This window comes from Mytilus galloprovincialis, chromosome 12, assembly GCF_965363235.1.
Source record: "Mytilus galloprovincialis chromosome 12, xbMytGall1.hap1.1, whole genome shotgun sequence".
In the NCBI taxonomy this organism is placed as follows: Eukaryota; Metazoa; Mollusca; class Bivalvia; order Mytilida; family Mytilidae; genus Mytilus; species Mytilus galloprovincialis.
In genome coordinates this window covers 6,072,797-6,134,066 of record NC_134849.1, presented here as the reverse complement: position 1 = coordinate 6,134,066, position 61,270 = coordinate 6,072,797, and the positions used below count along the sequence as shown (strand labels likewise).

Here is a 61,270-nt window from a genome sequence, read left to right as displayed (position 1 = left end):
AAATTACAAATTAAATATTTCTGTAGTACTAATCAAAATACTAGTTATCTTTTATCTTAAAAACAGATTGTTAAAGAGGTGTTTATCACAAATATTTTTTTTGGATTCACATAGTTTCAAGTTGATTGGACTTCAACTTCATAAAAAACTACCTTGACCAATAACTTTAACCTGAAGCGGGACGAACGGAAGAACAGATGAACGAACGAACGAACGAACGGACAGACGAACGAACAGACGCACAGACCAGAACACATGATGCCCCTCTACTATCGTAGGTGGGGCATACAAACGGAATAAAACAATATGTATTACCTAAACAAATTCTTATACATTGAATTCCTGCTTTATTATGTACTGATTAGCTGTTAAACTGCAATGAATATTTTTGAGTATTACTGGACCGGCTGATGAGCCAACATAAAAAATATCGATACTGTTCAGGTTTTTGTCCAATGCTCCAACTAGTTAGTATAACTTAATATGAATTATGATCATTTATTTTATTCATTTAAAGTTATAAGGGAATCAAAGACGATAAAAAAAAAACCCACTTATATAACAAATTAGATTAATGATAATACAAATTATGATTATAATAACAGGAATAAGCATTGTTAATATAAATGAACAAAATATGATATAATTAGTTCATTTCAAACAATTAGTTTAATAATTATTATTTTATTTAAACAAATTAGATTTAAATTGAATATATCTAAGTTTAATAAATACATGATTAAAATGGTATTTTTCCAGTTTAATTGAAAGCAAGTATTATTAAATTAGAGATGTTTTTGTTTTTGCAGCACTAGTCGGTACCATAGTTAATCATGACTATTCACGTTGGAATATTCACACTATGCCTTTTTCGAAGTGATGTATACACATTTTATTTCAAACGGAAAAGACTTTAAAACTATCAAATGATGGATAAACAATATAGAAGTTAACTTCTGAATGATAATGTACAACATGATGATTTAAAGTTTACATTTTGTTTAGTGTTACTTCTGTTCTACACTTGTAAAACTGTTTACGTCTTCATACACTTATTAACCACATTCCACACCAACATCCTCGCCGTGACCACAGTTATGTGAACCCCAATCTGGATGTGAACATTCTACTAAGGATGTCTCATATCCATAACATTCCATGTCGTCAAGCCATATTTGCCCACTTCCACCACCAGCAGTAAAGAAACTATACGCTGAACTGTGCATAAAAACATATTTAGAGTACAAAGACATTTAACAAATAATTAGGTTGCATTAATAATAATTATAATCGTTCGATATAAATTTAATCGTATATGAATATAAGTCAATGATTTTTGTTATTTTATTCTTTTTTTTATTCTTTTTTTACTATTTGTTTAGTTTTGTTCTTCTTTTTTGTTTTTTGTTTTTTGTTTTTTTCTGTTTTGTTTTTTGTTTTTTTGTTTGTTTTATTTTTGTATGGGAAGGGGGGGGGGGGGTTAATATAAGCGCTGACACTGACAGGTCAAAATGAATAAACATATATTGTATTCCTCTTTGATAGAAAAAAAATGCATATAAGTATTCTATGAGATGAAGAAATACAAAATAAAGTATAATAAAAAAGGACAGTTCAAAAAGGAAGATGTAACATTTTTAAATACATTTTAAAGTGTGATATAACATTGAGGGTAAGCTTTTATAATTTGTAATGATTTTTTTTTATAATTCCAAATAACCCTTAAAAGAAAAACTTTTTTTATCATATTTGAAAGTAAGGATATAGTCTGGTATAATTATGCAAAAATTAACGTTAGAAACATGATAAATGCACGAATGATAGATTTGATATATCATGTATATTCCGACCACACATATATTCTTTCACCATTTAATTCAACAGTGCCACTATTTTATATCAGTTTTTCGTATTCATTTTTTTGTTGAAATTGATGAAAACAAAACCGTTGGCCGTATAGAGAACCCTAAAAAAAACCACAACTTAATAGATGTGAGCAGTCATTAAGACGTTTATTTTATGAAACATTTCCGAAGCACTAACTTTATTTTGTAGGGCGATAACTTGATAATTAAAGTTTTGAAACTTTTTTAAAAAAGTATAAAGGTTTTTTTTCTTAAATCACAATTCTTCATCTATTTTTTTTATCAAGTGTTACACGTGTTTTAACAAGATTATTATTAAAAGGAACTAAAAAAAAAAATTAAAACAGAAAAAAAAGCAATAATACGAAATTCCTTGTAATGTAAATACATATATTATATTAAACACCTAACGGGAGAGATTGTGCTTGATTTTCCATCTTATGAAGACATAATATTTCAATCAATTTGATAGAGGTTTAAAGAGATGATTTAAGTTTCACAATTGTGAACTTTCCATTTCTATGCATTATAATTTCAGCAGCGCCTACATACGGCGTATATATCTAACAATTGATACGATATTCCCAGGCTTGTATTTCCTATCATGATTTCCTTGAAGGAAGATTGCTGCTCACAAGGAAGCTTTTGAACCAAGAGTTCCAAATGGTGAAGTTGAAATCATCCCATCGTAGATTTTACGGACGCCATCACGAGTTTGTTGACCGTTATGGAATAACCGTTTCACAGATCATATCGGATATGTTCCGTATGTCATAACTATAATACATATCAATTTCCACGACTGTAACCTACCGAGTAAGACTCTTTACCGGATTTGTAATAACATAGGCAACACGACGGGTGCTACAGGTGGAGCAGGATCTGCTTACCCTTCCGGGGCATCTGAGATCATCCTGAGTTTTTGGTTCCGTTCGTGTTGCTTAGTCTTTAGTTTGTTATTGTGTGTCTTCTGTAATATTATTTGTCTGTTTGTCGTTTTATTTTTAGCTATTGCGTTGTCAGCTTATTTTCAATCTATGAGTTTGACTGTCCCTCTGATATCTTTTTTCCCTCTCTTGTATGTCAGTAACTGCTAGTAGTCCTTTGATATTGTATGTACCATTGCCATTTGACTTAGTTTCTCTGTTACCTATTCTGACATCGAACTTATACTTCAGACTGAGTTTTCCTGTGCGTGTTACTGTGTGTACCTTTATTATGCATTAGCTAAAAGTAAAAGGGGAGGGATGAGATATCACAAAACATCTGTAACCGTATTTTCGCGCCTATCGAAAGTCAGGAGACTTGTCTGATTTTTAATTTTGCTTCATTGATAAGTTTTGAGTGAAGTATGTCGTTCGTTTTTCCCTGAACTAGTACAAATGTTTATTTAGGGGCCGGCTCAGGCACATCTCCGGATGCAGGATTTGTCTTTTTGACATATTCCCCATTTATATTCTTAATTCAACATATATTTGTACCTGTAGCCCATCATCCTACAAGCTACGTAAGCATCAGATAAATCAAAGCCATCATCACAAACAGTTCCCCATATGCCATCATAGAACACCTCAAGTCGACCAACGCTGGAACCTCCCGCTATTCGCACTTCTATAACTACAATTATATTATATAGTAAAGCAAATGACCAGTGTCGTCATGACTGAATGTACTATGGAGTAAAACAACTTATATTCACCTTATTACAATTGTTTTACATGTTTAAAACTGAGACATGTATAATGAAAATACAATATATTTTTGAAACATGGAAAATCCCTTGGTGTGATTCGACGACAATCATTCATTACACTTTTCCCAAACAATATAACTGTCTCTGAAAGAAAAAAGATAACGAAAAATTGTTGCCATTCAGAATAAAAAAAAAAAAAAAACTTGTTTGTTGCTTTTATTTGTATTCATTTAAAAATGCAATTGCTAGAAATGCAATCAAATACTGCATGCACATAACGCTTTCAAAACTTTTTTTGTTATCTTTCTTTTAAATATTTTCATCTTTGTAGTCGTTTTGTGATTCAAATGAATAAAATGAACAAATGCTTTGTATAACCACATTCACCTTTTTTTACAAATCTGTTTGATTGATGTTTAATGAAATTTTATTACAAGTAATATTAAAATCTATTCTATGATTATTCTTTGTTACTGTTTACTTAAACAAATTTCTTAATATATTATTTTGGCATATATAATACCTATTTCTCTACAATCCACACCAACATCTTCGTCGTGATCACAGTTAAATGTACCCCATGGCAGGTGCACACAGTCAAATAACGTGTATTCATTTCCAATACATTGTAGATTATCAAGCAAAATTGGCCCACTTCCGTCTTCAGCTGTAAAAGGCACTCCGTATGATCTGGAAAAAAATCATTGGTAGAGTAGTATCTAAATATAATTTCAGAGAAGCCTGATTTTAGCAGACTATCTTCACAGTACTATTTCTTTTTTTTTTCTATAATTGTTATTAAACGTACTGTGATGACTTGATTATATGTCTTCTTTTAGATATAAGTACATGTAAATGCATGTGGCTATGTGGTTATTGAACAGTATCCGTAAAATGAAACCTTGGTGTATAATATCTTTAAAAAAGTATTGCTAATAAAAGGGCGTTGTCATATTTATGTTTTGTTTTCGTTTTGAAACAGAAGTATCATAGTAAAAAGCGGAGAAAATAAGTACCTCAAGCCTAGAGATGAACATGCTACTTTTGCTTCATTTGGACCAAAATCATTGTTACAAATAGTTCCCCATTGACCATCATGGTATATCTCCAATCTGCCTCTGTTTACGTCGGGACCAACTAATCGAACTTAAAAACAAATTGAGATGTTTTGATATATGAATATAGATTAAATTAAGATTTTGTCATAATATCATGTAATATAAAATTTCAATTCTGTTTACAAAACATATTCTGCAGTTTATCATTCTGACTGAATGCTAAAAATAAACATCATGAAGGCATTTCTGTTTAATTCATTTTTTCAACCATTTAGACTTTTGATAACTAGAAGCGAAGACAACCGTTGAAAGACAAATAATGAATAATTCTATAGGGAATACAAATTAGCTTATTGCAAAATAATACTCCCCTCGTGGGTATATGGTATGTTAAAACTATTGCATCTCGGTATAAGAAAAAAGTGTTTATTTGATGTTTAGTTGTCCAGATATCTGTTGATGTGGTTCATAAATGTTATAGATTGGACCGTTGGTTTTTCCGTTTGAATGGTGTTACAATTTTTGGGGCTCTTTAACGCTTGTTGTTCGATGAGAACCAAAGCTCCGTGTTGAAGGCCGTACTTTGATCTTTTATGGTTTATTTTTATAAACTGTGACTTGGATGTAGAATGGTCTCGTTTTCTCTCATTTCAAATGTTCTAATATTTGATTATAGCTAAATTTTCAGTCACAATCTAAATGTTTTGAAACTTTTTCAGTCATCCGAATCATTCACAATACTGTCCAGCATACACATTTCAGGCATCATACACTTTGGCATTGATCCATATGAAGAAATACGATGTTTTCTCGTCATTTTTTCTACAGCTAAAATATGTAATTTTCAATCAATAATGAGGGGTGCCACATGTGGAGCAGGATCTGCTTACCCTTCCGGAGCACCTGAGATAACCCCTAGTTTTTTGGTGGGGTTCGTGTTGTTTTTTCTTTAGTTTTCTATGTTGTGACGTGTGTGCTGTTGTTTATTTGTCCTTTTCATTTTTAGCCATGGCGTTGTCAGTTTGTTTTAGATTAATGAGTTTGACTGTCCCTTTGGTATCTTTTGTCCCTCTTTTAATGCATCGAAATTTCGGTAACAATTATAAACTACTTTAGGAGTATTATGCACTGTAGTTTAAGAGGAGAAGAATTATAAATTTTAGCAAATATGATGAACACATTGTTTAAAATTGTCTTTAAAGTCAATACCTCCTTTAGGGGTCAATTGATAGTTTTGATCATATGAAACTTTTTTGTAGATCTTACTTTTCTGAACTTGTTGCTGTTAACGGTTTATCTTTGTCTATAATACTGTTGACGATAATAACCAAAAACTGCAAAATGTTCTTAAAATAACCAAATTAATGGCAACAACCCAACAATGGGTTGTTAGATTCGTCTGAAAACTTCAGGGCTGATACATCTTGAACATGTTTACTGCGGTCAGATTTGCCCTTAAAGCTTTATTTTTTTTTAATAGAAGCTTACAACTGCATTTGACACCTATGTTCTATTTTTTACCATGTCGGCCATGTTCGGATACAATTTATAAACAAGAAACCCTAAGGAACATATATTTAAAGTTTTAAGCTATTTGGTCGAGTATTTTCTGAGGACGACGACAGTCTCCAAGTGATGTCATAACTCAGGTTTATTATTTCTAGAATACCACAATACATTAATTTTGATGGTAGTTCAAAAATTAATGTCAGATAAATTAAAGTGAAAGTTTATTGTGAACCTTTTATATTTGTGTAGCTGCTCGAAAGTTTAAAGAAGCTAACAAATCTTTTCTCATACAGATCCTTTAAAACGGAATGCATGCCTACCAAACCTTTTATAAGCAGCAAAATCAAAAACGTCCGCAGATTACAATAGATGTTAGTAATTTGCTGTAGCCAAACAAGTCGGACTTCCTTTAATTTGTTTATGATGCATTCCGTTGTTTATATTGAACCAAACGAAAAACGCAAAGAAGTAAATAAAACACATATAGCTGTTTAACTATCTGTTTTTAACATATGTTGATGCTTCTTCTGTGTTCACCTTCTTTCCGGTGGTCATTGTCGTTTATTTCTTTGACTGATGCTTCTTTATTGGTTCATGGTGTTAACATGTGTTTGATTGTTACCGGATTTGTAATAACATAAGCAACACGACGGGTGCCACATGCGGATAAGGATCTGCTTATTTTTCCGGAGCACCTGAAATCACTCCAAGTTTTTGGTAGGGTTCATGTTGCTTAGTCCTTATTTTTCTATGTTGTGTTTTCTGTACTATTATTTGTCTGTTCGTCTTTTTTGTTTGCAGCATATGGCGTTGTCAGTTTATTTCCAATCTAGAGAGTTTGACTCTCCCTCTGGTATCTTTAGTCCCTCTTAGTTCGAGGTTGAGGATATCTAATTCAACGATGAGGTTAATTCGAGTCGGTAAGTACCACGGAGAGACGTGAATTCACAAGACGAAGAGACAGTGACAATGCCCTAGCAAAACGAAAGACGACGAAAAAACACTACATAGAAAGATAGAAAAACACAACAAAATACGGACCCAACTAAAACACTGGGGATATCAGGCGCTTTAGTAAGTCAGTGCCTGCTTCTCTTGTCGAGAAAAAACTACTGATCAGATCGACACTTATATTTTGCGTTCATGATATGTAATTAAATGCAGTTATGTCTTTTTCTGATTTAACATTTTTATATTTGTAGATTTCCTACCATTTGTCAGAGTTGCAGAGACAAGGATTTACATGACCAGAGTTGTCAAAATTTATTTATATCAAACTGATCAATACAATTTCTCATCCTAAATAGCTTTTTGTTTTATTTATGTATTATTAAGACAATTTTATGTTCGTATGAGTATAGCGAAGAAGAGCATCAGTTTTGTTACATACATGTACATATAGTGATTATAATTATAATGCACATCTTTGGACAAATTTGTAAAAATTAAAGTCTGACCTCCTCTACAATCAATTCCGACATCCTCTCCATGAACACAGTTGTGTTGACCCCATTCGGTATGCATACAGTCTGTTAAGGATAGTTCATCTCCATCACAGGCAACATCATCAAGCCATATAGGGTTAGACTCGGGTCCATCTCCTGCTGTATAGGGCGGTCCGTATGAACTGTTAATATACATTTGTTTGTGACATAGATACAATTATAAAAAATTATCAAATTCAGATTAAGAAATTAAAAGGCTTGCCAGACATGTGCATGATTATGTTTAAACATCTTTAAATCTACTAGCATATTGTAGTTCATATAATGGTTTGCTTTATCAAAACAACAATTAAATATTACACAATGTGCCAAGCATGAAGGCCACACCAGATTAATTTTTTTGTAAGGAGAATTTATCATGTCACTGATCTAAATAAATTGATTGACACCGACAAATCAAAAGCTGAAACTCATCAAACGAATAGACAACAACTGACATATTCAAAATAGAAAATACATTTGCAGGATAAATTTCACAAATGGACCTTTTTGTCTTTGTTATAGGTCCCTTTTTGTCCAGGTATACCTCTCATTTTTGCAAAATAAACGTTTAAGGCAGTAAAACAATTGGGGTAATTTTCACTCATTTATGAAATAAATGTGATAATACATGAGTAATTGAAGTATTTTTTTGACAATTAAAATACAACTATAACTAACATATATTAGTCAACCAGATTTTTTTTAATCAAACATTTGCATTTACAAATATCAGTGTTTAACTTTGAATGCACAACTGTATCTATGAAGTGTTTATATTGCTTTCATTGCTACATGTAATTGGAAATATATATGTATATAGCGCCTATTTGTTTTTTTTTCTAACGATTCGATTAATTATATTTCGTGTCTTAAAAGCTCAATATTTACCTGAAACCTAAAGCCATGCAAGCAACGTGTGCGGCCTGTGCTTCAAAATTGTCATTACAAACTGTTCCCCATATTTCATCATGATAAATTTCTAATCTGCCCTTTCCTGATTCAGAACCTACTAATCTAACTATTCGTATGCAATTAAAAAACAAAATTATTCATTAATTCTTAGCGTTTTTCAGTTAAATGAAGAGAAACAAATATAACTCTTTTATAAAAAAGTAGATAATTTAACTGTAAGTTATGAAGAAAACAACTTCGTTTAAAAAAACCAACATAATAGCAATGCATCTATCTTGTTAAAAAGAAAAAAAAAACCAATTCATAGCATCGATGTATAATATGATCCAGTAATTATAATTAATCAACACATTCAAAAGTTTATTCCCCTTAAGAATGAAAAATACATAACTAAACAATCACTTTTTGACAACTTTGAAACAACGCATAGCAATGATGAAGGCTTCAGTTTACTCGAAAATCATGTTATCTACTTAAAAGTATATTTTAAAACAGCATGAACAGTGTCTTTTTATGCTCTTCCACATGGCTATTGACATAGTGAATCAAATTGTACAATCAATAAACAATAACCTTCACAGATTTCTGCAGTATATGATGCATCGAATCCGATATTTGTTCCACTACTGTCTGTATGAAAGTGAAGTAGCATCTTATTGCCTGTTGACCGTAATCTATAGTTTATATACATGTAATCTCCAAATAACTGTTTAATCATTGGATGATTTTCAGTATCACCGTCAAAAACCTAGTGACATTTGAAATATAGATATAAATTTAATATATGTCGCTTTAGCATCTTATTAAGAGATGGACAGATAAAAAGAAGTTTGTATTCAACATAAAAAGGTATTTAAAATATACAATGAATATCGAATTGATGTTCATTTATACAATTCTTTTAAACGATATCAAAACATTTACAATTATTTTCACTAAACTTATGATGGTCTTGAAATGTTATTTTAGATTATTTCTTCGACGACGTCATGATTATTTTAACTAACACAATACTTTATCCACGGAAATTGAAATGAACTTGTACGGTGACCTAAAGTTGTCAACTTCTGTTTCATTGTGGTCTCTTGTGGAGAGTTGTCTCATTTGGCAATAAAACCACACCTTCTTTTTTTATATCGACTATACCGACAAATAAGACATATGTCAAATGTACCAAAAATACAAAATTCAAACCATAAACGTTTTGCTCTAAGTGCAAAACGTCAACGCGTGCTCATTTATTTGTATCATTGATAATAAATATGTTTCACGGTTTTATCCAAACCGATTTGATTCACCGTGTATTTTATGGATATATTACTTTGTGCATTATATTCTGTTTGGCATCTTCCTTAGTTTTTATCTATGTTGTCCAAATTTTAAGTGTAAAATGTCCAGGTTAGGTATATAGTGTCAAAACGAAAGGTTTATCACAACATAACAATACTGTGGATTCATTTATTTTTTGTGAGTATCAATTTTCGTGGATTAAGGAAAAACTAGCATATTCGTGGATATTCAATTTTGTGGTTTTGCCGAATTCTGCATACAAGTCTTAAGAAAATTTGTCATTCATTGAACATTTCATTTCGTGGTTCACCTATACCAACGAAATCCACAAACATTGGTATTCAACGAATAAAAATTAATCCGCAGTATAACAAATTACCTCTGTGAACTTAACGGGGTGTCATAGCTTTAATATAAATATACAGTATTTTCGACATACAATCGATATTACTATATATGTATGGCCTGATTGAAAACTTTATCCAAATCAGTACTTCGAATTACCTGATACAAACAATATAACATGGTTCATATATCATCTAACTTTTGAGAGACAGAAAAACAGCGATAAACTAACATATTTACCGTGAGATAATCATAGCTAGTGGCACTTAAGTGAACTTCTTTCAAAATAATAGTTATAGCATATTCTGTTGGCACTGTTATGTAGAAGTAACAATCTACATTGTTTGGATAATCATATGGATAGTTAGATGAGGAAAATGATCCCATCAGATCTGAGAAGTGGCCTCCACAGTCTGTAAAAAGAATATCTTTTAGATTTTTCTCTTGGAATTGCAATCCCAACTTTTGTGTTAAAATAGACAATAATGCAAATACAATCTCAACCTGAATTTTGAAAAATATTTTTGAATTTTGTCTCCAGTTCCTGACACGTTTTATGCAATATCTTTCTTGGTCTGGATAAAAGATAGAAACCATGCCTTTTATTTTGACAAAATACAATGACAGAATTACAGAGTAAAAAAAGAATGACGTATAAAATTAATGTTAACAATAATGGTAAACTTTTGTCCATTTGACTTCTATATATTTGCAGAAAACAAATCTTAAAAAATCATTTTTTCAAATACATACATTTTGTTTCCGTGATGTATGTTTAGATATGATTTATACGAACTCTTATTTTTGATAAATAATTGAAAAACGTTTCCCGATTAGGTCTATATGTTGTTTTTATGTTTTGAAGTGTTGATTACCTGATGGCCTCCCAACCAAAAACAAAAGCAACATACATGTGCTTTTAGTGTTTGTTTATTTGTACCATGTGACTTTGTATATTTAAATATAAAAATGATTTTTACTGACCAGTAAAAAAAAAAAAAAATGATTTCATGTCATGTGATTGTCATAAAAAAATTGAAAACAACACGTTTAATAATTTCTTGCGTCCCAAGCGCTTTTCTGGATTTACCTTCACCAGGAACGTTCAAAGCCAAAAAAATGAAATCCGGAAATGTATAAGTACCGAAACCGTTGACAAGCTACATGTCAAAAATACCTAAAATAAATAGCCAAATTCATCTGAAGCCAACTTTGCCTGAGGGAGTTGAAACTTTAGTTTCTTGATAATTTCAAAATTTATAAACGAACAATTTTAGTAAAGTTTGTTAAATCATGTCAGTACCAAAGTACTGACTACTGAGCTGATGATACCCTCGGGGACTGATAGTCCTCCAGCAGTGGTATCGACCCAGTGGTTTTAAAAAAAAAATGAAAACAACACGTTTAATAATTTCTTGCGTCCGAAGCGCTTTTCTTGATTTACCTAATTGTTCTATATATGAAAGGATTCAGCATTTTCCATTTCCTGTTTAAAAATATATTAGATATTGTATGAACTAATAAAAGAGTAATTTATATATGTTATAGGCAAACGATATTAAAATAAATATTGTCTTATAGGTTTACCTTTATATGTTAAGTTAGTGAACATGAGTTAAGACAGGATTTTTCAATTACGCAAACATTTTTTTTTTCATTTTCCTAAATTATTTGCTTCCAAGATGTGCAATTTGCACATTAATAAATAACTTAATGTTTATGACCCAAAGTCTGTTTAATAAAAAGAGAAAAAAGAAAATCAGAGCCTCTTTTTCTCGTTACGCAACTCACCATGTTAAAAGCAAGACATGCTTGTATAAAGTAAGTTGATTTATATAATGATATATAAAACAATAATCAAAACTATAAAGTGATGATCATTTTTATTGGTGTCCATTAATATCTATTTAGGTATGGTCAGATGGTACAATAAACAAACATTAAAAGCACATGCATGTTGTTTTTAATTTGGTTGGGAGGCCGGTACACTACTTATACTTACTCCATCAGGTAATAAACCCTTCAAAAATCAAAACTAACATAGAGACCTAATTAGAAACTTTTTTGATATTAACCAAAAATTACGAAACTAATAGTCAGAGTTCGGGTATATAATATATTAGCATACATATAGGAAAAAAATACATATTTTTAAAAATGAATTTTTAAGAACTTTTTTTCTGCAAATATATAGAAGTTAAATGGACAATAACTGTAAGGTGTAATTAATAATCAGGACTGATGAGCATTTAAAAAACAAATGAACATATAGTCTTCCATTATCATGCAAATTATCATTTTTATCATTAAAAAAATTCTTATTAAGTAAAGCTGCTACTAAATGTGTTTGTGAGATAAAGTAAAAAGGTACGTTATGGATGCATATTGTGTCATCTAGAATCACCTACATGTTGTATTTGCGTGATGTAGTTGAGGTCGTGCTAAGTAAAACAAAATATAACACAAATAATAATAAGTAAACCTGTCGTCAAAGCAATATAATGAGCACGAAATCCAGAATCTGTGACGCCGACATCTGACTGGAAGTGAACCAGCATGAGCTGACCCGTAGATTTGACACTACTGTCTTCTGGAACTGTCCCACGTAATTGAAGCAGTGTTTGTTGGTTTACGGAATACCCATCATATACCTTAAATGAAAACAATTAATATATGACTGATATTTTAGTATACATGCATATTATATATTGTTTTGTTTTTAGAAATATCTCATCCTATATATCGTCAACTATTATAATCACAGTAAACTTCTTCTATCGCAAGTGCATGGATACACAAAGCCGATGTTTCGCGCAACGCCCAACTTATTTTTACTACCAGGTATTCTAAATTTGCAACAACAAAACCCATAGTTTACGAAGTTCAAGATTCAGATACAAAAAAGTAAACTCTATTCTAAAGCAAAACAAACAAATCAGCTCATTTCAATTCATTTTTCTGTGTAAGATTTTATAAAACGAAAATTCCGCAAAATGATTTTATCGTCATCAAGGTGACGATACATGTATGCTTCTAGCATCAAATGTAAACACGGAGCGTTTTTTAGCTTTGGTATGCATCAAAATGAATTATAAGAACATTTAAAAAACATATTGGTGAAAAATGTGATTTAAAAAAAAATATTATTGATTAACACAAAATTACTCATATCATCGAATGGGGTAAAACGAAAAAGCTTTAAAAGTGTCGGGCTTTAACGGTCAACATAATTATCAAATTTGTCGTAATAGTAGTAGAATCGAAATAATGCGTGGCAGCCGTAGATTTGTTTCTATTTCAACATTAGTTTGGCATGTATATTCCATTATTTTATCCTGAGTGACATTGCCATTTGTTGTGTATTCAAGTTATAAAAAGTTCACTTGTTGAACTTGACTTGCTATAGATAGACGATAGAACTTTTAGACGTCGTGAGAAAAAGAGAATATCAGTTCTTAGTCTCGTTGAAATCTCGTTCGGGAATCATTTTCAAAACATCGGATACAAGTGGAAAAAAGCATTGCATTTAATGAATATCATAATCAATCTTAACTCTGTGAACAAATTAGGCATTCAAAATAATAAGTTTTTGAGTAATAAATGTTTCAAATTTTATCATGTTTAATACCAATTAAGTCAGTCTTTTTAGTCAACATTTTGAAAAAATGAGTGAGGGGTACAAAACATGATTTTACCAGAAACGTGCCCATCCAATATCACTTTTTTTCAAATTTCTTAGATATGTATTTTTTTTAATCATTTAGAACTTAAAAAATTATATGCATTCTGTTCTTAAAACAGAAAAATATCAAAAATTGACCAAATTGACAGCATTGTAAATTTGCCACAAAACAGCAACAAATTATGATAAAACTTTTTGTTAATAGCCCCTACTTATAGTTTTTTCTCACTTAAATTTATTCAGATTGGTCAACTTCATGTTTATCAAAAGTATGAACAAAAATGTGAAACTGTAAATTAGTTCACGATTATAGCCAAAAACTTGGTAAAAATTAAAGAAAAATTGGAAAATCATTAATATTGGATACTTTTAAAAGGCCGTAGAAAAAAAATAAAGTGCACCACCATATGATTTTTCTTCACCAATTATTTTTTTACAGTCATATAAACCCAAAAATCAAGTTAAGAAAAAAAGTTTAATTCTAAAAATTGTTGGCTCCTGAGAGGGGTACATCCTGAAGACGTAAAAACACTTAAGATTTAGAAAGAAAAAAAAACCAAACACAGGACTCTCGTAAACGATTTAATTGATACGTGTAATTATTTAGAGCAGCTGCAAACATCATGCCTTATCTTTTTAATTAATCGTTTTGTTAGGTGGCATAGTTTTACATTTGAAAGATATGATATCCAATTGGCTAATCGAGTACTGAAATAATAAAGACGTTTGGTGCACTAAGTCACGAGCTCAAATTGTTAATTCAAACTATCACTCCTATTCAAATAGGAAACGATTGGGAAGTGTAAGATTTTGTCGATTTAACAAGAACGAAAAGCATCATGTTGTGTAAATGTAGCAAATGAACAGTGTCTCTGGTCGATCAAATATAACATAAATTTATCAATCTTTTATCAGTTATTGCTGCATTTGAATAGTACTTTTTTCTATTTTGCATCAGTGTGTTCGCGTGGGTGTATACTTTATCTCAATCAAACGGTCTGAAAAAAAAAATCAAATGTATTTAACTCTCAGACTAAAGTTATACACTAACTTGCAACGAATCACAACAGCTTTCTGTTTTGAAATCTTCTACGATGAGTTGTATAACATGATCTGGTGGTGCACTGATTAAATAATAACAGTCCGCATTGTTCGGATAATCGTCAGGATGGTTTGGAGAGGTAAATGATTCTGTCATGTTTGTGTAGTATCCACCGCAGTCTGAATGCAAAAAGATTGTTTTTATTTTTAATACCGTATATTACCATGTCCCTTGGTATCAAATTATAAGAATGCTTCATTAGTAGTATAGGTAGTGAAGAAACTTCAGAGCATGACATGTACAGGCACAAGGAATTCTAGATGACTAAGTTATAAGCAGCATTGACTTGAACTACAATTGCACATCTACTATATAATATAAATCAGAGTTAGCTTTGATAATTTTCTTAATAGACCTGCTTAATTTACTTCCATTGGTCTGCACAAAAAAACTAATGTCAACAATAACAATTTAAGATCAGCAACCTTGATATAAGAATATTAAAAAGAACTTTCAATCCATTTAAATAATCAAATAGTGTCAAAGTCGTTATTTCGCTTCTAACCGTCTATTGATGAAATCCCGCCTCTTTACTAACCTAATATGGATATACACGGTCCCAACCCAGAAGCTTTTAACCTATCATATTCCTTAAAATGTATAGAAAGATACTGAATTATACAGGCTCGCTGGCAGCTTTACTGACATATTTATAATTGATAACTTACCCGGACCTAATGCAAAATAGTACGCTTCAAATCCAGAAAATGTTCCACTGTATGATGTACTAAAATGCACAATGAGTTTATTCTCTGTCGATGTTAATACTTTATTGGAACCATATTGCTGCGATTCAAACAAGGTATAACGTGAGTTGACGTGCCAATCATAGACCTATTTAACATAAACAATATGATTAAAACCTTTCGTAGTCTAAAAATATAAAACAACACGTTTAATAATTTATTGCGTCCGAAGCACTTTTCTGGATTTACCTTCATCAGGAACGCTCAAAGCCAAACATTTGAAATCCGAAGATGTATAATTACCGAAAATCGTTGAAGAGCTATATGTTAAAAATACCTAAAATAAATAGCCAAATTCATCTAAAGCCAACTTTGCCTGAGGGAGTTAAAACCTTAGTTTCATAATAATTTCAAAATTTATAAACGGACAATTTTAGTAAAGTTTGTTTAATCATGTCAGTACCGAAGCATTGACTGCTGAGCTGATGATACCCTCGGGGACTGATAGTCCACCAGCAGAGGTCTAATGATTCCGTCTCCTACAAGCAGACAACTAATATGGATCAGGACTAAGCTGCGGTTGTAATATATATATCGAAGAAAACAAATCCAATGCATGTTAATTAAATTACAAAAACGATAGGATTTAAATACATTTATTTAAGATAATAATTTGTAGAACAGCGTTATGGACATACTGTTTCTCTTTGTGTCCATGTTTTTTTCTAATAGAAAATGTCTCCTTGTGAACAGGTAGATATTATAAACGTCATCGTGTATGCATCATATGTATTAATTCGTTTGATTTTCAATACTTTAGATAATTGTTTTGTATTTCATTTGATTTCCTGTGAAATATATAGCATATCACAATGGTTTTTTGTCAGACTGATGTGTATATCGGCATTTTGCAACTTCGATGAGAAAAAAAAATATTATGTTTATTACAAATCCCCCATTCAAATGATTGTTTTCATAACACATAATTAAAAATCTACTGATAAATAATGTACGCATCATTTCTATCAGCATTTTTACTATGCAATTACACACATTCTGTACCTAGCCATTCGGGACTATACATATAATTTTAAATTAAAATATATACATAAAGCTAATACCTGCACATACGTATGTGTATTATACCAATGTATATGAGGTTGCGATTTGTATCAAATAACTTTGAAGATGGGCATATTTGTAGATACCGGGAGCTGCTAAAAGTGATGTGAAACAGTAAGAAGAAAACAAACTAAAAAAACTATGACAAACACGACTCACAGGTAAATGACTGTACACAAAACACAACATAGTTAGCTGAAAACTACGCAACACAAACAGTACGAAATTTAAAACCGAGGGTAATCTCTCACATGCCGTTGCCGTTGCTGATTGATCAAGCAAGTATATCTTTTGATTTACACAAATACGTACTGGTTGGACTACTACTATAAAGATAACATACTCATACATACTTACCAAACTATGTAAACAGTCTTATTCTTATCGGATTTTGTCTAATGCTTAGTCCATATCTGTGTGTGTTACATTTTAATGTTGTGTCGTTGTTCGCCTCTTATATTTAATACCTTTCCCTCAGTTTTAGTTTGTTACCCCGATTTTGTTTTTTGTCCATAGATTACGAGTTTTGAACAGCGGTATACTACTGTTGCCTTTAATTATCATTTAATCCGCCAATGTCATATAAATTGTTGGTTAGGCGCCCTATACTCTTTGTCTTTCAAAGCAACGTAACTTTCATTGCAATTGACATTAGTGTGTTAATATGTATGAAATATATTGGCATGCACAAAGTTCTTTATGAATTATTACAATATATTAAAGATACTCACTTCAATCGAGTCAGACCAACTTTGGAGTTGAAAATCTTTTAGAATTAGCTGAATTAAATATCCAGTTGGTACTGTGATGTAATAATTACAATCAGCATAATAATTCCAATTTGATGGATAACTTGGTGAGGTAAATGTACCTGTCATATCGGCGAAAAATCCACCACAAGCTGTAAAGACACATTAAAAAGAAGGATACCCAGGATATTTTATATATAACTTTCGGAAAACAACAATCAATGCCGAACATACAAACACAATAAACGTAAGAAGAAGTAGAATATGGAATAGTGTTAGGCAGTTAATCTTTTAACGACATTAAATAATAAAAAAGATAGTTTCAGTTTTATATTTTCTCAAATATTTCATTATGATTTATTTTAACTGAAAGAAAGAAAGAAATGGCGATCCAAACTTAGAAACTGATCATATAAATAACTCTTGCTTACAATATTTCGTGAAGCCTGCATAGTTAATTCATCGGACAATGAGTTTCAAAATTATCAAATGTTAAACCATGAGTTATAACTTACAAGTACTCATGCTAAAGTAATATGCCTGGAATCCTGAGTCTGTGATGCTGGTGTCCGAGTGGAAGTACAGAAGCATGACGTTTTGTGTTGATACTGTTTCCACGTTTGAATGAGATCCCTTTAATTCTAATAGTAACGGTTGGCCATTTGTATGTCCATCATAAACCTGGTTGTCAAGATAGCATTATATGGTCAATATGTATCAGTGATTTTTTGACTTTTTGGCATTTACCATAATCAAATGTTTTGTTTAAACACAAAACATTCAAAATAGCTTATCACATAAACCAAGCATATAAGTGTGTAAGCCAGAGGTGCGTTTTATCTACAACAAACTTATCAGTGAAGCTCGAATAGAAGTTATGATTGTCGATTGGAAGTTTTTGTTTTAATTTGCAAGCTTCCGAAGTGAACTCCGTAACGTTTGTATTAGGTCTGGGATTTTCAAAGAACTTTGTTTCGATCATCACTGAAAAGACATTTGCTGCCGTTCCATTTGTCCATCTATACCGTCAGTGTTACATGAATATATTTACCTATACGATTTCATTATTTCAAACAAATTTGAAATACATTAAGTTTAAAGAAAAATTACATTACATATATACTTCTCCAATAAAAAAAAAGCAATAGTAATTAGCAGACACATATCAAACAGACATAATTGTCTTACCTTAAGATAATCACAACAAACTTCTGCTTCAAAATCAGTCACTTGAAGGTGTACAACATATCCAGAGTCAACTGTTATGTAGTAAAAGGAGTCAGCACGATTAGGGTAGTCGTTTGGAAAATTTGGAGAATGAAGAACACCAGTAAGGTTATTGTAGTGTCCACTGTAAACTTTGGTGATATAAAAAAAAACATTAAGAAAATACAAGAATTTTGCTTACCATAGCATGTAATTTTTCTGCATTGTGTAGATACTTAGCTTCAAATTAATTGCATGACTGCATGTACATGAATCGTAATGTCATTCATAACAGTTTGATTTTAAAGTTAGAATTATATGGGGGAAAATGCTCATAGTGGGTATCTGAAAGAAAAAAACTGATTTGGGATTGGAAACTGTGCGTAGAAAAGTCAAAATTGAAAACAATAGTCCACAATACATTGCACACTAGTAATCAAAATCTAGTCTATATCAACTTTGCATCGAAAGTATTTTATTCCTGAACGAATAATCCTCATTCGAGCTGATGTATTCAGTATAAATAAATAAAATGTCGATCATTCTTTTTATCGGCAATTTGTCAATATGGTGGTTTTGTTCGTGTAGAATATGAAATAAATTGATTAGTTATTTAATTGTCTTATACGCGTACAAAACATTGTGATAGTTGTTCGGTTATATGAACGAAATCCCGTGATCTTTACTGAAACATCCACGTGGAGAAGCATGATCACGCTGTACTGATACGCAAATAAAGGCAACAGTAGTACACTGCTGTTCGAAAATAATAAATCGATTGAGAGTAAACAAATCCGGGTTGCAAACACATCAAATATAAAAGTAAAACAACAAAACAACAAAAACACTAAAGTGTAACATAAACAACAAACACAACAACAAAAACAAAAGACTATGCAACACAAAGAAATAAACTATAAAATAGCAACTGCCATTTTTATGTACATCATTCCCTTATATTTTTTAATACCAGGGCCTGTTCCTGATCTAACATATATTTAGCGATAGGATAAAGGGGAAAACTGTACACATGGCCTATAATGAAATATATATCTTTCTCGTGCATAGTTCTGATTCGTTTTATCAGGACTTGGCGTTACGGTAGTTTCTTGTTTTAGATTGATCCGCTCTTAAGCATGTGTTATATAATTTAAATTTATTGAAATATTGTGGCCTTGAACATCATTAAATGACATGTCAATTTAACCGGAAATAACACAAGTACATTGATTTAAAATAGGTCAGTCTGCACACTGTATTTCATTTCTGATCATAATTTTGTCGTTGTCGTTTCAATTTTATACCGACATTTTAAATTAACTCACTTTATTTTGTTTCATTATATTTGCATAGTCATAATAAAACATAATTTACATAGAACATTGTATTGTTTGGTATTAAAAAGTGAATGCAAATATATACTAGACTAACATTACCAGGGTTTATGGCTGAATAGTATGCACGATATCCATAATAACTTGTGCTACTATCTGTATGGAAATATAGTAACATCTTATTCCCTGTTGACCTAGCAATTCCATCACCGGATATTGATCCACGTATATCAAGAAGAACATCTGAATTGATATCATCGCCATCGTAAACCTTTTTATATAAATCAGCCATATAATTATAAAGTAACAGTCAGATGTTAGATACGGGTTTCAAAGACAACTTTACATAGAAATGAATAAGACGGCAATCTCTTCGGGGGACGGTTGTTTATAAGATTTTCAAAACTTATTTCCAAATGCCATATTTGAATTTCATATAACATTGCTATACTTTATTCTTTTAATAATTCATTATTAAATACTGTTTAAACTAAACAATCTCTAAATTAAATTAAAAACAAACGGTTCAGAGAATTATTGAGAGTAATTTTAGTTCTTGTTTGTGTTGTTGATTACTGGCATGACTAAGATGTACATAAATCTATTCAGAATTTTATTCCGTACAGACAAGTCTTTCTAGGATACTTATATTTGCTAAGATACAAATATTACATAGTTGGTAACAATTTCCTTTTATAAAACGTGGGATGATCGGCTACATGTACTTCCAGTTTCCAAACATCACTTCAGACAGCTGTTTTCACTGATTCAACATAAATCATTGTCTCTGTGTTTTACTCTGAAATACGATAGTCAACTGACTAACTCTGGTGTCAACTTGATTCGAATCATATATGGTGTCTAAGTACTTCTGCTAGTTTTTAGGGAGATAATTTGCTTCTTCTGGTTAAAAAAATCCTCCTTTAAACTTATATGAAAGCATTCGTCGAATTGCTTCTATAAGAATATGGTTTCAATGTACTTTGACGTGACATTAGTGGAAAATCGGATCTTCTGATTTTTATGATGTATCATGTGTATGACCCTTTCAAAGTCATACGCCTTCTTACCAAATGCAAAAGACAAAATATATTGTTTATCCCTTGTTTTTAATTATTTCATGGCATAAATAGTATATCCGACATTGACTGTGATTTCTTAAATGACGATTCTTTCTGGTTTAATGATACCCCTAAAATAAGCCTAATTTTAAAGAGCTAATACTTTTCTGTGCAAAGCTATATATCAAATGTTCCTATAGAAAAATACTATTGCACTAAATGTTACGTGGGAACACTAAACAAATCCATTATGTATTTTGCTAACAATATTGACATACTGCATCATAAAACGATTTGTATCGTTTCTTTGTTTGATGTGATAACATTTTGATATAAGATTGCATGCACTGGTGTTAAAGAATAGTAAATGCTTTTCAATACATTTTCTTTTCTATACGTACCATTAAAAAATCACAACATGCCTCTGTGCAAAAATCATCAACAGTAAGCTGTATGATATATCCTGTCGACACCGTTATATAATAGTAGCAGTCTACGTAATTAGGGTAGTTAGAAGGGTAGTTTGGAGAAGTTAGTGTTCCTGTCACGTCTGTATAGTACCCACCACATTCTGTAAAATATAATACATTTCTGAAACAGATTGAAACTGAGCCATTTTATCTGCAAAGAGATTTTTTTAAAAACTTTAACCGTGTGTAGATTTGTTGTAATGTTAACAATGACTCAAAGTAAAATTAAACATCTAGAGTGCAAAATTATTAATCTCCCAGTGAATTTAACATGAAATCATTTTAAAAAGACATGTCATCACTTCGTAATTCCCTCGTTAATTTTGTATTTATATGCATTTAAAATTCTAGAATCTTGTGAAAAGAGTGGATCTATCTCTGTTAAATCAAAGGTTATTTGTTTTCTTATGTTTCGTCAATAAAAACCTTAAAAAAAGATAACGATTTAGATTTTCTTATGTAAATTAGACAACATAGTATAGCGGACTGTGGACATATTACAATTCATGAGTAAGCACGTTATCGTCTACCTTTTTTGGAAATCCCCTCTATTCATTGTGTACACCTGTCTTTCATTAAAGACATGATATATGCATTTGAATGACCGTTTTGTCAAGGACTAGAAAAAAAAGTATATCTAAGACTTATGTTTTTCAAATTGGTATCTATAAGCATAATTCAGTTTTCATTTTTTTCGGACAGGAAACAGCACTTACGTGCCCTGCATTTGAATGCCGTGCATGTCAACCCATGAAAATGAGTTTGGACAATGATGTATATTGAATGATATTATGCTAGTATTTTCATATGAATACAGTGAAAAAAACTAAACTAAAATAAAATGAGACATGTCTTCCGTTAAAGACTGCATGTCGCTGTCTATAGCTAGATGTCTTTCCGTTGTGTTTGTTGTTAGATTGATACCCAATGACGTATACCCAACATCTCCTTGTATCCATGTACCTGAACTCTGTGCCATGTAATGAGCTGTAAACCCGGAATAAGAAATACCACCATCAGAATGAAAATAAACTAGCATCGTATTAGAAGTTGATATGGCTGTCCTGTCATCTAGAATCGATCCTTCCAATTCTATAAGGGATTCTGTGTTCTTTGATATGCCATTATAAACCTTTAAAAAAAACCGCATAGTAGAATATATATTTTCTATTGCATGTTTATACATGACACCTACGATTGCAATGAAGAATGACAAAAATAAACACGCAATTGTTTGGAATTAATAATCTTTTTTTAAAAAAGGTGAGTGCCAATGAAACAACTCTCTAACCAAGTCACAATGTATGAAATTTAACAATTATAGGTCAAAGTACAGCCTTTACTTGAGTCTTGGCTCCCACCGAGCAGCAAGCTATAAAGGGTCCCATAATGACTAGCGTAAAACAATTCAAACTGGAAAACCAACGGTATAATCTATATAAAAAAGAAACGAGACACGCTTATGGGCCACATCAACAAACTTCAACCTCTAAACAACGGCACCTGACTTAGGACGTAATTCAAAATTTAAACAACCCTGGTATATTATGTAATACAGTCTAATTTTCCTTGTAATTGAAATCTGAACTAGATTTACCAAAACATTAAAAGGTATATAATTCAATACAGCTTGGGAAGTCGGCCACGTGGCTATCCGTTTTTTCTTCAAATGCAAAGCGGGTTAATGGAACTTTTTAGGAATGGAGGAAAGAGTTTCATTATTGCTAATTACATGACTTTTGATTTATGTTGAAGGCTGTTTGGTTACCCTTAAATGGGCTTCTTCTCCTTGTTGAATGAGCTCAAGTAGATAGTTGTACCATTTGCAATCAAAATTTATTTTTTCTACTTTGTATGCACGTTCCTTCCGGAGATGTTATTCCATAAACTTATTTTTGTATTTTAAGTTTTCAAAATCGTTTGTTTTACACTTTTCAATATGTCAAGTCAATCTAATATTGAATTAAGGGACAATTAAAAAGTACTTACTTTAACAAAAGCAAATCCACTATCCGTTTGAAAATTCTTAAAAATTATTCGAATCACAAATCCAGGTGTGACGGTAATATAATAATAACAATTACTGTTTATAGGGTAGGTGCCAGGAAAATTTGGGGAATTGAATGATCCAGCCATTTCTGTATGATATCCACCACAACCTTTGAAAAAAACCCAGATAATTCGAATTCAGATGTGTGACAAATGTATTTCGAAGCAATATATCTGTTTGAAGTCTGCGGCATTCTTATTATATAGCTGTATATGCTTAGTGACACTTTTTTTAACGGTTGCTTTTATACCAAGAACAGTTTGTAAATTAGAAATGGAAAAATTGTAAACCTATCCAGTTAGATTTGTTAAGATTATATAAGTGATTATGCTTTTTATTTTTTAGCAAAACCGCTACAAACGACGTCATATCATAATGGTAAATACAATATACTTCAAGTAAAGAGTATATTTATTATATAAACGTACTTTGACTTAACGTTATATACTGTGTATCGAATCCATAATCTGTAACGGTACCATCTGAGTGAAAGTGGATCATCATTTTGTTTGTAGTTGACATTCCTACAGTACCTGCCGAAACATGTCCTCTTAAATCTACCAACAATTCTTGGTTTATTGTAGTTCCGTCATATACCTGTAAATATAAAAATGAGCAGACTCTTACATTGTGCCTCTACTAGATGCCATATAGCACCAAGACAGATAAACATCTATAATACTTTTAAAAAAGATATAAACAAGTGAGATGTCAAATTCCTTTTCCTTCACGAACTGACTATTTTCTGAAATATCAATGCAATCAGTCATGAATATGTGCAAATTTCTGATACAAACAAATGCCGACGGCAAATAGAGCATAAATGCAAACTACGTGTTTCTAATATGAAAACAATTATACGCATTGAATGAAACATTTGAAAATGCCTGTACCTAGTCAGGAATATGACAGTTCTTGTTCATTCGTTTTTGATACGTTTTGTTATCTGATTTTGCCATGTGATTATGGACTTTCCGAATTGATTTTCCTCTTAGTTCAGTATTTTTGTGATTTTACTTTTCACATCGTACTCCTTCCTACCGTTTCACTGAATACAGATAAATTGATATTAAAAAAAAGATGTTTTTCGCTTACTTTCTTACAGAAAATAATTAATTCATACATTACCTTCAAATAATCACAACAGCTTTCAGTAAGAAAATCCTTGATTATAAGTTCTATAACATATCCCGTTGCCACTGTGATATAGTAATAACAGTCAACTGTAAGAGGATAGTTTGCTGGATAGTTCGGTGAGAATAATGATCCTGTCATATCAGTGTAATTTCCTCCACATCCTGTGCAAAAATAGCTTTGTTACAGCATTAACTAGATTATGCCCAAGCCTTTGACATATTGAGGTCTTATTTTTAAATATTAAAGAGGGACGAAAGATACCAGAGGGACTGTCAAACTCATAAATCGAAAATAAACTGACAACGCCATGGCTAAAAATGAAGAGAACAAACAGACAAGCAATAGTGCACACGACACAACATAGAAAACTAAAGAATAATCAACACGAACCCCACCAAAAACTAGGGGTGATCTCAGTTGCTCCGGAAGGGTAGGCAGATCCTGCTCCACATGTTGCACCCGTCGTGTTGCTTATAAGATAACAAATCCGGTATTAAAAGTTCGATCATTTTACACTTCAATTTCAATAAATATGAACAAATATGACAAAACATGCTGGCTTTTGTATGCAAATTTTTCAAAGGTATCTTTTAATTTTGATTCTATATATCATGAAAATTTGTATGATGCTGCAAAATCTGTTTTCGCATTTTCGTGAACTAAATAATGAATGAGATATAATCAAAAAATCATTTAAAATTGACATATTAGTAAAACAATTTAGAATGGAAATTGGTGACGTGTCAAAGAGACATAAACCCAACAAAAAACGAGGAAACAGCACAAGGTCACCAATTTGTATTCAACGCATCAGGAAAATTCCGCAATCAAACTGGAGGGATAAATTAAAGTGTAAACAATAGAAAAATGATTATAATAAAATAAACTAACATTGCTATCTTATATAGACGAAAAATCGTTAAGAGTTTTATTTTATAACATGGTATTTACTGTTTTTTTACTGTTCAATTTTATCTCCATTAATACTTAATCGTATATATTTCTCAAGTGCAAAACATACATGTTTTGTTAATTATTTGGACATATATTAGCTGCATCTCACCTGTATCAGACGTCCACCCATTCTCTTACTTAACTGAAACATTCCTGTATATGACTAATTCACAAAACTCATTCTACAGTAAGTGTCAAAATTTGTTAGGTCAGAGGCACTTTTCTTGACACACCTTAACACGGATCGCTGATACAAGATGTTCCCCTCTTGCTTTTTAAGCTATTTACAATACATGAATGCGCAGATTTTGGTTTTAGCAAAACTCAAATTGTTAGTCCGCTGTAAAGGAAACTTGTGTCATATGCAACTTCTACTTGTTTTAATTTAAATGAATTTTTCCAATGTTCTTTGCTATGCATTGTGTTCTAATGTTTGTGTTTTGGTCTTTGTTTTTGTTTTTTCGTGACATGAAATTTTCAGTATGTCTTCGACACATGTAAATGAAGATTTCTTTGGCATCTCTTTTGAAATTTAGTTCAAAATGTATTAAATTAATGTAAAGGTTATAAAATATACATAACCTGCACTTGATGCAACATAAAAAGCCTCAAATCCAGAATCAGTCACACTTTCATCCGAGTGAAAATAAATCAACATTTTACTTCCAGTTGACCTAGCGACACTGTCACCAGGTACTGAACCTCGCAATTCTAACAAAGCAGGTTCGTCGATAGTATTCCCATCGTATACCTTTTAAAAAAAAATAGAAACGGTTCAAACCATATCTATGTATAAAATCTATTTACAAATGTTCGTAGACCAAGAATCACTTTATTTTCTCCCGTAAGACTTGACCTTGTACACGTTACAATCTAAGGATTTTTAGTAACAGGATACATATGATCTTTTAAACGTTGATTTCGAATGATAAGCAAACGAACCTATTTTTTTTTTTATTAAGAATAAATTGGAACTCAGTCACGATCGTTCATTTATGACTTGTTGCGTTTCAGCATTATCATATTTTTTGTTTGTTTTAGGATAATAATGTGCATTCTACGTGTCTGTTGATGGCAGATCTCTGATCGGCTATCAATTCTAACTGAATGTTTGTTGTCCTTCAATGTTCTTTTGTCAAACGGGTTGATATGTCAAATACATGAAAGGTAAACAAAATAAGTAACTCCGAGGTTAATTCCAAATAAAAATTCCGAGATCAAATAGAAAAATCAAAAGCTCGAACACATCAAACGAATAGAAAACGACTGTCATATTCCTGACTTGGTAAAGGGATTTACCTATGTTGAAATAGTTGATTAAACCTGGTTTTAAAGCTAGCTAAACCTCATACTTGTATAACAGTCGCAAAAAATTTCATTGTATTTACAACGATGTGTGAACAGAACAAACAAAAACGAATAGTTGTTAATTTCTGTGTCATTTTGTTTCTTATGGAGAGTTGTCTCATTGGTAATTATACCACATCTTCTTTTTTATAAACACAACTAGGGAAATAGCAGTCAACATTGTGTTATAATCTTAATTTTTATGAAATAGAAAAAATATGTAACAATAAAACACAAAATGTCACAAGGGCAAAGCAAACTCTCATATACCATGTATACCAACCTATTATTAACTATGGTATTTTTTACCTCAAGCACCTGAACCGAGTGAAACGCTCATAACCGATATTCCAAAAAAGTCAATGAAAAGCGAACTGATTAGAAGTATATTTGTAGAAAAGAATTCTGGCCCTTAAATAAAACAAATAATATAGTGCCGATAGTTTGCTTTGGTTTCCTGTATCTTAACAGATACTTTGATCGACTTTGTACCTGTTTGGCTTTAAAACCATTTTGATATGAGCGTCACGGATGAGTCTTATGTAGACGAAACGCGCGTCTGACGTGCAAAATTATAATCCTGGTACCTTTGAAAACTATATACTGCTAATATCTGAGAACAAAGTAACATTACAAAATAAACCCGAACTCTGAGGAAAAATTAAAAAAAGTCCCTTATCCAATGGTCAGATAAAATGCTCAAGCACATCAAACGAATGGGTAACAACTGTCGTATTTCTGACTTGATACAGGCATTTTTTATGTAGAGTTAACTAAGTAAAATATTTCATTTTCATTTAAACTATTGACTGATTGCGACTTTCGAATTTCTTACAATGTACATGTGTACATATAATTAAAATATTAAAGCTGATAACTAAAACTATTATTTCAAAACACATACCTTCAGATAATCACAACAACTTTCTGTTTGAAAATTCTTCACAATAAGGTTGATTGTATACCCAGCGGCAACGGCTATATAATGGTGACAATCTGCCTTGATAGGGTACTGACTTGGATATCGTGGAGAGTTGAAGGATCCGGTCATCTCAGTGTAGTACACATCACATTCTATTATAGGAAGTGTTAATAAAAATGAAGAGGATTAATTTAGTCAATTAATGACGTATTCGAAACTGAAGTTCGAAATACACATATTTCGTTTTGCACTTTACGTGCTCAAGCCATATCATTTAAACTCCATTAAAAGCCAAAACTACACGCCAAAAGATCGGTTTGCCACATATTGATTTAAAAGTATACATTTGCCTTCGTTACTTTTTCGTTGTGTCTTAAGATTGACAATTAGAGCAACCAATTTTTTTTTTGAAATTATTCTAAATAAAACGACAAACAAATAGTGTATTACTGCGAATGTTAACCACATTAAGTTAGCTCTTACCTATTTCTTCCGTACCCGGTAGTAATGCAAATGAAGAATCTAAGCTATCTGTAAAGAAAGATCATACGTTCAGCTTTTTCGTATTTTACTGATGGGGAATGTGTTTACTTTAAGTGTTCATAAACTGTAAAATCAACATTGACGTCATAGGCAAAACAACATATTTTTAAGAAATAATTTTACTTCTTACCCATAAATACATAAGCTTAAATAAAACAAAACAATATTATCATACCCAGACAGCTAGAAAATTCATACGCATTATAAATACAAATGTTTCCTGATTTTCTTTGAAACGCGGGAAATGTATTTATGTATTTGAATTTAATCTAAATTCAATTTGCTGTTTTGAATCAAACGACATGTAAAATTTATAATTATCAAGATCAAAGATTAAGTTACAACGTAACATACCCAATTGTGACTGTTCCGAACCATTTCGAGGTGCACATATCACGGCTGAACTAAATGTACAAAGTGTCACAACCAAGAAAGTGAGCATTGTTCCCGGTTGTAACTTGAATAAAATTAACTACAAAATTGAACAAGAAATGTAAATTGATAGCATTTCTGAGAAATTTCAAGGACCCATCTGAGTTTATCTTGTTTTTCACTCAAAAGCACTCACTGAGATTGATGTCTTAGTCTATTCAAAGTTTCCTGACGGCAATGCAAACCTAGAACTGATAAACATATGTAGCACAATAGATTCATTACTAATGATGTGATATCATTTTCCGTTGAAATTCTTGGTAAAGGTTAACATAGTTTTTAAATTATAAACCAAATAATGTGTCCGAAAGGTTTTTCTGAACATTTGTGAAAAACAAAATTGCAAATCATACTGAAACAACAATGTGTGTCAAATAATTAAGCTTCCTAGGAGATATTTCATTTTCCTTAAAATATTAATTGTGTTAAAATTTGACCCCTAACTAAACTGTTCATCCTTAATTCACTACTGCCAGTACGAATGAATGGTTTGGACTTTCAAAATATATATAAACGTTTAGATATACAATAGTACAGATAATTTGTGCTTGGTGTTTTAATGACTTTGTGGTATCATGTTTTACTGTTACTTTAAATCTTCAATCTATCGTTAGCATAAGTTCTTACCTCTTTCCGTTAACTACGACTGGTTCACTATTACAAATAAGAGATGATGGTCACCTTCCTACTAAATGATTTTAATAGAACTATTTTGGCCGTTTTGCTATTTATATTAAGTAAAATTCTATATGCATCTATCTTATTACTTCTACCTAATAAGTTCTTATACCATTTTTATAATTTGTTTCTATAGTTTATTGTTGAGTGTGTTTGTTTTGTTTTGAATAACTACATTGTGATTAATAATTAATCTGCTCATTCATTGCAAAATTCTTTTATCATTAAGACTATTTCAGTCTTTATCTGTGAACTTTATCATTGACCAGTGTGGGAAATTTTGACGTCATTTGAAACAAGAGTTGTCATTTATAACATCGTAATAAGTTTATTTATTATCATTTAAACTCCTTATAACAAATAAATATTATCACATCATAAACCATTTGTGTTATGTAACGACATACATGCAATTATTTATTATGTTCAAAACAACAGCGTTTTAAGTCTATATATTATTGAATTAATACAAAGTAATTTGTGTAACTTAATTTTTAATTAAGATCTACTTGATATGTTTACTTCAATATTGTATTATTCTGCGTTGTAAATTTTATTTTGATGCAAATTACACTTAAAAGAACACAGTATTCGTTGATGTGATTTTTGATAGATTAAATGTGATATTATTCAAAAATTTTGAATAAGTACTTGTTTCAGAAACATGATTGAACAAACATTTGATTTTTAAAACAATCAAGAAAATAAAACAATTTCGTGAAAAAGAATTACATTTCTGATAATATTTTCTACGCATTACATATGTTCAAACGAATAAAGCTCAGTTTATTGCATCATACAAAGCAAGATAAGCAGAATTTTCCAGAAGTCTTGTTCTTATAATGATTTACCGTCTTGCCAAAATTTGGTCCTTCCTTAGCTTATGAATCAGTTTCACCTAATGTTTTTAGGTTTTTGAACTAAAGTGTTGCATTTACCTCGCAAGTAAGAAGGAAGTCAAACAACATAAATATCGAACTTCAATAAAAAAAAATCAAAACGAAAGTCCCTCAACAGATGGCAAATTCAAAAGCATCAATTGCATGGAAAACGCCTGCTATATTCCTGATATGGTTCAAACATTTCCTTGTGTAGAAAAATGAGAAGACTGTCGGCGGCTGTCATTCAACAATATGATATCTTTATATTCACGAAATCATCTTCTTTGGTACCATTAGGCCTGTCAAAATTATTCAAACAAACGGACGATATTTCCTTTACAATTTTTGAACAACAGTCTTTTCTTCACTTTTTAGGCTTGTGTGGGGCTTTAAAGCGTTTAACAAACCATCAGTTTGGTCTGTCGTTGATAGTTGACTCATCGTCAAACAGCAAAAACACAATCTAAAATACATTCTTAAAATAAATCTCGTATATTTACTTTGGACATAATACACAGTAGTTGCAATTGTTTCCCCCTGATCTTAATGGTAAGATATTTGATGTTTCTAGCTATATGGTTCATTTATATATACACGCCATCTAATATTTACTCCTTTACAAAACTTTCTCTCAGTTGAATATTTAAAAATAAATATTCAGACGTTTGGAGTTTTCCAAATTTTTTTAAGTCAATGTTTGTATACCTTTTGAAATTATTTAAGACTGGAATGCTTCTTTTATAATTTTATTGCAATGAAAAAGCGTCGACCGGAGCAAATTTTGTATGAGGCGTAGGGTGAACTTAGTTCAATTCACAATGTGCATACGATAAACGCTTTTACTATCCCATACGATCATTATAAAAAGTAGCATTGTATTCTTGTAATAACATGTGATACTACAACCATTAAATACAGAGTTATATCAAGCAACCCGTTTTATTGTCTATGCATGCATTTTTTCCCCTTGTCTCAGGTCTATTGATAGCTGTTGTGTTTATACGGAGATAACATATTCTATTGAAGTGTCTCAAATTGTTGTCGGCCAATATCAAAATGAAACAATGCAATTATATGACACGTCTGGCGGAAATAAAGAATTATAATTCTGGTATCTATGATAAGTTTATTTTCAACCACTGGGTCGATGCCAATGCTGGTGTTTTCCCCCGAGGTTTCACCAGCCACGAAGTCAGTACTGCTGTGCTGACATACATTATCATTGGTAGGGTAGTGTAAATTCACATTACTATACGGTACTTTTCTATCCAAAATTCATGTATTTGGTTTTGATATTATATTTGTTATTCTCATCAAATTGTGTCTAATCCTTAGATTAAAATACTACAATAGGGAACAATTAGGCAATGATTTAATTTAGTAGTGTCTACCCTGTGAGTATGACCCATGTATATAGCAAAATCCTAAATACACCGTTTGGTGGTGCGCCTGTCAGATGCGGAACGTACAGATAAGGTAATAGGTAACAGGTGAATATACTCTTGGTATCGGTATCGGATTCGACCCGGAACTTGTTAATTATTAGCTCACCAGGCCCGAAGGGCCATGTGAGCTTTTCTCATCACTTTGCGTCCGTCGTCTGTCGTCGTCGTCGTCGTCAGGTGTCGTCTGTTAACTTTTACAAAAATCTTCTCCTCTGAAACTACTAGGCCAAATTAATCCAAACTTGGCCACAATCATCTTTGGGGTATTTAGTTTAAAAATGTGTCCGGTGACCCGGCCAACCATCCAAGATGGCCGCCATGGCTTAAAATAGAGCATAGTGGTAAAATGCAGTTGTTGGTTTCTAACTGAAAAACCAAAGCCTTACGAGCAAGCCTGACATGGGGTTAAATTGTTTATCAGGTCAAGATCTATCTGCCCTGAAATTTTCAGATGAATTGGACAACCCGTTGTTAGGTGGCTGCCACTGAATTGATAATTTTTTCTGTAGACAGATTATGTAACAATTAATTTGTTGTCTTTGGTGTCAAATGTTTAAGCTTCTACTATATTTCTATTTAGCAACATTCTAGAAGCAAGTACATATATATTATGTATACTCCAGAAAATAAAATATTCCAGGACTCGCTTTTAAGGAACTTCATCTTTTGCTGAAAAGGGATATTCCATTTAAAATTTCATCGTTGTTCTGTTTTTTTCCTTATCCTGATTATCTTTTAGAGGTTGCAAATCCAATCAAGAGTTCTGGGTATTGATTAAGCTTGCTCTCATCCCTTGAACAATTTAGAAGATTTATCTTATACCAAGAGTTCCGAGTATTGAGTTTGTTCTCATTCATATGACTTTTGGAATTACAATAGCGAATGAATTTTTCATATTTTCGTTAACACAAACTCGTTCTTTAGCCCTAATATGGCCTACCGAAATAGATTTATCTACGGGTTTGTACTTGCACAAACAACAAGAAAAGTGACACATTCTGAGTTGAAATCTGCTTACCTTTCTGGAGCAACTGAGATTACCGGTGTTGCTCAGACTTAAACGTTTTATGTTGTGTTTTGAATACTGTTAAAAATAAGGCAACAGTAGAATACCGCTGTTCGTAAGTCATTTGAAAGTCTTTGGAAAGTATTTTGACTTTTTCGTATTTTCCTTCAGATAATGCAGGAGTCCAAATACCTATAATCCTATACTCGTGTGACATATTATAATTTTCCGCTTTTCGCATTATAGAGGACAATTATTGTACTAACGTTACGTCTGATTAATCATGTGATGTCAAGTTTCCTAACCATATTTATATATATATCGTTTCTTTGCAATATTTCAGAGCTATATCTTTATTAGGTTTTTATAATGTTTGTGCAATGTACTGATGCACATACTGCAGGGTTATTATAATTTCATGTTTCCCCTTTATAACATTTGTTTGTTGTTGTCATATGTCATATATTTAGGTATAATGTCAAAGTATGACTCCGGAAACAGCATTTCAAGCAAAGGTTTTGGACACAGGTTTCCGACATTTGTCGTTTTTGCCTGGCCGGCGGGATCGTTAAAGATGGACACATTGTGATAATTCATTATTAATTACAGATCAGTAATTTATGATTCATGGTTATATCATACGTGCTGTTATATTTCACATGTTATTATGTTTATTCATTCGTAATCAATCCGGTGTTCTCTAGATTACGTTGGGCAGTCAGCAAATATATATTTGTGTATTGTATTAATGATAAGTATTATAGTGAAATGTATGGTATAAATTGCAATAAGATTACATCAGTAAAGTGTGTACTGTTATTTATTTGCCCTTTTTCTTAAAAAACAATGAGTGAAAACCTTTCATTTTTCAGTTTCAATGTAAAATATCATCTTGAAATCTTAATCTTGTCATGCCTTATTAAATGTAAAATTATTTATTTTTATAAAATGCGGACAATAATCATTGTCCTTCGTTTGTTTTGAGTCTCATTAATCTGATTGAACGGAAGTAATGTAATTCGATTGTAACAATTATTTTCATTTGATGTTGACAGGTGTTATGAAAGGTTAGATTCCACGTTCTTCTAGTCCGTAAACTTGAACGCTACCATATTGAATTCCGAATTTGTTTGATATGTAATTTCTCAAAACAGTAAGTCACATTTAGGCCCTCAAAAACTTCTTTTTGTCTATATAAAAAGCATTCTGAAGAGTACATAAAGTTTAAATTATTTGTTTTAGAGGACTAAGTAAAATACTCAATATAAGTGCCGATTTTTTATAAGTCCACCATTGAGCATAATGAAGCTTCATATTAATATGTTAGGAAACAAAACTACAAGTAAATGTATTCAACTTGGTAATTTTTTTAATAGTTTACCAATTTCTGACGGGTGCATATTTTTTTGGGAACTACTGGTGTATTGTTGCAAATTAAAGGAAGGTGATGTTTTTTATTATTCTATGGTTAACATGTGTTAGTGTACTTTTATATTACATATACATATAGTTCTCTGTCGTGAGAGTTCTTGCGCTTATTTATGCTGTATTCCTGTCACATATTCTTGTCATTTTAACGGTTCAGGTGGCATTTTATGGCTAGCCATTCAACCAAATTCGACCCACCAATATGAGAAGAATCTAAAAGTTTATTCATGTAGCCTAGCTTATACGGTTGAGCAATAAAACCAGTATAATTAAGAGACAATACTAAGAATGTTTTCAGATCGTCACTTGCATATAATTTTGCCTGATCAGCTGAAGGACTCCTCCTTTTTCGCTACATTAAAGACCCATTGGTGGTCTTCGAGTGTTGTCTGCTCTGTGGTCGGGTTGTTGTCGCTTTGACACATTCCCCATTTCAATTCTCAATTTTATGTTAGACAACAACAACAAAATTTAGTAGTCATCAAAATGCAACCTCAATCCACGAAATTTGGTACCCATGAAAAAAATTAATCCACAGTGTGAGTTTAAAATTACATAGAATCATATTTTATTTGAAAAACAGAACTTTTCTAAAACAGGTTATCCATAATATCGTCTGTTTTTTTTTTATCAACAACAATGTATAGCGCTAATCGTTTTATATTAAATGTACAAAACATTAATGTGTACAAAAATTGTTCAAATGAAATTATTTGAATCTGATAGTTTTTGTGTTAGTTTAATATGAGAACATAACACAGGTGATACATTATAACTGCCATTCTCAGTTTCCGACCCATCCCCATGCTAGGATGGACACCATTCCAACTGTCGTCGTTAGTTTCTCACCCATCGCCATGCTAGTATGAATACAATTCCTGAAAAAATTCCTCCGATTCCGCCAACAATACATAGTCCAAAGGAATAGTGAAACATGGAACCATCAAACTTAAAATCATCGTATGAAAATGTTGCAAAGACAAGGACTCCGATCAAAGCGGTTATTCCTGTAAGAAAAAAAGAAATGTCTTAAAATATTTAACAATTTGTTTAATGATTGTTCCAAGAGGTCAAAACTCCACGTTGACTTACTAAAATATTTCCATGGATTGTATCAAAAGTCTTATATACCTAATAAAAAAATATCTCACAAAATTGATTTCCGATCCTAACCGCGACATAAGTGATGTGCATTTTCAAAACTCTATAGTGATATTTTCGATGAACGCAAGCTCCAATGCACTAACATTTCAACATTTCATAAATTTCTAAGGGGAAAATACCATAAAGATATTCCATTCTGCAGTTAAAAACCTTTTGAAACAAAACCATACATGACTTATAACAGAACTTTGTGTAAAATCATTGACAAAAAAAAAAAATAATTTGAGAAAGTATTATTTAGTACTTTTGCTCATATCAGTCATATTATGATATGCCGCCAATGATAGGCTGTTATACCGCATTCAATAAAAAAACAGTATAATGTATGCATTTAGGAAATACTTAAAATTGACATACATTCAATTGAAAATATCATAACAGTTTTTATTATTTTGATCGAAAGCAACAAGAGAGATACCACAATAAGTGCACAGTACTTCAATTATCCTTCAATTATCACTTTCCCAACACAGTTTTCATTATATGTGTCCGTGATTATTTATAAATGCGTTCATCGTTGCTGTAAATTAGTGAATCTAAACAAAATATGACGTTGTCGATCAGCAGATTAACCATTCATTTGTGTTTACCAAGGCAATAGTATAAGAATTTCATTTATATACTGAAATCACTCCTCAATAATTATATACCTGAAATCAAATTCAGAAACCAGTAACAACAAACAGCATTCTTTGTTCCTTCAATACAAACACTTTCAGGAAAGCACATACCACAGCTGCTACAAAGGCTAATAGTGCAAGACATTCCAGAGCTTCAGTGGCTTTGTATTGTGAATTATAGATGGGTGCATCTACAAACAAACATAAACAAATTAACTGAGGTGGTTGATTACAAATTTACCTCACAGCAAGTTCTGATAAATATTGTTTCGTTTTTATGGTAAGATATAAGGTTAAGATCTGTAGGCCAGACATTGCATGCGTCATGACACGTATTATTGATGTCACTGTCATCCTGATTTTCACTCGGCCCGATCTCTATAACAATATCAGAATTGTCACTGGGGTTAGTATCTATTATTTTATCAGAATTGTCACCCGGACCAAGTTGTATTATACTCTCTGAATTGTCACTGGGACCAAGTTCATTTTGTTATTGTTGTATTTGTAAATAAAGAAATAATTGATGCAAGCTATACTTTGTTGTAGGGTTCACTTGGGTATACATTTTATTCGTCATTTTGTTATACCCGGGCGATAGTGAGGGGTAAATTACCACACATATAATGCCTACCCATGTTAAAACTACAATAAAGTATAGCTTGCATCAATTATTTCGATTCTGATTAGGACACCTAAGTTAATTTCTATGTCCGATGTGTAGTAGTGTAGTTCGTTTTTGTAAGCTATATCATGAACCTCCTCGTTATGTTAGTAAACAAGCAAACGACTGGCAATGCGATTTTTCAGAGGGAGGAGTTTTGAACAGCCAGCATGAACGGTTGTCGTAGCTAGGTCAAATATGTCAATTTCGAATTGCAACACATTACAATTATAATGAATTAATTAGTAACAACATGTGCATCATTTAAGAGTTTGGAAGTGTTTTAGTAAATGAAATATATTTCATGCAAAAGAATTTGATAAAATTCATTATTTTGCAGAAGTTAATATACGCATCTGCAAGCACATTTATTGGATTTAGAGCATGATATTATTAACAAAAAGACAAAAGCGCGTAATATTAGAATAAGGTTTATTGTGTGGTGATTGAATAACAATTGTTTGAAGGCTATGAATGTTTTTTTTATAACAAAGTTCATACTGTGAATATTTTACAAGTTCTAAGTGTCATTTTGGTCTCTTGTGGACAGATGCCTCATTGGCAATCATACCACATCTTCTTTTTAATATAAAGCTAAATTGTGTACAAATTATAATTTCAACAAGCATTTCTTTTTTAGAAATAACAAATTATCATATGTACCATTGTTTTCACAAATAAGAATACAAATTGTGATTTGTACAATTTATAACTTGTACACTTCATACATACTGATAACGTTTATCATTCTTGTACTAACAAATAAGAAGTTTTAACACATATAGTTGGACAAGGTAATTTTGTTTTTCAAGTAAACATATTTGTAATGGTGACTCATTTTAAATGTATTCCACTTGACCTGTATATATATTTTTTTAATATGTCTTTTTAAATGGACAATGTTATCAGTTAAGTCTTCGAAAATCTTTAAATTCTTAGAGTCTAACACTTTCTGAAAATGAAAATGGGGAATGTATCAAAAAGATAACAACCCGACCTAAGATCAGATAATTTATTTTGATGATTTCTACGGAAATAACATTATAATTATTATACCATAAACATGATGATACTGAATGTTTTCTTCGATTCCATTCACTTTGCTCAACGGTTGTACTATGTGTACCTGCAATACTAGAGTTGTTTTGTATATTAAATAAAGGAAATACCTGTCATGTCGACACACATTTCCACAAGGCCTCCTTCCGCTGGAGCACAGTATTTCCATAGTCCTATATGAGCTATTGTACCGCCGTCCTTTTGCTAAGTACCAATATGTGGTTGAAAATCCTATAATATGAAGAATCAACGATACAGAACTAATAATGCTCCCTCCAATAACCATAGGTGGAATTTCAGATATAGCCCCCGACATTTTGTCTGATTTTGAGTGTCAGTGTTGTTTAAAACCGCGAAAAAATATCAAGTATCACGTGATTTCATGAGATCAAATAGAAACATTAAATAGCGGTCTTCATGTAGCAGAGTTTTAAATGCATTGTAAATCGAAATTCAATCATGTCTTATCAAGAGAAGTTATTATTAAATCTTTACCTAACAAACACCATTCATATATGTCTATTGCCAGGAAACCTCAATATGTTTATATAAAAACTTGTTTATTGGTGAAGTTTATAGGTTTATTATTAAAGTTGTGTGACAAGGATTGAAATATTTCAACGTAAGTTATGGTAAATGGGATTTTTTATACTGTTTATTTTCTTTATAAGCTTTTCTGTCCAACGTTTTCGGTCGTTATTCTTTTACATTTTGAACTTCTTATAGAGTACAACATAATGGAATGAAAGTAAACTACTGTGCCAGGTTAGGGGAGGGTTGGAATTCTGCTTAAATCTGCCACTTTTTTTTAACTGTTTAAAAAAGATGGATCTAACAACTTCAAAAGTTTTCGATTTGTTTTTAAGGACTAAATTGTAGTACATTGTTAAGTGTTATAAAGAAAAAAAAATATGCCTGTATAGATTATGAAAATATTCATTACTGCGTAAACCAATACCAGATCTAACTGTAGATTGTTGCGGACATTACACCATACATGCTGCAAATTAAAAAAAAAACACTCCATGAAAAAATGGTCAAAAGATACATTGAAAGCCTACTAGAGCTTCAGTCCAAAAATTACAATCCCAAACTATACCGTTGTATACATATGCGGTATCGGTGCCAATGAAACAACTCTTAATCCAAGTTACAATTTGTAAAAGTAAACCATTATAGGTTAAATTACTTGTGTCCGGTTACTCTAGAAGAAAATTAATATCAGAGTCATCATACAGTCACTTAAGTTGCTTTATCGTAAAATATATAATAAACATATAGGAATTATCTTTGTCGTAGATTTTGGTGGTTTTGATAACAGAATGTAAATTATGTATACACTGTCAATGATTAAACTAGTGATGAATTAAATGTTATGTTTAGGTACTTTATTGTAGTAAAAATATTTGCTCAACACTGAGCTAACAAAGGAAAAGGTATAATAAAAGTTTGTTTATGGCCAGTAAAGTTATACAGGTAACCAGCTGAAATTGTAAATATAGTTAAAGTATTATTTGTACTTGTACGTTTTATGAATAAGATAAAAAGATAAAATGTCGGATCGATGGTCTTTGGTATTTCCGTTTTAAGTTTTTCAAAGGAAGGATGAAGAATGGAAACCTGACATAAGTGTAACAGTGATATGTTATAGAATGTCTTTCTATGTGGTAATATAACATCTTTGTATCCGGGTAGAGTTGAGGGTAAGCGCCTATTATAACGTTTAATCCCGCTTCATATGGTTGCACCTGTCCTCAGTCAGGAACCTGATATTCAGTGGTTGTCGTTTGTTGTTGGGACTCATAATAAACTCATCACAGATACAAAGATTGAATTTAGTATTTGCGCCAGACGCTCGTTCGTTTACAAAAGACTCACCAGTGACGATCGAATCAAAGATGAAAAGGTCAATTAAGTAAGTAGTTGAAAAGCATTGACGACCAACAATTCCTAAAAGATTTGCTATATACAGTTGAGGTAATCTATTCCTGAGTTAGAAAAGCCGTAGTATTTCAAAAACATCTAAAGTTTTGTTCACAGCTTACATGTATTTATAAGTATGACTATATCAATGACAACACAGACGTGCTGACTACTGGGTTTGTGTAACCGTCTGGGAATAAAAACTTCACCAGTAGTGGCATCGACCCAGTGGACGTGGTTTTAAGTATTTCTTGTTTTATGTTTTTAAAAGAGATCAAACTGATTTTTTCTTGTTTGAATTGTTTTACATTAGTCATGGTCTGATCCTTTATAGCTGGATGTGCCTTGGGAGCCGACGCTTCGATTTAAGGCCGAACTTTGACCTAAAATATGTGACTTGGATGGAGAGTTGTCTAATTAGTTCTCATACCAATAATAGGATCATTGTTTTTTATAGATTTTATTGAAGTGTTAAATTTTACGCTCAATTTAACAGATGTATAACAAATCTATGTAAAGTCTTCTGTTGATGATCTGCAGTTTCTGATAAACATCTCAATTTCAATGTCATTAACCTCACTCATAAAAACTAAAATCATAAAAAATACCTATAACTCCGGAGAAAACTGAAACGGAACTTCCATAGTAATATCGGAAAAACTGAAGCTCAAATACATCATTCGAATTGATAACAGCTGTCATATTTCTTACTTGGAAAAGGCATGTTCTGATGTAGAAAATATTTGATGAAAACTGGTTTTATAGCTATTAAAACCACTCATTTGTATGATATTCAAAAAAATCCATTATTGTGAACAAAACAAACAGACAAAATGCGTCATATATCAAAACAGGGTTACAAAGGTCAACACTGTGTAATAATCTTAATCACTATAAAAACTAACAAAAATGTTTTGACAGCTTCGTCTTAAGCAAGAGATCAAATTTAGATGAGGCTACTTCATTGCTCATATCCCGATTTCATTGAGCCGCAACTGTTCTGAAACTATATGAAGTCGTACATATTTGTGATAAGATGTAAATATGAGGTGTTTTGTTCTTCATCACTTTGTTTTTGAACCAATATCATTAATCATGAGAAAATGCAGTGACCGATCAATCTCTTTTACGCTTTCATGCATACTCAGGCGTGTCCGAGTGAAAGTAAGAAGGAAGAATAGGAACAAAAATTGGTAACTATAAGGACCCTGTATTGTATTGTAAATTCACCATCTTGCTAAATAAAACGTCTATCCTTTTAACTTAGGCGCAGAACTGGCCAACAATGAAACGGACTAGTGTTTCCCCAAGCATGTCTAGCATGGATAGACGCCATGCCATTTTCAAATAGGCCATGCCCTTTTTTGACTTCTTTGGATGACTCCATTGTTTCGAAAATTATGAACGTTGAACGTATGGAAGTGCTATTCACCCTTTTTGGTGTAAACACAGGCACTTGACGTCCACACCCCTTCCTCTTTTGTGTGTTCACACAGACACACTTCTTGTTTCATTACCGACACAATTGTATTGTGAATTCGCGTGCATTTTCTAGTTCTTATAATGTTTAGATTATAATGCGAATCAAGTTGCCTTTTCGACCGTAATATGCGTTTGATCTAAAAGGGAAGGTATGAAATGAGTAAGTTTTTCCAAAAAAGCGCAAACTTGCAAACTAATTCGAGCCTTGCAAGTGCAACGTGTATGTAATGTCATGATGAAAATATAGGATCGCAATAAGCAGAACACTAAAGAGCAGGACGGTTTCTTGTGTTTGCATTATGAGATGTTATGTATTTTCGTATATAGTAGGTACTTGGTCAACATTGGTATTTTATTCATAGTTTGAGGAAATATATGACAAGTAGCTTTAAAAAAACATCAACAGTTTGAAGCAAAACATCAGTTGTCCTTATCTTGGTCACAACATTCATTGGCATATTGAAAAGATATACTATGTTATGAATAATCATGTCAAATTTGGCTAAATACGGAACATAGTGTTTACAATTACAATAACATCGTTACTCTTTACGCTGTTTTACTCTGTATCTCAAAGAGTAAAAAATAATACAAATATTTATCTAACATTTATTTTTTCTTCCAAATGTTTTGGTTACGCGATTAGTCAAAATTGTCTACAAAATCGAAAGAGTAATAGGTGCACTATCACAAAGTTTTAGTGGAGATTCGAAAATATTAAATCTAACGAATTTTACAGATTGCATTAAGACATCCGAATTAGAGCAACTAGTTATCAATGGTACCAGGATTATAATTCAATATGCTAGACGCGCGTTAGCTATAGATTTATTACATCTGTCGTTTGTACAAATTCGAAGGATCATTCAAAAATAAATGCAGACTATGTTAGCTCTACCACACCTTGCAATACGTTTCACTTATGTTGTACATTTTATAACAAGTCAGAAACTTTCATTAGAGACCTGGGATCACTATATGAAGTCGTGAATCTTATGTTGCAGTATTCATACATGTTCTTGAAATGCTTAATAAACTTATATACAACAGTACGAAAAATATAACATGTGAACATACTTTAAAACGCTTACTGTAAATTCAGAACTTTTTGTGTGCATTTATTTTTGCGATTTTTTAGAAAAATGAATAAAAATTGCGATAATAATTGTTTAATAATCTTAATCACTATAAAACATTGTCAATGTTTTGACAGCTTCATCTTAAGCAAGAGATCAAATTTAGATGAGGCTGCTTCGTTTCTCATATCCCAATTTCATTGAGCCGCAACTGTTCTGAAACTATATGAAGTCGTACATATTTGTGATAAGATGTAAATATGAGGTGTTTTGTTCTTCATCACTTTGTTTTTGAACCAATATCATTAATCATGAGAAAATGCAGTGACCGATCAATCTCTTTTACGCTTTCATGCATTCTCAGGCGTATTCGAGTGAAAGTAAGAAGGAAGAATAGGAACAAAAATTAGACTAAAAAAGACTATAAGGATCCTATTTTGTATTGTCAATGCATCATTTATTTTTTTAATAAAACGTCCATCCTTTATACCTAGGCGCAGACCTGGCCAACAATGAAACGGACTAGCGTTTCCTCCAAGCATGTTTTTTAAATTCAGTGGTTGTCTTTTGTTTATGTGTTACATATTTGTTTTTTGTTCACTTTTTTCATAAATAAGGCCGTTAGTTTTCTCGTTGTAATTGTTTTACATTGTCTTATCGGGGCCTTTAATAGCTGACTATGCGGTATGGGCTTTGCTCATTGAAGAAGGCCGTACGGTGACCTATAGTTGTTAATGTCTGTGTCATTTTGGTCTATTGTGGATAGTTGTCTCATTGGCAATCATACCACATCTTCTTTTTTATATTAGCATGGATAGAAGCCATGTCATTTTTAAATGACGTCATGCCCTTTTTTGACTTCTTTGGATGACGTTATTGTCTCGAAAATTATAAAGGTTGAACGTATAGAAGTGCTACTGTCCATTTTGATGTGTGAACACAGGCACCTGACGTCCGCACCCCTTCCTCCTTTGTGTGTTTACATATTCACACTTCTTGATTCATTACCACCACAATTGTAATGTTTAGATAATAATCCGTATCAAGCTGCCTTTTTGACCGTAATATGTGTTTGATCTAAAAGGGAAGGTATGACATGAGTAAGTTTTTCCCAAAAAGCGCAAACTTGCAAACTTATTCGAGCCTTGCAGGTGCAACGTATATGTAATGTCATGATGAAAATACAGGATCGCAATAAACAGGACACTAAAGAGCAGAACGATTCCTTGTGTTTGCATTATGAGTACTTATGCATTTTCTTATATACTAGGTACTTGGTCGACATAGCCATTTTATTCATAGTTTGGGGAAATAAATGACAAATAGCTTTCAAAATATATCAAAAGTTTAAAGCAAAACATCAGTTGTCCTTATCTTGGTCACAACATTCATTGGCATATTGAAAAGATATACCATGTTATGAATTATCATGTCAAATTTGGCTAAATACGGAACATAGTGTTTACAATTACAATAACATCGTTACTCTTTACGCTGTTTTACTCTGTATCTCAAAGAGTAAAAAATAATACAAATATTTATCTAACATTTATTTTTTCTTCCAAATGTTTAGGTGCCGCGATTGGTCGAAATTGTCTACAAAATCGCAAGTTTTAGTGGATATTCCACAATATGAAATCTAACGAATTTGACAGATTGCATTAAGACATCCGAATTAGAGCAACTAGTTATCAAAGGTACCAGGATTATAATTCAATATGCTAGACGCGCGTTAGCTATAGATTTATTACATCTGTCGTTTGGACAAATTCGAAAGAATTTTTGTTTTGTCTATTTTGTATTGTCAATGCATCATTTTTTTTTAATAAAACGTCCATCCTTTTTACCTAGGCGCAGACCTGGCCAACAATGAAACGGACTAGCGTTTCCTCCAAGCATGTTTTTTAAATTCAGTGGTTGTCTTTTGTTTATGTGTTACATATTTGTTTTTTGTTCACTTTTTTCATAAATAAGGCCGTTAGTTTTCTCGTTGTAATTGTTTTACATTGTCTTATCGGGGCCTTTAATAGCTGACTATGCGGTATGGGCTTTGCTCATTGATGAAGTCCGTACGGTGACCTATAGTTGTAAATGTCTGTGTCATTTTGGTCTATTGTGGATAGTTGTCTCATTGGCAATCATACCACATCTTCTTTTTTATATTAGCATGGATAGAAGCCATGTCAATTTTAAATGACGTCATGCCTTTTTTGACTTCTTTGGATGACGTTATTGTCTCGAAAATTATAGAGGTTGAACGTATAGAAGTGCTACTGTCCATTTTTATGTGTGAACACAGGCACCTGACGTCCGCACCCCTTCCTCCTTTGTGTGTTTACATATTCACACTTCTTGATTCATTACCACCACAATTGTAATGTTTAGATAATAATCCGTATCAAGCTGCCTTTTTGACCGTAATATGTGTTTGTTCTAAAAGGGAAGGTATGACATGAGTAAGTTTTTCCCAAAAAGCGCAAACTTGCAAACTTATTCGAGCCTTGCAGGTGCAACGTATATGTAATGTCATGATGAAAATACAGGATCGCAATAAACAGGACACTAAAGAGCAGAACGATTCCTTGTGTTTGCATTATGAGTACTTATGCATTTTCTTATATACTAGGTACTTGGTCGACATAGCCATTTTATTCATAGTTTGGGGAAATAAATGACAAATAGCTTTCAAAATATATCAAAAGTTTAAAGCAAAACATCAGTTGTCCTTATCTTGGTCACAACATTCATTGGCATATTGAAAAGATATACCATGTTATGAATTATCATGTCAAATTTGGCTAAATACGGAACATAGTGTTTACAATTACAATAACATCGTTACTCTTTACGCTGTTTTACTCTGTATCTCAAAGAGTAAAAAATAATACAATATTTATCTAACATTTATTTTTTCTTCCAAATGTTTTGGTGCCGCGATTGGTCGAAATTGTCTACAAAATCGCAAAGTTTTAGTGGAGATTCCACAATATTAAATCTAACGAATTTGACAGATTGCATTAAGACATCCGAATTAGAGCAACTAGTTATCAAAGGTACCAGGATTATAATTCAATATGCTAGACGCGCGTTAGCTATAGATTTATTACATCTGTCGTTTGGACAAATTCGAAAGATCATTCAAAAGTAAATGCAGACTATGTTAGCTCTACCACACCGTTCAATTCGTTTCACTTATGTTGTACATTTTATAACAAGTCAGAAACTTTCATTAGAGACCTGGGATCACTATATGAAGTCGTGAATCTTATGTTGCAGTATTCATACATGTTCTTGAAATGCTTAACAAACTTATATACAACAGTACGAAAAATATAACATGTGAACATACTTTAAAACGCTTACTGTAAATTCAGAACTTTTTGTGTGCATTTATTTTTGCGATTTTTTAGAAAAATTAAAAAAAAATGCGATATTGATTATTAATGTTTTTGCGATTTTGTAAAAACTGCATACATTGCGGGTTCTTATTATTGTGATTATTACCCAGTCGCATTAATGCGATTTTTTTATAAATGAACAAAAATGGGACATTATTTATTGCAATTTCTGGAAAAGCTGCATACAGATATGTATGTCAGATATCAGAATGAGTGTTCTTATTACTGCAATTCCTCGCAATAATTTCTGAAATTACAGATGAGATAAGTATACTAGAAGCCAGACAAAATTTAATCTAGAATTAGATGGAACATTGTATAGCACAGTTTGTCTTTCTAAAATTAACACACGAAACGACAACAACAAAAAGCCACATACAAATGTACAAGTGAGGTAGCCGTTTATTAATTCCAGAGAGTCACATACTTCAAACACATGTATGAAAGTATTTGATCAGAAAGATCGCCTGGTAATCCGTTTGCTAGTTTGAATTGTCTTTGCAACCACACACTTTCTGAATGTAGGGTCAGTGGTCATGTAAAAAGTGTGAACGTTAACTCCATTCCACAATTATTTCATGAAATAATCAGACTTCGGTTTCAAGTACTTTGAACTATGATCCTCACGATATAAAACCCACCTCATCAAATTAGCACCAGCAATGCATCGTCCTAAATATTCAAAAGTAGCTCTAAAGACCGCAATATCTACGATGCACTCGTACCCTCAAGTGAGTTTAGACGCAAAGAAACACTTTTATAAAGGAGCTGAGCTCTCGTCTATTACAGAGGGTTCATCAGAGAAACTAGAATTGAAACCATAATGATCAGAACACATATCCATTACTGGATTTGGAGGAGGCAATAAGTCAAATCGAAATTTGTAAAACGCTAAAATATTTGTACACACGGATATCGAAAGCTGCATATAGCTGAATTTGGTTTTCGTTTCTGAAATAGCTTCATCAATACAGATATATACCACCGAGACAAGTGGCTCAATATCTTTAATTGTTTTTACATAGGCGGTAATGGTAGCGTTTTTTCCTGTAGCTCAGTCCATATCGTAAACTTAGATATGTATGATAGCTCGTTTCGAAGCTGTGACATTTTCACATATGTGGTTAAATTTTCGGGGTACGAAGTGAGATTACTTTTTCCGTAAATTAGCAAACCCCGAACATCCTTTTGTGATGCGGCTCCTTGTGGTAAAATATCCCCTTTTTAACACAATAAGTTCTTTGAAAATTTAATACTTTGAACACATTCAATAGCTCCATAGTTTTTACACATTTATTCTATGTTCCTCTACTTTCCTAATCACCACAAATAATTAAGTTCAGTCATTTGTTAAAAATAGAAACATGTCCAATATCACTACACAGAGATTTTTTCTTTACACGTGACTTTTGAGTTCCTCATTTCGAGGCGCATTAGGGATGGTGTCCCAAGTACTATATGTAACTTACCGTATTTGCGCTGATTAAAGTTGGTTCACCCATCTTCAGGACATGATGATTACTCTGTAAATTAGTTGATAAGGGCTGATCATTATTGGGATTTCATTGAGGATAAGACAAAACGAGGCAACGGTCAAACTGTAAGTCAGGAAAATGTTATTTAAGGGTCCAATATCAAAACAGCCGAAAAAGAAATTACGTCAATGATGAACATGCTTATTTTACACAAAGAAGAAAATTCTGACTGAGACCAATTCTGGGGAATTGAGTCCTTGAGAAATACACTTCATACATGTCATAAAAGGGAGAAAAATAAAGACAGATTGTTTATGTTTTTTGTTTAAGTGACAATATCTCAGTTATATATTCGAATGAAGTGACATAATTTATAGAAGAGACATTATTTCCAATGAAATAATTCCTTTCTTTTACTCCTTTTAAGGGAAATCATATAAAGTTTATTCGTTATATTTAGCCACTTTCTGCATCCTCGGAAAATGGTGAGAAATACATGAACTACACGTGACGTTGTGTGGACGTTGATGGATATAATTAGGGGACTTATATTTAAACGTCATTCTTTGTGCTGTTGTACCTCAATGTGGTTAATTTAATAAACACATATATCTTACAACTATTATGTGTCCTTCAAATATATCTTGAAAACTAAAATATTTGATAGGCATTTTTTAAATGATTAGAAAGAAAAAATCAACAAACATTTCAGCATGCATATAGAAAATTTTACCTTTAAATGTCAGTTTTATTATTTTTTGTGTTTGGGCAAAAATTAATATGAAAAGAAACTATAAGCAGAAAAAATAGACAAATACCAACATCACATGTTTAACAAAAAATGATTTTCGTCATGAATATCATTCTAGTCTCTTATATTGGAGACTGTCTATTGATGAAAATGAACATTCATCTTCTGATCAGTATAAGTTATTCAAGGGATCTAGTTATCGTTTTGAAGTTGATGGACACAAACGAAGTTTGAAACGTCTTCAAACAAATGACACTTATTCCATTTACTCACTTTTGGATGAATATGAAAAGTCTGATAGCATTTCTAAAAGGCTGTAGATTAATACACTTTTACACTTACAAAAATCAATAAAAATAAACGTCTGGTTAGATAGATGTTGCCTTAGATAGATTTAGGGTTGACAGAATACAATACATTTTAAATGCTTCATCTACAAGAAAATATTTAACCGAGAGTCCCAAGTGGGGAAGTTAAAATCAATCTTTCGAAAAAAAATTCACGGACGCCATTAAAATTTGGTTCGCCGTTATGGATACCTGTTTCATGTATTACGACGGATATAATCCAATATAATCCAATCATCGTAACTACAATCCCATCCACCTGTACCCGATCGTGACCTTACTTTTTAGACAAACGCTGGGTTTTATTTATATGAGCAACACGAGGGAACGTGTGAAAATTTCCAGTTTTGGATGGGTTCGTGTTGCTCAGTCATTAGTGTTCTATAAAGAGTTTGTATCAAGGTATAGATTACCTTAGCCGTATTTGGCATAATTTTTCGGAATTTTGAATCCTTAATGCTCTTCAACTTTGTACTTGTTTGGCTTTATAAATATTTTGATATGAGCGTCACTGATGAGTCTTTTGTAGACGAAACGCGCGTCTTGCGTACTAAATTATAATCCTGGTAACTATTGTATACTGTTGTTTTTCTTTTGGATACTTTTTTTCTCTCTCTCTTTTGCCATTGCATTGTCAGTTTATTTTAGACTTATTAATTTGACAGCCCTGTGGTATCTTTCGCCTCTCTTTTGCAGGATTAAATGTTTGAAAAGCCTGGCATTCTATTGAATGACAGGTTCACACAATTATATAATCATACCATGTATACACTGATTTTGGCATTATCACGCTTTGAATGCAATAAATAAAACATTAACATAAATGGCATAATACAATATGACAATATCGAGCTCAACAATTCATTATTCGAAATGAACAAAATAGAAGCATAAGTAAGATAAATATGAATATATCTTATATTCATCGAGAAAATCAATAAGGCTGTTTTCTGTGCAATAATTCCTTACAATAAATTCGAATTTCTTGTCACGGTCATACGATTTTACATGACTATAAACTCATCAGAAATACCAGGATTATACTTTTGTACATAACCCAAAGGAGTAAAAATGTTAAGGACGAATCCAACCTTATGCCACCAGATTAAATTGATGACAGTACTATTTTACCAATCAAGGCAAGTCCTCCTATAAGAGCAATTTTTTTATATAAGACTGGGTAGTTTGCTGATTGAGAAGTAGTTAGCATCATGTATCTGTTATTAATGAAGTACTCAAGTACCAAATCGATACTGTGTATATGATGTCCAACATCATGCTTTTGTTGACGTCAGCATTTAACTGTTTGTTCAACAGCTGGCACCTTTATTTATTTCTATTTCTTCAGAATTAAATGGATATGTAGACGAATCCAGATTTAGAGGCTTTGGACTATCACAGATATTGTATAAGGAGCACATTTTCACACAATACTTGTATATAGTTGATATCAATTCCACAATACATAATACCTCTTAATTTTTGACATTTTTACATATTATGTCGGTTTGTTTTTCTCACACTTTGTTGTCAATATAATGAAAAGTTATATGACTGTCAAACAGGTGAGAGAATAAGCTAGCTATAAACGAGGTTTAATCCACCATTTTCTACGAAAAAAAGATACTGGTACCATGTTAGAATTCTGACAGTTATTTTCCATTCGTTTGATGTGTTAGAGTTTTGATTTTGCCATTTGTTAAAGGACTTTCTTTTTGAATTTTCCGTGGAGTTCTGTATGTTTGTTATTTTACTTTTTTTTTAAGTCATCGGTGATAACGATTCAAAAACCATTATAATCCAAAAGCCTCTAAATATGTTTTTAAAAAAAATGAATTCATTAGATTAAAATATAGTTTACATAACTGTTCATCATCATCATTTTTACATTTACCCTGTTAAAAACGCGTTTCTATTTATGGTGGTTTCTACGGACATGTTACATCATGAAAAAAGACGACAAAAATCCTTACCTTTTTCTAAACACAGGAACGTGCTGCCAACTCAGGTAAGTAAGTGCCGCAGACTTAAATAAGAGAGGCGATAGAAGAACCCAGATGTATATTAAAACACATAAGTCGAAAAATAAACTGCCAACGCCATGGCTAATAGAGAAAAAAGACCAACCGACTAACAATAGTACACGAAACACAACATAGAAAACTTAAGACTTAGCAACATCAACCCCACCAAAACTGAGGTGATCTCAGGTGCTCCGAAAGGGTAAGCAGATCCTGCTTCACATGTGGCACCTGTTGTGTTGATCATGTTATGACAAACCCAGTACCAAGTCTAATTCAAGTACACATTGTTATATGCTGGTATGCATGCTTTTGAAAAACCACGAAATCAATCATCCACGTAAAGTCAATGTTTTAAAATTGAAAAACACGACAACAAATAAGTCAACAGTAATCAAAATATAAATACTTTTGTTGATCATTTTTTTAAATTTATTTAATAAGTCAGCTTGGATATGACATATCATAGCAACCAGCCGTTATTATTCCATATACAATGATATATTTGTCTGCCAGTCAAAATATTGCCATGTAAATACAACAAAGCATCAACATCATTATCTGCAAGCCGTAAGACTGCTGTATACTTATTTGTAGGGTAAAACCATAACATATAATGTATTGTATAACTGCCATACCTTTATATAATGTCTAAAATATGATGATTGTTTTCGGAATACGTTTGTAAAATTATTAATAAATAAAAGACAAACAACTATCAAAAAGGTTGAATAAAAATGAATGAAGTATGAAGAGACAAAATCAGATTAGTATAATAAATGGAATTGAAACCTATAAATTACAGTGTAATAATTTGATAAAATTAACATCAAATAACCTTCAAATGGAACATGAAGTTATCATTGACAGAACAGAATTACGCTACCATTAAAATCGTGAAATAGAACAAATGAAGTATAAAGTAGTCATTACTGTTACAGTTGAGTCAACAGTCAAAATATAAAAGTCTCGTCATGTAGCTAGCCTCTATAGTTTGGCATTTAAACAGGCATAGTTGGAAATAAAGGTAATGATAAAGAAGAAAAAGTTTAGAAATTGGTCACTCTTTTATTCTTTTAAGACATATAAACGTTTTATTCCTAAATATTTCCTGTATACAATTACCTTAGTCGTCCAGGAACAGGCTAAGGGTCCCTGTTTACAAAATGAACCATCTATCCAGGGGAAATAGAAGGCAATAAAAATCTAGTCCACCTTTTACCTTGGATTTACAAATAGTGTAAAAAATATAACCATATAATGTTAGAAGCATGTAACAGTTCTTTAATTATTTTAAAGTAGTAAGTACATGAAACTAATAAGATAACCACACAAAAGATGTGCATTTACTACAATTAACATGATAGTTTAACTTTTTTATCATTTTTTTTTTATATTTGTATAAATTGTTAACATCGATATTCTTATACGATAAACCATAAAAAAAATGCACTTTGACTCAAGCTTATACTATAATTACTGTCTAAATTTTCATTATTGCCGACTCCAATTTTGTCTTATTAATCATGCTAATGATGTCAACGCATTTCAAAAGAAGAACACATTTTAGATTATTTTTCAAGTTTTGTTTCCAGATATTATCAATATCTTGCGGCGCTTAAGGCGTTTTGCTAAATATTATTGAATTTCTAATTTTCCATAGTGTCCATTTAAAATATATGATAATTATGTTTAAAAAATTAGCATATTTTAGTTCTTCCGTGTTTTCACCTTACATAATGTCCTTTTCAACAAAAGAATAATTAATTCCTTTGTTTGATTTGATAAGTATTTCTTGGAGATTTTTTAAAATTAACTGAGATGTACTACAACTAAAAAATAAATGTTGCAGGGTTTCTATATTACTTTTATTTTGACAAATGTGTCATTTTTCATTTGAAATCTTCATTTTCTTAAACTTTCTTTAGTATATAAAATATTGTGCATGGATCTTCATTCAAATTCTTTTACTTTAATTGTCAATTTTCAAAAGTTTTAATCCCGACCACATATGTTCCAAATATTTCCTCCCACTTAATTTGACATTTTGGAGATACATCTTTATCTAAAACCGTACGAATATATTTGAGTTTTAACTTTGATGGTTTGGTTGTTTAAGTTAATGATTCCAAGGTCATGAAGGTCATTTGATATCTTAATTTACATTTTTTAATGTAAATTCTGGTTTTCGCAAGATTTCAAAATTTGCACGAAATCTTTAGGAAGTGCCTGTTAATTTTAGAAAATTTGGAAATACAATTCTCCGATCAATTAGCTTCCTATAAATTTCTGTACAGCTAATAAAATCTGTAGTTTCTGAATTCCAAATGTCCTGGACAGTTTTGATATCGCTTTTCAAAAAAGAAGAGTAGAACAATGGTTTATTTTTGAAACGAATAGAAGAGTTTCCAAATATTATCGTATTTAAAATAGCACTTTTTTTTAAAGGTGCATCAACATTTTGAATGATCCTGACCACGTATTTATTATTTTCTGATAAACTTGTGGCAGTTGGTTCATATCTAAACCATTTAAACTTGAACACTTACATACAAAAAAGGCATCATTATATTTTTCATCAAATTTCCGCAGCCAATACTTACCGATCGCATTCCAGCTTTCTAATGGCTCCTGAATAACACTATATACAAGTTTTGTTTGTTTCCTTTTTATAAACGTATCTATTCTTACCATTCCCATCCCCTCTTTTATTTTATTCAAACAGCAGACATTTTTGTCTACCTGATTCACTTTTCTGTCCCATATAAAGTTCCGAATTATATTATTCAGCTCTTTCGTATATTTACCCGGAATTCCTCGTATTTCGATCTGGTATGAACAGAGAGAAAGTATCATATTTTTTACTATAAGTGTTTTTCCATACGTGTATACAATTTTTTAATTTTTCTATAATTTTTCTCCAAATACATGTATTATCGTCATCTATTCCATAACCATGACACACTCCTAATGTTTTAACATTGCCTGTGATCCATTTCATTTTATCAAATTTAAATCGGTTTCTTTTAGAAGTCCCTAAAAGTAAGCCATTTGTTTTGTCATAGTTTATTCTAGAACCCGAAGCTTTTTCGTATAAAGACAACATTTTAAAAGTATTTTCTACAGATTTTTCATTTTTATTAAATACCTGGGTGTCATCTGCAAACATACATAATTTAGTTTCTTTAAAGTTCCCTCCATCACCTGGTAATTTTAATCCTTCTACTTTAGTGTTACCCCTAATAGCACATGCCATGGGTTCAGCCTGTATGATATACAAGAGAGGCGCTATTGGACACTCTTGCCTAGCTGAGCGAGTAATCGAAAAGTATTTTGATACAAATCCATTTGTTTTAATACACGTAGTAGCATTGTATAATAGCATTTTATCCAGGCTCTAAATTTATCGCCAAATTCAAATTTCTCCAATACAAAATCTATCCATTCCTATTCAACCCTATCGAACGCTTTAATCCAAAAATAATATAATCCCTTCTTCATCTTCGTTGTCAATATATTCTATGATGTCCTGAAACATTCAGTTAGCCTCGCTTATATTTCTACTTTTAACAAACCCTTTCTGATCGGTATGAATAATTTTAGGCAGTACTATCTTAAGTCTTTCAGGTAGAATCTTTGCAATAATTTTGTAATCACAATTTAGTAGAGTTAGCGGTCTCCAATTTTTCATATTTTTCCTTTCTCCTCCTTTATAAAGTAAGGTTAAGACCCCTTATGTTGAGAGTTACTCAAAATAGTATAATTAAAAATTTCTTGTAGTAAACTAAAGAAATCGTTTTTATTATGTCCCAGTATAAAACATAAAATTCTGATATTATACCATCTTCGCCAGGTGATTTGTTCTGTTTGAGTAATTTTAGTACTTTTTCTACTTCACATATATTTATATCTCTATCTAACAGTTCTTTATCTTCCCTACTTACCTTAAATTGGTCACTCTTATATCATCACGCTTGATCAGAAATGAATATGATATAAATTAAGTTGGTTTTTGGTTTGGTTTTATAATAACTGCCTACAACCTATAAAGACTTAGATTTAATATGGTGTTTCTGTTTTGAACCGGATATCAAGGATATTATCTGTTTTGTTAAAATAACAACTATACCCATTAAATGGTTTATCTAAAATATTTAAAAAAATAATTAAAACACAACTATTTGTTTTTGTGTTTTTGTATTTCTCAACCATGATGCTTTCGTTAGTGTCTCACCCAATCAAGAATAACAAAATATGAAAAGAAATATATAAATTACAAAACAAAACAACAAAAAGATTAAAGTTCAAAGATTCTGTCGTTGATTTTCAAAAGGATGACGTATGTACAAAGATGATAAATTTACAAGAAGTTCTTCAATCTTGTGGTTTCCTTAATTTCTCACCCATCTCCATGCTAGGATGAATATGATACCAGAGAACATCCCTCCGAATCCACCCACAATGCATAACCAAAACGAGTAGTGAAAATTGGAAGCATCCAGCATGTGTCCACCTCTTGAAATTGTAGAGAAGACAATAACCCCGATCAAGGCAATTACTCCTGTAATAAAACAGTATAAATGTTAAACCTATTCATCAATCGATTTGATCAAAAGCATGATTGCTTATGAGAAGCGAGTTTGTCTCGTCGACAAACCAAAGGTTTTTCTGTTTTAAAATCAACAATATAAGTACATTGTATATCATGAAAAACGTGTCTTCCACATGACTGTGAAGAATTTGTTGAGAAAAAGAAGGCGCTAGCTATGGTGTTCTAATACTATTTTTTGCCAATTTTCCAAATTATTGTCATTTCAAAAGGCAAAGTTTCCTGCAAAAAACATTTAGCCGATATAAACCATTTAAAGCGAAACCATTATACGTCAATGACAAAATTATATGATTATATTTTTTTATTTGATCGATGCTGAAATAAGACTATATATTATAAATCAGTTTTAAAAAAAATTGTTTTCATTATGACTAAATACCAGAATATTATTTGTGTGAACTAATTAAAAGATCAAAGCCATTGTTACATTATAGTTCGTTTCTCTGTGTGTTACGTTTCGGTGTTGTGTCTCTATTGTGTCGTAGTTCTCTTATATTTGATACGTTTCCCTCAGTTTTAGTTTGTAACCCGGATTTGGTTTTTTCTCTATCGATTTATGAATTTTGAACAGCGGTATACTACTGTTGCCTTTATTTTTCGCTGATTGCCTGAAAATATGAAAGAGTTAAGTTTGCAATGAGACTAGTTTTCCAAAAGTTTCAAAGATTGAAAAATAAGTTTAAAAAATAGTTCATGGTGGCTTGATGTGATGTTACTATGTGTTGGCCCTGTATTTCAAATTTTTATCGGTATTAAGGTACAACAAGAGGTAAAATAAGTATCTATCAAGATATGGCTAGTCTGATTGGGCAGATACGGTAACTATTTTGAAATGAAGCATTCCAGTCAAGGTAAATAGGGATAAGTCGGAATCAATGCAAAGTATTTCTACTATCACATTTACGACAGAAAATTATGTGTGTAAGTGTTTGTTAACAACTAACTACGATGTGTGTGTGTGTGTGTGTTAATTGGAACAATCAAAACTAATTCAACGCTGTTGGTCAGATAATTACTTATCATTTATTTTTGTTTACATCGGGTATTGACCCGAAGTATTTGAACAGTGTTATATAGGACTATTATAACGGATTTCATTTCAATACGAAAATCACTTCTGTATGTGTGTACCTGCTATTAAGTTCAGTAAGCCTGTAACCACAAACAGTATCCCTCTTTCCGTCAATACAAACATCTTGAGAAAAGCACATATTACCGCTGCTACAAAGGCTAATAGTGCAAGACATTCCAGAGCCTGTGCGGCTTTGAATTGGGCGAGTTGTACACCTGTAAATATGCATACATATACATGTAGTTGTTCCGGACCATATGAGTATTTGGACCATACGCGTATGGTCTTGACCATATGCATATACTCATATGGTCCGACCATACGCGTATGGTCCGACCGTACGTGTATGGTCGGACCATATAAGTATAATACTCGTTTGGTTAGTAACGGGCCTGACCATATGAGTATTTGGACCATATAGGTAATTTTTTTTTAAATTACAATATACAAATTTCAATACTACAAAAACTTTATATAAAAAACAATGATGGTTACATGACAATGTAATATTTTTATAATTCAAATACTACGTAAAATTTAAATGTTGATGCTATAGCTAGTTTTCATCGCTAATTCTTGCATGTAGGCTTGGGGTGACATTAACTTCCACGCGGTGTCGTAGCTTTTTTGTATCTGCAAGTTTTGGTTGTGCACGATACTTCATTTACACCTTTTGTTTGCAATTGAAAAGCTAGCCTTTTTATTGCTGAGTACAATGATACCGAGGTCTTGGGCCATTCCGATATGTCTACGGTGTTTTTAAGAAGCTCTAGATCTCAAATATCATAACATGACTGCATTACACCATATTCACAAGACACCTTAAATAAACTTTGTTACTTTCCAGTGACTTCTTGTGTCACAGTTCATTAAGAAATTTTTGAATTTCATTTTATAAGCCGACATATTGCCAATCACTCGTTAAAACAAATCAGTAATGACCATTGGTAATGACCATCGGTATAACATGTGTTTATTATAGTATTGACAAGTAAGTAAAATTAACTATGTGAAACTTCTAATTTTTATTTAGCTAACCTTTTTATTATAATATAATAATAAAAATTACCTATATGATAGCGTCTTTTTAATGAACGATCATACAATGAAGAGTCTGGAAGTTTTAAAGTAAACTGTAACAGAGTGTTAATTACCCCGACCATACGCGTACGATCGGACCATACGCGTATGGTTGGACCATATGAGTATATGCCCATATGGTCATGACCATACGAGTATGGTCCAAATACTCATATGGTCCGGAACATAGTCAATGGTAACTGATCGTTCATTTTTAATACCCTTAGTCATTCAAACACTCAAATATACAGACAGAAAATTAAATAATAGCGTTGAATGTATAATTTAATCTATATCGGGTAGCTTTTGATTGTCAACATTATGACGTCAATGATGCCTTGTTAATTATATTTTAAGAGAAATTTGAAGAAACAAAATTAACTGTTTTTTTCTTCAAGAAAGAGTTAATACATTGTATTAAATAGAGTTGGCACAATGCATTTCGAAGGTGTTTTAATTGTAAACATTGACACAAGAGACAATGCAATGTATTCAAGCGAGTTGTTGCAAATTACTTCGGAGACGTCTTTCATTTAAGGTTAATGACTTAATGCAACGATTGGCACATGTGACAAGATTTTACCTGCATGAGATATCTGACTTAGTGTCGTTGCTACACTAGGAAGTGGTAGTACATTCACATAGCCCGCACGTCTCAAAGGACGTTCATCTTTAGCGTGATTCAATTAACATTTTGGCTAAATTAGACGCTAACTGCCTGTGACAGTTTTAAGAAAGACGCCTAGTTAACGACTTAAATGCACCCTTCTAACATACGGCTATATTATATATAAGGGCAAAAGTAGTATACCGCTGTTCAAAATTCATAAATCGGTTGAGAAAAAAAAACCAAATCCGGGTTACAAACTAAAACTGAGGGAAACACATCAAGTATTAGAAGAGTGCTTAATTATAATACTGGTCCCTTTGACCTTTTTATTAAATGTACTTTCGGTTTTGCCCGGTCGTAAGTAATTCGTACGGTGCAATTGTTGTTAAATCAAGGTCTGAGGTCAAAACAGAATATTCCTAAATTTTGCTAGAATAAAACAAAATGCCCTTTTCTGGTCCTTTAAAATATTTGTTTTCTAAAACTTATCTGAACCTTATAAAACAAAATAACATAAATCCAAAATCAAATGAGAACTTAAATGTTGATTGCGCAAAATTAACAGATAATTGAAAAAAAGCTGAATGTTTCCTTAGGTTAGAATAAATTATGTAAAAAAATCGAATTTATTTATCGTGTTTAGGCCTAGATTATTTTTTTAATATTTTAAACTGCAATTAATATGGTGAAGTTCATGATGCAGCCTTCTAATGACGCTTTTGTGGTTGCCCTAAAAAACATCTGCAAAAAGGGATCGTTTTGCATTTTTTGGCTAGATTATATTTTCAATATCGGCAGAAAATGATTAACTATATTTGAAAAAGGGTAAATATTTCGCATCTCCCATGACATTTAATATCAGTCGGAACAGAAAGTTGTATTTCAACTAACATCATTTGATATTGCATGCTATGAAACTTTTGCCTAAGCACACCTGGTTGACTTACTAGGAAAGCGATTGCGTGATGTTGACATATTCAACTATCTCAGTCACAATTACGTTCTATAATTCTGCATGTTTCTTGTTTATATAGGATTTTGTAAATATACTAGCTACCATGTGGTGAATGATTTAGAAAATTGAAAAATGTGGACATGTGATCTCAGTTAACCTCTATTCTTTTATTACTTTAGAATAATTTCATTCAGAATCTAGCAAAACTAATGTACATAGGTCATGTCACAATTTACACTGTGATTATATGCTATGTTTGTTTCCTTTGATCACGTCTGTGTTCTGACTTAATCAAGCAACGTACTAGGGTATTTTTAGAATGACATATGTGACAAGTTTAATTGCAATATAAACATTGAAATAAAATTGAATTATTTGCATGAACAAAATTAATGTCGAACATCGCCTACGTTTTGAATCAATTTGGTCTGCATTTTTTTTATCGGAACTTCGAATTTGATCAAATCAAACAAAATGTATCCACTCCCAAAAACATTTTATTCTATGCTACTACAAAATAATACAATGACTGAAAACGTATGCATTCAACAGTTATTTGATAACCATCATAAAAATCGTACAAAACATCTTTTCACAAGTCGAGCTAAGGCGTATAAATATTTATCGTGTGTGCGAGAGACAGTTTCTAAACTAATACAATTCCTAAAAACGCGAGGTTAGGCGGTAAAATACACAATGTAGCAAAAATGTTATGATCGTTTTATCTATGTAGCCCGTTCATTTTCAGTAATACACGTTAAGCCATTATTGCTATATATACTGAACTGTAAAAGTCACGTGATGCCCGCGATAGTTGGATAGGGTTTGTAAGGACACCAGGAGTCGTCAGAATATATGCATGGTGCTACTTTCACAATACATCTGGCAATAATTTATTTAGTCATGTCAATTATCAAATTATGGATGAATAAAAGTTGTTTTTCCAAATATATATACATTTTTTTGACACTAAATGAAAATATTGTATGCCATGCTTGCTATTACACTTTGTGCTATTTAGATATCACATGGTAATATGTTTCGAAATACTGTAAGATGTCGTCATGTCGATAATCGATAGTCGAATTTAAACATTTATTTTTATTACTTAAAAAATAAAACGTTAATATTTATGAATGTATGCATATTTCTTTTGAGTAAACATAATATATATTTTTATCCTTTTGCAAGTATCCCTTTAACATGTTTAAGAACAAACGAATGAATGTAAACAGCAAAACGTGAGTGAAACTCAAATTCGTCGACAGTTTAAGTATTTTATTCTATCCATCTATGCATCTATGCAAAAACACATTTATAGTCTAATAATCAGGAATTGAACAAAATCGAGCACACTCCTAACAGTAGAGTTCATATAGTGTGAAATATGCATGTGCAAAACATTCATTTGGGATATATGTAAACGCAATACTATGGAACTGAGGGTAGTGAAATAGAATTGGTTATAGTTTGAAGTCGTCCGCCTGTTTCAATAGTACGGATTAAATCAAGTTATGATGGAGAAAATATAGCTACATTTATCTAATTGACTAGGATATATGTAATGCAAGCACACAATAAATTTACATTATCGAGTAACAAAACATCATCAATATCTCAAAATGAAATAATGAAAATCGAGTCGATAATCTGTTTTCAAAGTCAAAGTGTGAAATGCGTGTAGCTACGGTTCAGGAAAAGAGAAATTTTGTTAAAAAAATAAAGGAAATACCTGTGATGTCAGAACATAGTTCCCTTTCATATGCTAGTTCACATTCTTGCCATAGTCCAACATGACCAATTTTGACACCTACTACATTCTTTATTATGTACCAATATGTGGTTGAAAATCCTATAATATGAAAAATCAAGGATGCAACACTTATAATACTCCCTCCAATTACCATAGGTGGAACTTCTGCTAAAGATACCGACATTTTGTCACGTTTTAATTTCCGGTAACGTTTCAAACGGAGTCTAAAATATAATGTGTATCGAATGATGTTTACAAAACTAAATAGTTACCTGAAGTAGAGGTCTTCATGCAGGAAGATTTAAATTCAACAGTCAATCGAACAATTGTATTATCATGTTTTTATCATGTGAAGAATTTTCAAATCTTAATCACTAATGTATTTGTTTAGGCAGAAATTTTTTATTACGTTTATCTCAAACAAGGAAAATATTTTAGTGTTTATGGTTTTATATCGGCACCTATTTATTTGTTGAGTGTGGTGAAAATGAAATAATAACTCAACATATTTAATGATAGAATACCTTTTCGATGTTTCAAGTTGTTTATTTTATTCATAACATAATATTTGTTTTTCCTTTTGCAATTATCAATAATGTAATTTTATAATACATATGATTACTCGACGGATGCCGCATGTGGACCAGGATCTGCTTATCCTTCCGGACCACATGAGATCATCCCCATTCTTGGAGGGGTTCGTGTTGCCTAGTCTTTAGTTTTCTAAGTTGTGTTTTTTGTACTATTGTTTGTCCGTTTGTCTTTTTCTGTTTCATGGCGTTTCCAGTTTAATTTCGATTTATGAGTTGGAATT

At 31.7% G+C, this 61,270-nt stretch overlaps 1 protein-coding gene and 2 long non-coding RNA genes across 3 annotated transcripts; all 3 read right to left on the bottom strand.

The window, feature by feature from the left end:
- Nucleotides 1–538: 538 nt before the first annotated feature.
- On the bottom strand, nt 539–29,645 carry LOC143054254 (cubilin-like). Its single transcript, XM_076227180.1, has 25 exons — nt 29,584–29,645; nt 28,879–28,996; nt 28,465–28,512; nt 27,964–28,133; nt 26,295–26,463; nt 24,750–24,919; nt 24,050–24,218; nt 23,561–23,730; nt 22,535–22,703; nt 21,503–21,672; nt 20,143–20,311; nt 18,689–18,858; nt 18,016–18,181; nt 17,483–17,652; nt 15,612–15,777; nt 14,893–15,062; nt 12,642–12,810; nt 10,400–10,572; nt 9,098–9,272; nt 8,501–8,630; nt 7,583–7,752; nt 4,575–4,704; nt 4,082–4,248; nt 3,347–3,482; nt 539–1,218 (listed from the first exon to the last, which is right to left on the bottom strand). The coding sequence occupies exons 2-25, from the start codon at nt 28,964–28,966 to the stop codon at nt 1,056–1,058; spliced, it is 3,747 nt and encodes a 1,248-aa protein (XP_076083295.1). The 5' UTR covers nt 28,967–28,996; nt 29,584–29,645; the 3' UTR covers nt 539–1,055.
- Nucleotides 29,646–35,131: 5,486 nt separating this feature from the next.
- On the bottom strand, nt 35,132–38,247 carry LOC143055539 (uncharacterized). Its single transcript, XR_012972077.1, has 3 exons — nt 38,012–38,247; nt 36,209–36,369; nt 35,132–35,401 (listed from the first exon to the last, which is right to left on the bottom strand). It is a non-coding gene; the product is annotated as an uncharacterized LOC143055539 (long non-coding RNA).
- A 13,175-nt stretch (nt 38,248–51,422) lies between these two features.
- On the bottom strand, nt 51,423–60,719 carry LOC143055538 (uncharacterized). Its single transcript, XR_012972076.1, has 3 exons — nt 60,436–60,719; nt 56,118–56,273; nt 51,423–54,935 (listed from the first exon to the last, which is right to left on the bottom strand). It is a non-coding gene; the product is annotated as an uncharacterized LOC143055538 (long non-coding RNA).
- Nucleotides 60,720–61,270: the final 551 nt, after the last annotated feature.

Coding starts and splice junctions, on each gene's coding strand:
- LOC143054254 (XM_076227180.1), bottom strand. CDS start 28,966: ATGCTCACTTTCTTGGTTGTGACACTTTGTACATTTAGTTCAGCCGTG. Junction 15,778..17,482: donor GTTGGTCTGACTCGATTGAA/GTGAGTATCTTT, acceptor TATGTTAAATAG/GTCTATGATTGGCACGTCAA. Junction 4,705..7,582: donor CGGAATTGATTGTAGAGGAG/GTCAGACTTTAA, acceptor TTTGTTTTTAAG/TTCGATTAGTTGGTCCCGAC.